We start from the raw sequence: 70,168 nt of genomic DNA on the forward strand, positions 1-70,168 counted from the left end.
CTATAGCATGCATGATGCACGCCATAGTCGGCAAAGAAATATCATTGATCTAGACCTCCTATTATTCCGAAATATGCTCTCACGGGAGTCCTTTGATCTCACTAGAGTCCATAGCTAAAAAAAACTACCAAAAGTAATGAAAACAACAGTATCGTACTTGTGTTTCATTAACTACACTGCACCTTTCCTCAAATTTTCTCTTACATTTCTTTTTCCAAGTAGCATGCAGTCAATTTCCCATAAATGAACTCTTCGATGGACCTAATAAAGAGATATCGATATTTTACTCAATCAAGTGTGAAATTAAATGCATGTCCTAAAAGGAATAAAGCAGGGGTACTAGACAAAGAAAGAGTAGTGATAATGAGAATATTAAAGGATGGTGGCGGTGACGTTTTCCGTTGCGAATCGTTATCAAAATCATAATGAATATACGGAATAAAATAACACCATAATAATTTTTTTCTCACTTAAAATGCATAACGGCGTTATCAGCTATCGTTTGCTATATATAGGCCTCTAAGTCCCTCACCCTCTTTATTCAAAGTTGCCAGTTTCTAGTTCTACCTTAACAACTCTCTCTCTCTCCCTCTGCAAGTGCAAATTTTTAATGGTAGCGTGAAGCAGAAGTTTGGTATATTGGTGTGTCTTTTGATCTCACATTGTTTTTCTAGAAATGGGCAAGAAAGAACAGCAACTTCAACCACAGAAAGATCACAAAGACAATGATAGAAGTGAAGCTGTTCTCGAGCTTCTAAGAAAACATGCTCCACTCACTGTTAAACAGGTGGGTTTCAGTTATTTCCACTGTTTTATGCTTCTATTCCTGCGTTTAAACCAAGCGATATTTCACTGTTTACACTGGACTTTTTTCTACAGTACTGCGATCAAGTTTGTTACTTGATTTTCTTTTTTCAAGCGTATCATTTTGCTGTACTTGATCTGCGGAGATCTCTTTAGGGATCACTGTAAATTAACATCTCTGATATATGACACTATTAATTGACAGGAGAAGTTCTGCAACAATGCTTGTGTGGAGAGGTTTCTAAGAGCAAAAGGTGATAATGTGAAGAAAGCTGCTAAGCACTTAAGGGCCTGCCTTTCTTGGAGAGAGAGTATAGGCACTGGTACTATAACCCTCCATTTCTTTTCTCATCTTCTTCTATTCCTTCAAAAAGTTTTCTCTATTTGTCTGCTAATACTCTCTTTTCTACAAGCATATTTTCTTTTTGTTTCGTTATGCTAGTGGAATCTTGCTTTTCTCTGTTTAATTAGTTGAATATTTGAGCGTTAAAGTAAATACCCCTGTAATCATTGATTCCACTTATATTCAAAATAAAGAACATAAATTTTGTCACCGTTCAATTTTTTTTCTTGTTTTTTTGCACAACAGAAATTTTGTCATCGTTCAATTTTTTTCTTGTTTTTTGCACCTAATTCTTGGTTTTGAATGTACAGAGAATTTGATAGCGGATGAGTTCTCAGCTGAGCTAGCTGAAGGAGTTGCTTATGTTGCTGGTCATGATGAAGAATCCAGACCTGTTATGGTGATTTTCAACTCCCCATCTCTTCCCCTTTAATAACTCTTTTTTTTTCTTCAAGAAAATAATGTAAAGAGTGAAGAAGCTTGGACCAATTAATTAATAAGTTAATGTTTTTGGCACTTTTCTTGTAGATTTTTCGAATCAAGCAAGATTACCAAAAGTTCCATTCACAAAAACTGTGAGTATATCTAACTAAAAACAACAAAACATACATAGCACTTCTTTTTCTTGGTTTTCGAGTAAAATTTGAATCTGCTTATTTATTTTATTTCTCGGGTGTGTGTTTTATTTTTGTTTAAAAAATATTAGGTTCACTCGGTTGCTAGTGTTTACACTGGAGGTGGCAATAGGGACCATGCCAAGAAACGCAGAACAATTTGTTCTCCTCTTTGATGCAAGTAAGTAGTTGTTGCAGCAGTATGAACTATAAATCAAGCTTTGATTTATTTGTTTTTGATCGACCAAGCTTTGAAAATTGAGAAGGCACTTTTGTTGGGGGTGCACGCTGGTAAAGCAGGCAGCTAAGCTCATTAATGAGACCCCAGGCACTCAGATATGTCGGAGAACCGGCAGAGATCTGATATATTCTCAGACAATGTCCCGGCTGCCCCTGAAGTGTCACCTTCATGGTTGCACTATTGGTCAGTTTTTGTAGGGGCATTATCGGGAATTGAAGCCTGTCACGTTATATACTCTCCTAGAATTGGTGAATTTTGCACTCTGACTTCCTTAAATGTCTTGATCCTCACACAGATGGTACCCAGGATTCTCCTTTTTTGCATTGGCAAATGCCAACACAATTATTAAATATAATTCCCTGCAATGCTCAGGCTTCAATATATTAATAGTCATAATAATTGACTGTTCACATTTACGCTTTTTTTTTTGTCAAGAAAAAACACGACTCCCTCATATGTGCTAATGAATGTGCATGTTTTTTTCCCCCCAAATGTACAGGCTTTTTCAGGTCAGCATCGGCTTTTATGAATTTATTGCTCGGAACTCTGAAAATTGTGGCTGAGTACTACCCAGGCAGGCTTTACAAGGCTTTTGTAATCGACCCGCCTTCTCTCTTCCCTTATTTATGGAAGGTAAAAATTCAAAAAATCTTGGTGTGTTATGTTTTATGTGTGTGCACGTATTGGCCGAAATATATATTGTTCTTCCCCCCATTGTTTCTTATTTCAAGTTTAATACTATTTTATAAGAAGAAGAAAAACAGAGTATAATACTGTTTAACCTGCTGGATCTGGCTGTAGTGTTTGACCAACTTGTCCTGTGCCTTTCTAGTTACATGGGCCACCAAGCTTAAGTCAAATCTCCTACAACTTTTTATTACACCAGCTAGTTTTCACACCTGTTTTTGTACCGTTAACTGCGACCTTAATTCACTTTTGTAACTGCTGCCTAAAGAGAGATAAAAATTCAATTTTAGAGGTTAAAAATGAATTTTTTTAAAAAATATATATTTTTTAATATATTTTTTAATATAAAACAAGTAATTGCCATTATATTCTTGCACTAAAACATTAATTTTTAATTTTAGCATTGAGATGGGGTAAGTTAGAAATGAATAATATAGTTAATTAGGAATTGTGACCTTTATTTATCCCTCATGATATTTCTATGTGAATTTGAAAACACAGACTACAATTAGGTGCAACTAGTCTTGACTAAGAGTACTGACCATACTTTAAATTTCCACAAAAGCGTGACAATACATACTGTCATGGTTGCAGGGTGTCCGTCCATTTGTTGAGCTATCAACGGCCACGATGGTGGTATCTTCACTAGACTTTGAAGAATCACTGGAGTTCAATGACTTTTCCTCCTACCCTCGAGCCTCCTCCCTCCGATTGGATCCTTCGTCTGTCAAGTCAACGGCTAAGATTGGCTCATGCTCTTCCTCTAGATTTTCCTTCACCGTGTCCCACCATTTTGACTCCCTCAAGCCTTGGCACCTAACTTTGACTGACACGTCGGCATCAAAAGTAGGACCAACAAACCTCTCTTCTCTGGGCCCGGCCCTCATCTCTCCCCTCAACGCTAGATCCTTTTCTTTTGCGTCACCAGTTGCCAGAACCCCACGTGGCAGCATGAACGGTGGCAGCTACACTAGGCTTGCCCAGAAAAGTCTCTTCCCATCAACCCCGTTGCCACAGCGTGTCACCACGAGTGACACACTCAAAATCTCTCAACCGCGGACCCCACGCCCCTCGTTCCTCCAATCACCTGCCTTGTTTTTCAAGAAGGAGTGCCACGTCAGCAAGGCAGACAGGTCTCGAGAATCGTTCGTGCCATTTTTGAAGTTTTATAGGAGGCCGTACGATGAGATGATTTATAGGTCAAAGATGCGGCCTCCACTCGGGGGACTCATATCCATTGTCTCGCCTCACATCAAACGGCGCCACATGTCAGTATCTCAACGGTTTTAAACATCGCAAAAAAGGCAAAAAAGCAAGGAGAAGAAAAGAGTACATAGGCCTTCCACCACCACTACTTTTGCATTTAACTATTATGTGTCAAAATGTCAATGGCAAATGACACTAATACAAATAATTTGATTAATTATTTTTTTTCCAAGTTAATTACGGTGCATCGATTGACCCAAGTTAAAAGAAGAGACTACGTACGAGGCGGGGTATCAAATCTTGTGCACCATGTCTAATTTTGAGCTTTGTGGCCTAGCAAATTAATTCTATATATATATCACGAAGTCTTGGGAGTTTGGGTGGTTAAGCATGGGAAGGAGATAGCGTGGTCGAAACGGTGAACATTATTGCACTGGAAATTATATGTCACTGTACGGTGAAGCCTAGCAAGCTGGAAAAAAGAAATAAATATATATACTCTACCAAGAAAACCATGCAAGCGTTGAAAAAAATCTCTGTTGAACTTCAATTCAAACTCTCTCTCTCTCTCTCTCTCTATATATATATATATATATATATATATATATGTATGTACTATAAATGTATATCCCTTGGCTTGTGAGGTTTTGTGGAGAATCTAGGAATTGTTTTTTGGGTTGGACTTTGTTTAGTTATTATAATTTTGAAAACTTTCATCACGGATTCTTTCTTTGTTTAGCTAGTCAGTTTGCATTGTTTAATTATGTGATTGGTTTCAACGATGGCAGAGTTGGTGGTAGGAATGTGTGTCGTGCTTTGTTTTTTGAGAAGTCAAACTCAAGACGGAGCTTATGCTTCTTGTTAGATAGCGTGGCTTTAGAGAGAAGTAACAGTGCGTGTCTTGGGAATTGAACTTAACTTGACAAAGCATATTATGCTCGTACATATATATATATGTTTTGGGATATGGAGTTTGTCATGTAATCTTTGTCGTTGAGGTCTCAAGGGTTCTCTTTACTTAGAAGTGACGTTAGAAAGAGACTTGGAGTCTTTCTAATTGGATTCTAATTTCTCTTCACTTCTCCCCATTTTGTTCTTGTTTTTAAGCTTGAGATCAGGTTGGATGTGGACAAATTGGAGGCAGGGTGTTCAGGGCAGTGTTGTGTTTTTGGAGTTTATTATTTGTCCTTCTGGGATTTCAAGGTGTCCCTTTCCTTTGTTTCTTAGGGTTCACAGAAGCAGTAGCCGGTGTGAAGGAGAGGCCAGAGATTTTAGCACCCTTATGAGGGATTTTGTTTCTGAGCGTATGATATTGTATATACAAATTAAGAAGACAGTCCAAAAAAGAATTTATCACGATATCATCATCAATTGGGATTATTATGGTCAGTGTCTTGGTCCTATCCCATGTGGAATTTGGGCAGTATAAATAGCTTTCTTGTACTTTTTTTTAGACCTCTTTTCTTTTTTGTTTATTTTTTTGTGGGGTAGGGGTGTTTTTTCTACCATATATAGAGTTGCTGTGGGATGGTGCGTTAGAACTACAAGGAGATGAGGCAAACTTTGAGGTAAATTTCATAAATTATATGTATAACGCTTCAAACCACCGTCCATATTTTTTTTTCTCAAAAAAAAAAACATTTATTACTAAATATACAGACAAAGGATTGCTGATATAAATGTAATCTCTAGTACGGACTGGTGGAGATAGGAAAGTAACGGATGTGACTGCCAATATGTCCCTCTGTCCACCCTGCTCACTTGTTTTTTGCACAGGGTGATATGAACTAACCACTAAAATGGGCTGGCGGGCTTTAGAGAACAGAATGCAGTGCAAGTCACTTGAGCCCAATTAGAGAAAATCAAAGCCCATTTGTACTGGAATGGTTAAATTAACAAAAAGGGGAAAATACTGTAGCATTTCTATTGTTTATCCTTTCACAGTTCTTTGTAGATTGTAATAATGTATTTAAAAACAAAATTCATCCTCAATTTTTTTTACGTGATTGGGCTATTTTGAATCCAGATTTGAACCAATTGCATGTTTTTTTTTTTGGGAAAAAATGGTTGAATTTAGAGAAATATGATTAAAATGAAAAATACGGGTAATATAGAAGACAACTTTTGAAACTTGTTTGAAAAATTCATTTTCTTTGCCTATTTTTTTAACTATTAAGTGATTGGTCCCTATAATTTTCAAAAAAAAAATTTGGTACCAAATTTTATTTTTCTTATTTTTTAGTTCTTTTTTTTATGGAGAAAAAGATGAAGTCGCTCGCTTTCGGTTTAGAGAGAGAAAATTACTATTCCGGTCATACTAGTGGCCTGGTTCTAGAAGTTTCAAATGACACGTTGTCTGTTGAGGAAGAAGGGCGAACAACATGTTGTCCTCCCCATTGAATTAAGAAAAAATATAAAGGCCCGTGCACAGATCTTTTCTTGATAGGTCAGGTGGTTGGCCTTGTTTTTTTCTTTTTAAAAAAAGATATTTTAATTATTTTTTTAAAATAATTTTTTTGATTTATGTTTTATTTAATACCTCTTCTCTATGATTTTTTTTTTGTTTTTTTAGCCTTTTTTAAATAGTAATTATTTTCTAATTATATTGGCGTATTTAATTATTTAGAAGATTAGTATGATTCATCTGTAACTTTTTTATATATATTTTTGCAAAGATTAAATATTTATTTTTTATAATATTTTTAGTATATGCATTCTTGCATAGTATTTTTTTTCATTTTATTTTATTCAATAAGTTTTATGTATTTATCTATTTCTATTACAAATAGATTTTAATAAATAAATTCATTTAACACAACCAAGTAAATTATCCATATTGCGATATTAAATATCTTAATCTATATTTATTTCTTAATTTTTTTATTTATTGTTAATGACTATTTTTTTCATTTACTTATACAATGGTTTGTGATTTATTTATGTAAAAATATACATCGAAAAATTCTACGTGTTTAATTTTTTTTTATCATGTATGAGTATTTTTAATTTGATCCTTATTCTTATGATTTTTTATTTTCAATTTCATAATTGAATCCAAGTTGATGTTGTATTGTTTTTTTTATTCTTCTCTTTATTTTTTTTCATTTTTTTATTAATACCTCTTTTTATATGTCTTTTTTTAAAATAAATTTTAAATTTATGCTTTAATTAATACCTCTTCTCTGTTATTTTTTTAGCCTTTTTCAAAGAGTAATTATTTTTTAATTATATTATATGTGTTTAATTTTTTTGAAGTTAGTATGATTCATCAAAAAAAAATATTATATTTTATATAGATTAAATATTTATATTTTATGATATTTTTAATTTGTGCACCTTTATATAATATTTTTTTTTATTTTATTTAATAACTTTTAGTTTATCAAGATTAACCCGAGTTATTGAATTTCTTTTTAAAAAAACACATTTACGATGCTTAAATATTTAGCTGAAAAAATAATGTGTACCCGCATAATATCGCATGTACCTAAAATGTGTGAAAAAAACAGCAATTGAACATGCAATTGGTTAAGGAATATAAATGGTTCTTTTCTTATTTCATACAATCAAGATCAATACAAAGTTGCTTCGTTTTCAAAATTAAGAACTCAGCGCCACAACTGATATACCTCGGTGAGGTTGGGATAAAAAGTTCCAAAATTTCTCTCAAACTCGTCCGGTTGCAGATTCTCATTGAACATCTCCGAGATGTAAACCTCCAAATTAATGTCCGCCTTTCTCGGAGTGCATCCCTTTTCAATTGCATGCTTCCTTAGATTAAGGTTGTAGATTCGAGCATTCTCGGTGCAAGCATACGACCCAACACCTGCAGTTGGCCACCCGGTCTCGGCGACGACAAGTTTGACATCCTCCTGTTGCACCACCCTTACCATTGCTGCTACAAATGCATCCACCATAGCATCAAAAAGATTGTAATACTCTAAATCCCCATCTGTAAACACTGGCTTTTGGGACTGAAATAAGGCATAGTCCAATGAAATATGTTGTGGCTCCGAGACCAGGGCATGGTAAGGGTACAAATTGATCAATAACGGGGACCCTATATTATACAAATAATTCGTGAGGTTATTCATAATTTTGTCGACCCCATTCGCGAATCGACCAGCTGAGGGAGGATAGGAGCTTTCCAGAACTTTACCCCCGACTGCAGTTGTAACATAGATATAATCTACGCTTGCCTTCCTTACTGAATTGTAGAGATTAATAATTGCTTGTGGTACAAGAGATTGAACAACACCAGGAATTGCCTCGTTGCCAACACAAATATATCGGAACCGAACACCCTTGTGAACATAAGTAAGTACGTGGTCTCGAAACCATTTGTCTGCAGCTTCCTGGCTAGAAGCTACATGGGCAATTGCTTCATCTGGAACCCCAATGGTTACGACCAAGTTGGTTCCACTTAGAGCTTCTAAAACTTCCGTATTGGCATCATAGACCCGGACTAATGAAATCGCATGGTTCATGTCCTCGGTGAGAAAATCAATTACTCGTTTAGGGGATGGGAGATTATCTCCATTTCTTCCATAAATAATCCCAGCATCCCCACCTGAAAATTGTCAACGGGAAGCAAATTAATACGGTGATATAATGTAATTATAAATGTATCACAAATCCAGAGGTTTTAAGTGCATGATTCAATCGTTTCTTAACACGATTAGAAATCGTGCTTATATATATGCTCGAGGATGGGAATTACTCTCACCTAAGACCATCGAGATGTGAATTGCAGCCACTGTTAGCACCATGATCCACATAGCAATTTTAGGTGTTAACATCTTGATTTACTGATCACCTGCTTAAACACACTAGAGCAAACAAATAGAGGGAATAAATTAAAATTTCACACTGAAATTATCAAGAATTATTAGTAAATAGCAATACGAAAACCTCAACCGCTCTCAAACCGTAGCTAATTATCGAACTCTTAGTTAGCAGCCCCCTCCCACTATTTTCCTTACAAATATATATCCTTTCTCACAAATAAAAATCTTTATTTAGGAAATATTTAGAATGAGATATGGTACACTAAATTAATTCGACTAATCTAAACATAGAAAACACATATATTTATGATCTTTTATACTGGGAAAGAAAATAAATCGAATAAACAAAATTCCAAGTTCTTTTTTTTTTTTTGTGGTATCTGCAATAATCTCTGTCAAGCAACTATCAGAATAACAAAAACAATTGTCAGCAGGATTGTTACTTACAGAGCAATGAGCTTCTTTTCTTGCAAGGATATATATTCTTCTATGGTAAAGGTCAAAGCATTACGTTTATAAAAGAGGATTTGAATTAGTTCAAACAAACCATTTATACAAGAAGAAGAAGAAGACGAAGACGAAGGTCAAACAAACCGTTTCAAAACATAACTGCCTAGTCAAACTTTTTTACTTTCGAATGGTTGAATGTTTGCCACTTCTCAAATGATCATAATTTTATTGCCAAATGTGAAGAGCTGCTGCATGTGACAGATTCTCATGAGAAAACAATCAATGAGGAGTTATCTGCAATGAATTACATTAGCTATATATAACCATGGCTTTGCTAATTCTAAAGCAGATTAGATAGCATAACACTACCTGTTTTGTACAAGAATACATTAAGATGGGTAATATGCATGCACTTGCCAATAACAATTACACTTTAACCGGCAATCCATCATGATTTCTTCATTCCTCCTCATGAGATGTGCTTGGGACGCTCAAGTCCTCGTATTGCGCATGATTTGATGCCATCCGCGGGTCATGATCTTGGCACCAGTTCGAGTAGAGAATTGCACTGCATACGATAAAACATATCAACTACCCAGATAATTCTCAAGATTAATTTCTCTTTGTACCGTATTAAATAAACAAATCTATCTGTAATTCAGTGTTTTTTTTCCCTGCCTCGGATTCTCAAGGACTTCATAACAAAAGAAGAACAAAAAATTTGGATAATGGTCCGCACAGTAGCTCACTCTATTTGTTTTGGATTGAGGTAACAACTAAATGTGCTCTATTATTTACTCTAATGATCTTTTTGATCCTTTCTTTTATAATAAATGAAATTAAGTGAATTGAAAGTATACAGACCCAGTTGGAGTCTGCAATCTATCCAGCCAGTTAGAAGACTAATTATGAACAATAATGATCACTTTAAACTATTAAAATGGAACAGAGTAACCTAACTATCAGCCTATGATGTTACTGCCTACAACCATTTAGGTGTTCTAAACAAAATGGAACAAAATTTGATTGTTTTGTCCTCGCCGTTGTGGTTTGTATCTATAATCCTTTACAATCCACGTTCCCTGTAATGCTCCATGCTGCCTTGTAACTGCCAACAATCGTGCTCCTTCGACGCCAACTTCTTTCCTCTTTTCTAATTATTAATAGAACTGCTCCGCTTGCCTACCTTTTCTAGTGGTCGGGGTTTCTCTCCATTTAAAGGTCTCCATATCAATCCACTGGCAAATAATTTTATTTTTTTAATAATTATTTGAATTTTGTGAGAACAGGCCCGTAAGAACAACTCGTATTGGTCTCTTGTGCTTCGTCCAATTTTAGGGGTATAAAACTCAGCCATGACCACTTATATCTCTTAACCACTAATTACTCTGAGATGGACCGTTGTTATGCCCTGTTACAATTGACCTGACCCTCACAGAGTATAATGGCGATGTAGACACAGCCCAGAACATATAAATCCTTCAGAACCCACCCACAAAATTGAAGCTGCGTGGTGACAATGATCAAACTGAAACTTCTAACTGTACTTCAAATCATTCTCCCTTCCAAACTCGTTGAGTCGATATGTCGCAGCTAGATTTTATCTCTATAACTTTCCTGAATCATTTATGGTTATAAGAAATTGAAGGGACACTAAATAACATCAAAGCCAAGTTCTGTACATGTATTATTTTATTCCTTACAGCAAGCTCACTTTCTTGTAAAACGTAAACAACTTTTCATTTCGACACTCTTTTATCTTCCTAAACTGATGCAGTCTAGAATATCACCCTCGCCTTCACATCTTCTTCTGCACGGTAACCAGATCAAGAGTCGACCCATATGACCGGTTCAGGGCTTCAGCACACCAGCCATGCCCATCATCAACTGTAGGCATCCTGACTTCCATAAACGGTGCCATTGGCTGATCAGTTCCTGGAATCACCACTCCAGCAAAAACTCTGAGCGTATTTGAGGCATCAATATCCATGCACACATTTATCTCTGGAACTCCTTTGGGTGCAGCTGGGATTCCCACGATCTTGAAATAGCCCAGAAGATGATTCTCTTCCACCTTTGTCCCCTCACCTTCATAGACAAGGATTAGAGCTTCGGTTTGGTTATCATGGGTGGTTGTGAATAACAACTCTTTCCTTGCTGGCATTGTGGTATTTCTAGGTATGATTGGGACAAAGCTGTTCCCATCTGCTCTAATTCCAATGCCAAGGGGGGTAGCTTGGATTGTTAACAGATCCAAACTTCCAAAGGGGTCAGTGATTCCTGATGCAACTGCTCCTTCTAGTGCTGCCCCACAGACTGCAGCTTCCAATGGATTTATTGCTTCGTAAAGTTCCTCTCTTTTGCACACAGCCTTGACAACGTTTCTTATCTTTGGGATATATGAACACCCGCCTACAAGTATAACATCAGTCAAATCCTCTATGTCTACCTTTGAGTCACGCAAGCACCGTGTTACGAGGCTCTCACACTTTTCAAACACCTTAAGGTTCACTCGCTCGAATTCCTCCCTAGTGACCACCTTATATATTTTGGATCCATTTCCCAAGTCAACATCCACCTGAACACTGCTCCGCGAGGAGAGCTGATGGATTGCATCTTCGGTTGCTACTCGAAGCAACCCCAACGATTTGATCTCGTTGACTCTGTGGTTCAGGAAAAGGCTCTCTGAGTTTGGCAAGAGATACTGCATCATGTTCTGCAGTATGTCTTCGCCTCCAATAGCAGCTCCTGCTAAAGCCTTAATCTGTGAAACTCCTCCAGCAGTGGCAGTAACAGCTACATCACAATACCCAGCACCCATGTTAAATATAAGGGCATTCTTCTCACTTCCGCTTCCCATATTCTCATGCACAGTCTGTTGCTGCTGCTGTGCATATAACAATGCCACAGCCGTTGGCTCAGGCATCAACCGGAGGATGTGGAGGCCAGCCATGGCACAAGCACGTTCAATCCGTGTCAATTGAAACCTGCTAAATGACACTGGAATGGTTAGAACAACATTTCTTATGGGCTTCTTCAACTGAAGTTCAGCCATGGCTCGAAGTTCAACCAGAAATATTGCAAGGACTTCTTCAGGCGTGGTGGATCTCCAAACATTGTTCACTAAAGCTGCGATAAATGGGCGAACACCAATATCCAAAGTTTGAACCAAAAATGGAAGCCTTTTGCTTGCATGAACTACAGGATCAGTATCCACTCTACCTATCAGTCGTTTCATGTTGAAAATTGCAACTCCAGATAATATTTCATATTCATGGGAGATCTGATTGCTGACTCCACCTGAAGGGACTTCTTCCTTGAAGGTAACATATGATCGCATCAACTTTTGGTTTCTGGTGTTCTTTAGGAGCTCTACCTCGGAGCCATTCCAGACTGCAATACTGCACTGTGAAGTCCCAATGTCAATTCCAATTGCAATTTCTGCAAAAGCCGGTGAAGATTTCTCCTCCCCAGTGGTTTCACTATCAGATGCCACAGTGTATTTTGGTTCTTCCATTCCTGTATTTTGACGAAGAAATAAGGAAGTTGCTTGTCAAAAACTTGAAACAGATACCCACACACACACGCATATATATTCCCCCGCGAGCGTGCAGGACAAGGATGCTGAGGCAAAATGCCTGAACTTTGAACTTTGAACTTTAACCGTGACTTAATTTTTCTGTACAAAATCAAGATGATATCAAATCCAACAAAAACATCCACAAAGAATTCCTGTGTTTTTGGTCTATCTTCTGAAAGATAGGTGAGTCAGACACCCTTTTTGATCATTCACGTTAGTATCATTATCTTTCCCACCATTTTTAACAATATGAAAAAAGATGAGGGTATCTTGAAAAGCATTGTCTACTAATCCCAGTTCAAGTTACATATAATGAGGGCATTTAGGCTCTGAAACCAAATAGATAAAGAAAACAATCTCACCAGACATGAAAAAAGTTCTAAAATGAATCATTTCGTGCTGGAGAACCTTTAGTAAGGTAAGAGTATGCTTCGCAGACAATGCAGACATTGTACCTTTTCATTGTAGAACAAAACGATACTGTACGAAATGAAGCAAAGTTGGTAGCATATATATATATATATATATATATATATATATATATATATGTTTCCAATAACTGATATCTATCACCAAATAAAAATAATGTATATTAATCCCAAACAAATGAAATAACTAACTAGTATCTAAAGAGACATCAAGAACGAGGGCACAATTTATTTTTGAAGGGTAAAAGTGCAAACCCGAAAACAATTGAGCCTTTCCTGGCAAGTGGGTTCTTATGAACAATTCAAATTTGAAACTGCAAAAATTAATTCAAGCTTTCAAACATGTAAAGATAAAATACAGTTCGCGAGGATTTGGTATTTCAACAAACACCTCTAAGGCATTCTTCATGTAATTAAGTAAATAGACATGAAACGATGAAACACCTAAAACCCATCTATAAAATGACTTAAAAAAACTTCAATATCCCTTGATAGTTGAACATTCATTGTAGAAGAAGCATAAGCTTCCAACCAATTTAAGAGCAGATAAATTCTCACGAGAAGTCATATTTGCTACGATAAACAAAAACAAGCCAAACCCGGTGGCCATTTACTTCAAGGACATAGGTTGATTTAGTACGTTAAATTTAATAAAACAAAAATTAAGAGAGCAAATTATACGATCACTAGTTACTTGATGACAGTTTCAGGAAACTAATAAAAATAAGAAACATGGATTGTAGCAAAGTAGAAAAAAAATACAAAGAAGATAATGAGTTGGAGAGATGCTAACCTGACTAGTACTTTTTATTAATAGAAAAATAATGTATGCGCAAGAATGTCACAAGGAAAAAGAGAAACGCGAGTTTGTTGCTATTGATATTGGTAGTAGAGGCTACAGAGGGAAAGAGAAGCAGTTAATAAATAAAGGGGAAGAAAAGTAAGGGAGGAACAATTTAGAAGAGACCAGAAGGAGGTATCTCCTTCTGGTGATGAAATGAGAGGGCATGCAAAGGTGGTGAGGTGTCTCCCTCATGTTCTAGACTTTCCCGGAAGGTCTAGAAGCTTTTGAGCCAGATGAGCGTCTTTTTCCCCTCTGGCCTCTCTTCTCTTTTAGTTTAACCTTTACGTTTGGGCCTTTGGGTTTGCTTGTTGTGACCAAATTAATCAATGTTCATTTATAGGCCTTTTATCTTTTTATTTTTCTTAAAAAAAATTACTTTGGGCTTTTAACTAATTTATAGGCCTTTAGTTTTGTTTTCTTACGTTGTTATTTGCGAAAAGCTATTTTTGTGTTATTGGTATTTTTATTTAATCTATTTTTTTCTTTAATTTTACTTATACATTAAATTTAATATTCTTCATAAATAGTGAAATACGTTCATGGAAGTTTTTTTTACCTACTCTCGAATACAAATTTATATTTCCCGGTGTTTTTCACTTGTGCATTCTTTTAGCTTTGTGATTTATCCCTTTACTTTTATGTTTTTATTCTTCTTGCAAATTTAGCTTTTTTTACTTCTTCTTTTTTTTCTAGTATAGAGCTTCCTATTTTAGATTTTCTTTAAAAATAAAATCTTTGTACTTTATTGGGTTTTTCGTAAAGGGCCTAGCCCTCTTTTAACTTAGCTGGGCAGGAGGCCTTGTCTCTGTCATTTTCTGCCCTTTCCTGTTTTCGCACAGTTTCGTAAGTTGCCATTGTTTTGATGCATTGTATCAGGTGGGCCAATTGAGATTTTCATCTGAGTTTCGAAGCTCGAGCAGGCCGAATTACATCTTTAGCATCAATAAGTGATCATGAAAAGCAAAAGTTCCGTCGAGTTCTGTATAAAGGATTTGTATCGGAACTCTTCGTGCCATGTATGGACATGAATGAAGAATGGCACTGAACATATTTAGATGCTGGTGGCTATGGGTTGGGTCAATCTGCAGTGCCGCTTGAGCCACTTAGGAACTGCCCAGGAAATGCAATTTTCAAAGACGCTCACTTTGCTGGCCAAGATGGGATTCCCACCTGTGAAGATACAAAATGCTGGTTGCATCTTTGAGAGGTATACTGGAGACATAATGTGGCGGCACACAGAGACAGCGATACCAAGCGTTCATGTTCGTGGATTTTAGATGAGGTTTTTAAATAAATAAATTAAAAATTGCTTGGTATCAAATGAATGATGGTTTTGCGCAGGCCAGAGGTAAGCCTGGTGGTGAGAATTAATGGTGTCAACTGCTGCCGATCACGACGACATTAATGATTGGGAGTTTAAGCGATGTGGTTCGATCAAAGTCACGGCAACTCGTTGATTTGTGAAGCTTATTTCTAGCCTGGTGATATTGGTCACTTGAATATTAATTTTTATTAGTTTGAGATTTTTTTTAGAGAGTCAAATTTGGATTTATTAGACAACATGCAATATTTGTTTTTTATTATATATATAAAAGTATTTTCTTATGAAGTAATAATTTATAATTATAAATCATTGATTTTATCAAATAATTATCTTAATTGTCGATGTTGTGACTACATTACTATTATTGTCACTCTCATCGCCACTCAATTGTGATCACTATCACCTACTATAATCACCATGATCAACAACAACAATATTACCATTACTAATTTTACTTCTATTATCATTATTTTTGTAAGTATTTATATATTTTTTTTTACTATCATTCCATCAAATTATTAATAAAAAAACAGGTAAACCTCAAATATAATATTAAATTATTGGAATAATGTCAATTTAAAAAAATTAATTTTGATGGAAAGCATTTAGAATATACGGAAGCCTTTAACGAAGACTAGACTTTTGGAAAGTTTGATAGTAAAATTAATATAAAAAACAGCTTGGATGCAAAATTGAGATTAAGGGTATTAGATGAGTGCTCATCGATGCCATTTCCAGGGGAAAATGTGATGCTTCGTTATATGAGATAAATCATCACGGATTCAATCATGGAAGCAAATAATGGACATAAGAAAAATCAACGCGGTTAACGCCGTCATGGACGTAACATCAGGTGATGTTAAAAAAGGGTAACATCAGTTTGGTGGGATGTGAAATATGCGTCAGCTATGAAAAATTACCGGTAAAATTGAAATTCAGAGGGACCCACGATGGGACATCGAGTGTACTTTGCTATCATCGAAAACGTCATTGATTGCCAACACCGGACTGATATACCTGTAAGTATGTAGACCTCTGACAGATGCGAGAGAGGTTTCCAATCTTGTCTTTTCAGAGTCCGTTTATTTGAGGGTTTTTTTAACTCTAGCATAGTAAATAATAATAATAATAATAATAATATTGTCTACAAAATACTCAGATAAATAATATAATTTAGAGAATTGTATATAAATTTTTTGTGTCTAATTTTTTTTGTTTTTTTATCTCTCTTCTTTTTTTATATAATTTATAAAGAGAAAAAAACAATAAAAAAATCCTAAAAACACATCGAAATTCTATAACAGCATCACTTGTATCATTAATAATATCTCAATGAGACAGTCCAACGACATAAGAAAAAGTTATTCATGGTGATCAGAGTGAACTACATAAGATGACTAAAGGTAAGTGAATTTCAATATTTTTGGACGTCTTCTTTAACTCATTTTATTCACTATCAGTGACCTATATTGAAGTCATTAGATTTATCTCATTAAGATCTTTCTAAATGTATATGTGATGTCGTCATCAAAGTTCTAGCATGATTTTAAAATCTCTTTCTTTTTTTTCTTTTTTCTATCCTCTCTTTATCATAAATTATGCCATGCTATCTTACAATTTAAAAGGGTAGCAGATGATACTTGCATTTATAAGTCACATGTGGTATTTACGGTTCTCTAAACTGTGTTATTTCTTTAAATATTTTTGAATTGTGTTATTTTTTTTAAAAACAAATTGTACTAGAAACTATAAAAATTCCATTTGTTTTTTTAGTTTCCATCTGTTTTTTTTTTCAAGCAAAGAGAATTTGATTGAGATTATATAAACTGACATTTGACATTTCGATGAATTTGTTCATGTCTTGTTTGGTTGCGTTTCGATTTTTAGCTTCCTTGCCATCGTTGACTCTTACCTGTACGATGAGGGGAGGTTTTGAGAGTATGGATTTCAATCCTGTTTGAATAATCTTGAATGAAACCGGTATGTTTGCTTGAGATTCTATTTCTTGGTCAAATTTTTAATAGTTGAGTTGTTGACTCAATTCATCAATTTCTTTTTTGTTAATTTAAACAGGTTTTTATGTTTATTTTCACTAAAAAATTCTTGATTTTTAAGAGTATACATTTGTATTATAAATTAATTGATATTTACTTTAACTGTTGCATTTTTTTAATATAAAAAATGGTGCGAAAAATAACAGATGTTTTGTTGTTGAAAGATGTGGTTCAATGCACGTGCGTTGCGTAATTATGAGAATTACTGTTCTATATTGATGAATCTACCAATTAGTGGGTATATTAAGCAATTTACTGAACTGGAGGGACTAAAACAGTTACCCTTTCTTTAGTAGAGGGAGTTCAGTGAACATTTTGTAGCAGTCAGCATTTGACCTTTACAGGTGCGGCGGTAGGTAGGTAGATGGTTAATGATTATTTTTAAAAATGTTTTTTATTTATAAATATATTAAAATAATAAATTTTTAAATTTTTTAAAAAATATTTTTAATGTTAACCCATCAAAACAATTAAAAATATATTAATATAAAAAAATTCAAAATTTATGAAAACTTAAACTTTCAAGCAACTCCAATAAAAAAACATTATTATTATCTATTTATTTAATAACGGTAGATATTTGGATTAACTTACCCATATTTCAATTAATTTTTTGAAATCCTAAAATTAATATGCAAGTAAACCTTTAAAAAAAAACATTATTTTTAACAATTTCAAGCAACTTTTTGGTGTATTTATTTTCTTGTACAAACGAGGAGAAGAGATTTAGGCATTGGTCGGGGAGCCTCCAAGTCTTCCATTATAAAACTAATGGACAAGTATATTTTTCACCATCCTCATCTATGGCTTTAATCCCCAACAGTCTAATTTTCCTTCTCCTCTCTACTCTCTTGATCATTATCCCCACTCACCAACGTCAACACCCACTGGACTCCCTAACCCCAGCCGAATTCTCCAAAATACGAGCCATAGTCCACAGCTCCTACCCCATACCGAGCCACACCACAGCCTTTCACTATGTAGGCCTAGAAGACCCAAACAAACTCACCGTTCTTTCATGGCTAAAAGACCCAACCACCAAAACCCCACCTCGCCAAGCTTTTGTCATTGCACGTATTAACCAAACCACTCACGAAATCACTGTTGACTTGACAATCAACAAGATTGTTTCGGATAAACTTTATGATGGTTATGGCTACCCTTTGCTCACTTTTGAAGAGCAAATAGCCGCCAATGCGTTGCCGCTCAAATACGCACCGTTTTTGGAGTCCATTAGAAAGAGAGGGCTCAAGATTGAAGAGGTTGTCTGCGGGGGTTTTACTGTTGGTTGGTATGGAGAGGAAAGAAGGAAGAAAAGGATTGTCAGAGTCATGTGTTACTATTTAGATGGTACTGTGAATGCGTACATGAGGCCGGTTGAAGGAGTTACTGTCACCGTGGATCTTGAAGAGACGAAGATTATAGGATTTAAAGACAGATTAACGGTCCCGATACCAAAGGGAGATGGGACTGACTATAGAGGATCAAAGCAAAACCCGCCTTTCTTGGCCCAATTAAAGGGGATCACCATGGTTCAACCTGACGGTCCAAGTTTTACTATCGACGGACACAGAATTAGGTAAGTTTAGGGTAGAGAGCCCATACTTTCTCTTAACTTTATATTAAAAAAAAAAAACCTATGACAGAAGACGTTTTTATTTTACCTTTATAAGATTATTTATTAAAATAATATTTTTAACATGTAAGTTAATTCAATATATTATTACTTTAATATTAAAAAATATCATTTTAATTATTTTAGTCAAATTATATTTTTATAGATTGTTTGGGTTAATTTTGGACCTATAAGATCAACTGGGTCATATCGGGTCAATTCTCACTTGATTTAGACTTGTTTTTTACTAAGTTAATAATCTAGTCAATACTATTTCTAGTTGTTTCAGCATACACCTACCTCATTCATCGTTGGAAAAGTATGTTTTAATCCATGCATCCTATCGTCAGATAAGTATACTTTAGTCTTTATAGTATTTGTTTTTTTTTACATTTATTTGGTCCTTGTAGTTTTTATTGTGTACATTTCTACTGTAAAACTTCATTTTGCTAACATTTTAATCCCTAGATCTTACAAGAAATTTAATTTCATCCTTGATGTTTTAAAGATTCTCAATTTGGCTCCTAAAGTTTTTGATCTTTTCATATCCGGTCCTTGTAGCTTTGAGTATTTATGTTTTAGTCTTAAAACTTTATTTTCTAAACATTCTAGCCCTTGACTCTGGTAAAAAGTTCATTTTGGCCTTTTAAGTTTTCATGAAAGTTTAATTGATCTTTCAAGTTTTTTTGTTTTCATATTTTTTTTTGTCCTTCTAGCTTTAGATTTTTGTCTTTTGATCTAGAACTATATTTTTTATGTTTTAAGAAATGAGAGATAAAAGTCATCAAAAAAGAAAGGGGGGGGGAGAGATTTTGGTTGGCCTTATAACAAAAAAGAAAACAATCTTAGTGTCAATAAGTTTGATTTGAAAATAAAAGTTCAATAAACATAGTTTTACTTTTTAACCATGCTAAAAAAAATAAATTGAGGTCCAATTTTTTTTTATTTGATTTGATTTTTATGTTTTGTATTGGTTAAAGGATGTTTTAAAGTTGAAAATATTGTTATTCAGATTTATAGGGTTTTTTTGTGTCTAGGTGAAAACAAGTTGAAATTTGTATTTTGAGATATAGAAATTCAAACTTTGGTTTTCTAGTCCCTTTGCTAGATGAAACTTCATATGTCTTGGCATTCTATATGTCACACACTTTATTTTAAAAAGAGCTTGAATATATCACATATTATATGCTCGTTTTTCTTGTTTTTTTCTTTTTAGGTGAGGCAAATAAGCCTAGCCATTTATTTAAAATAACACATGGAGCCCTGACCTTGCATATCCAGACACCCTTGGACCATCCTTTGAAGCCTAGAAGCACACGGGCTTTATCCACTTGGTCCTTGAATTCTTTTTATATATGTTAGAATAAAACCCTCTTTATATTAATATTTATAATAATATTTTTTAATCATATGATTATATTATTCTTTTTAAATAAAATCCTTTTATGATAATATTTACAATTATTTTGTGGATAATTATATATGAATATAATAATTTTTTTTATATAAATACTGCACATGAATATTTAATGAGAATAAATTATATAATTTTTTTATCGTGTGTTTTTTATATAATTTTCATGAATTAATTATTTTTTATTTATTTTTTCAAACAAGCACATAAAAATTATCAAGACATGATTTTTTATTTTCTTATTAAAACTTTCTTTTTCAAATCATGATAAGTTTTTACTTCTACAAACATGCTTCTAATATAAAAAACATGCTTTTATAATAAAATAAAATAAAATAAATGAATAATAAAAATGAGATTTTAACTAATAGAATACATTTTTTTTTATGAATTTAGATTATTAAAATTCCTACAGACATTTATTTTAATTACCTTAGTTTTTTATTGAAAAAATTATATTGTTAATACAAAATACATGTTTCGTCAAAACAAGAAAAAAAGTGTAGATAAAAAACGAGGATTGTAATATATGTATATGGTGGGCAATTGGGATATTAACAAAACATTCTCTCGTCGTCACCGGTTCAATATCAAAATCTCCGTCACTTTTGACAGTATATTAATAATTTAATATATGTATTAGGTGGGCCAATTGGGATTTTCATCTGAGTTTCGACTCTCGAGCAGGCCCAATTATATCCTTGGCATCCATATTTGATCTCCAGAAGCAAAAGTTTCGTCAAGTTCTGTATAAAGGGTTTGTATCTGAGCTGTTCGTGCCCTACATGGACTTAACTGAAGAATGGTACTACAGAACATTTTTTGATGCTGGTGAATATGGGTATGGTCTATGTGCAGTGCCGCTCGAGCCATTTAGAGACTGCCCTGAAAATGCAGTTTTCATGGACGCTTACTTTGCTGGCCAAAATGGGATGCCTGTGAATATGCCTGATGTTTTTTGCATCTTTGAGAAGTACGCTGGAGACATAACGTGGAGGCATACGGAGACTCTTAAACCAGGCGAAGAGGTTAGCCATTTTTCCTGGTTCTTGGGTTGTTTAGTAGGGCTTTTCAATTTTGCCATGATTTTGTTTGATCGTTTTGACTGAATGGTGGCGGCGCAGATAAGAGAAGTGAGGCCTGAGGTGACCCTGGTTGTAAGGATGGTGTCTACTGTTGGCAACTACGATTACATCAATGACTGGGAGTTTAAACAAAGTGGTTCAATCAAAGTCACGGTAACTCATGAATTAAAAACAAAGTGTTTTATTTTTTGAGAGGAAATGACAAGCGAAGTTAAGGAGCAATGTAGTTAAATATATAATTCATGATTTTCCTTGCAGGTTGGGCTAACCGGCTTGCTAGAAGTGAGGGGGTCAGTATATACTCACAATGATCAAATAAAGGAAGAAGTCTATGGCACACTATTAGCAGAGAATACAGTGGGTGCACACCATGATCATTTCCTTACTTACCACCTTGATCTTGATGTGGACGGTGATGCAAACTCCCTCGTCAAGTCCAATCTGCAAATGACCCGCGTGGCTGATCAAATGTCGCCTAGGAAGAGTTATTGGAGGGTTGTCAGTGAGACGGCTAAAACAGAGTCTGATGCAAGGATCAGGCTTGGAGTAGAGCAAGCTGACCTGTTAGTGGTTAATCCAAACAAGAGGACGGATTTGGGGAACTCCATTGGCTACCGTTTGATCCCGGGGTCTCTTACTCATCCCGTCTTATCAGACGATGATTACTCACAAATTCGAGGAGCCTTCACCAAGTATAATGTGTGGGTTACACCATATAACAAGTCTGAAAAATGGGCAGGAGGGCTCTACGCTGATCAAAGCCGAGGGGATGATACCCTAGCAAGATGGAGTCTCAGGTACTCCTATGGTATTAGTACGATGCCGATAATCTTGATTGTTTCTTCTTAACCTCAAAATTATAGTACTAAATGCTAAAATTTGGTTGGGTCAATATTTCTTGTTAATGCAGGAACAGGGGGATAGAAAATAAGGACATCGTGTTGTGGTACACATTGGGATTTCACCATGTGCCATACCAAGAGGATTTTCCAGTGATGCCGACAATAAGCAGTGGGTTTGAGCTCCGGCCAGCTAATTTTTTTGAGAGCAATCCGGTTCTCAAAGTTAAACTGCCTCCACCTGTCAATTGGTCCAATTGCTCAAGAAAGTATGTATAATTGGTCTCAATCAATGGGTTTTGCTTAAAAAACAAACAAGAACAACATAAAATAAAATAAAAATCCTTCTTCCTAATTGTTTCACCAAATCTTTGATTGAATTTGTTTTTTTTTCTCGACTTTTATTTGGGATTTAGGAATGATAATCTTCTTCTTCTTCTTCTTCTTCTTGATGAGAGAGTTGTCAGTTAGCGATCTAATTTGCATTTCCGTGTCCTTTTCGGAACAGCAAAATAATATGATGAATCACATACATAGTTGAGATTTCTTCGTACAAATATATGCTGTGTCACCAATCTAGGGCCTGAAATACAAAAAATATTCTTGAACTATATTATGGCATTCGGTTCGTGGAATTTTCAATTCTGTTAACAATGTGACAATTATTAATTCCAGTTTTCAACGATTTCCATCCAAAGGCAATGCCTTTTGATTGATTTATTTACACCAAAGACATTATAGAATGTTCCCACAATCAAACCGCCCCCCTGCAATAATCGGATGATTTTGCCATCATACAAAAAAATAAAATAAAATTATAAACACTATCTGGGCACTATTTTCTGTCAAGTTTTTGAACCTTCCATCTACTGTTGTACCAAAGTGTGTCCTCACTAACATCCATGGCTTCAATCTCCAAGAGTCTCATATTTTTTCTCCTCCCTGCACTCTGCATTATACCATTTGAGTAAACCAATGTTCAATCCACAGTCCATAACTCATACCCCAAGTCAAGCCACAGCATAGGCTTTCAGGAGGCCATGAAGAACCAACCAAACCCGCCATTCTTTTATGGCTGAAAGACACTACTACCGAACCCCCACCTCAACAAGCATTTATCACAGCACGTACAAACCAAACCAAAGTTCAATCATTGTTGACAGTCCACGGGATTATTTCTGATAAAGTCTATGATGGTTATGGCTACCCTTTGCTCTCTTTTAAGGAGCAAGCAGCTGCCAACGCATTGCCATTTAAATATGCACCATTTTGGATTCAATTAGAAAGATATAGCTCAAGGTGGAAGAGGTTGTGTGTGAATATTTAGATGGGAAAGTGAATTTGTACATGAGACCAGTTTGGGGAATTACTGTGGCCGTTGATCCTGAGGAAATGAAGATCATAGGTTTTAAAGATAGATCAACTATGCAGTGCCGAAGTCTGACGGGACTGACTACAGTGGATCAATGCAAGAACCGCCTTTTGGGCCAGATTTTGAGCAGAATATCGATGGCGCAATCCGATGGACCAAGTTTCATAATTGAAGGACGTAGGGTTAGGTAAGGTTACGGTCCACGGACCGAAATTCTTTTTTATTAGAAAGAGATAGATATAAAGTTCCATGATAATATGCATGGTGATAAGATGTAATTGAGTGTAATAATAGTTATTTTTTAAAATATTTTTTTATTTAAAAATATATTAAAATAATATTTTTATTTTTAAAAAATTATTTTTAATATCAACATATTAAAATGATTTGAAAATATATAAAAATATTAATTTAAAGTAAAAAAAATAAAAAAAATTTAACTCTTTTTAAAAACACTTTTAAAAGTACAAAAATAAATTGAAGATTTTGCTGATAGAAAATCTTATTGAATTTTGATGTCACCCAATTTTGAAAGCAGGCACATGAATACAGAATATAGATCTACATACACGTTGTTACCTTTACTCTTGAAAATTTTAAATGTGCTAGGATACATTATTAAAAAAATATATTGTTATTATTTATTTATTTATAAGATCTAAATGATAATTCTCAAAAGAAAAAATCTGAATGATAAATATAGAAATGATTATTCAAAATAAAATAGTGGCAAAACAACAAATTAGTTTTAATTATACAAACATACATAATATATAAGAATGCTAAATTCATTTTTTTCCCATTTTTGTTAACAATATTCTTCAATGGCTATCCATATATATATATATATATATATATATATATATATATATATATATATATATATATATATATATATATTGTGTTTCATAAGTTTGATATCGTAAATTGAAGGACACACAAACTACTACAAGGTATTTTATAGTTTTAAGAGACTAATAGAAATTGTACAATGAAGCATCCATGAGGTACAAGATAAGCCTATAAAAGTATTTTGAAAGTATCCATCCTAAATAACCTTCTATTATTTGATAATTTTGGATATGTTTGAGAAGTATTTTAAAGAGTATCAAATCAAATATCGTGTTACATATGAATTGAATATGGATATTTGGACGGTTGGGTCATCCCATTTTGTCAATTATTTTGTTTTCCTAATAAAATTATAGAATTTCCTTTTGTTTTGATAGTACCACACTGTTTATCAGGTTGGCGAAGTGGGATTTTCATTTGAGTTTCGACGCTCGAGCAGGCCTGGCTATATCCTCAGGCTTAGCTTCAATATATATTTGATCTTGAAAAGCAATAGTTCCGTCAAGTTCTGTTCAAAGGGTTCCTATCTGAGGTCTTCGTGCAATATGGACGTAACTGAAGAATGGTAATATAGAGTAGTTTTTTCAATGCTGGTGAATATGGGTATGGTCTATGTGCAGTGCCTCTTGAACCACTCGGGGGCTGTCCAGAAAACGTAGTAAGTATGCCTAATACCTTTTGCGTATCAGATAAGTATGCTGGAGACATAATGTGGCGGCATACGGAGACTGCTATACCAGGCAAATTGGTTAGTAAGTTTTTTCTCCTTCTTTTGGTTGGTTTATTCATTGTGGCTTTTGCCATAATTTTGTTTGATCGTTCTACCGAATGGTGGTGGTGCAGATAAGAGAAGTCAGGCCAGAGGTGACCTTGGTTGAAGGATGGTGTCTTCTGTTGGCAGCTACGATTACATCAATGATTGGGAGTTTAAGCAAAGTGGCTCTATCGAAGTCACGGTAATAAACTCCTAAATGATGAAGATTATTTATCTAATGTTTATTCGAGGCCATTGTATTACGGACTTCTCAAACTGTCATAAACCAGCATCACTAATTGCATTGCATTAAAGCTAGGTTTGATTCTAACAGCAAGCTACCCTTAACAGCAAAGTTGCCTATTCTTGTGATTTTTTTGGTGATCGTTGCAAATGAAAAGGTTGTATTTGATTCTGTTGGTAAATGTTGCTCTTGAAAATGGCATTTTCTCTAGATGGGCTAGACTTGGCAAACTCTCTCTCTAAACAGAGCTTATTTCCCTCCAGCTTGGCAATAGTGTCCTTCGATGACCTCATGATTCATGATTTTTCTAACAGGCTGGGCTGACTGGTTCGCTTGAAACGAGGGGATCAATGTACACCCATAAGGTTCAAATAAAATTAAGAGGAAGCTTATGGTACATTCTTACCATGGGCGCACACCATGATCACTTCTTTACTTCCCATCTTGATCTTGGAGTGGCTGGTGATGCAAACTCCTTTGTCAGGTCTAAATTGCAAATGACCCCAGTGACTGATCACAGTCGCCTAGGAAGAGTTACTGGAGGGTTGTGAGCGAGACAGCTAAAACTGAGCCTGGTGCAAGGATTAAGCTTGGAGAAGAACAAGCCGATCTGTTAGTGGTTAATCCAAACAAGAGGACCGATATGGGGAACTTCGTTGGCTACCTTTCAATCCCAGGGTCATTTGCGGGCCCCCTCTTATCAGATGATGATTATTCACAAACTCGGGGAGCCGTCACCAATGATTATCTGTGGATTACCTCATATAACAAGATTGAAAAATGGCCGGACATTTTGTTGATCAAAGCCGAGGAGATGATACCCTGGCAAGATGGAGTCTAAGGTACTGGGCACGATACCAATAATATTGATTTGTTGACCCGAACGTAACAGCAGTTCGTTCTAATACTTTGCTGGGCCAACTATTCTTGTTAATGCTGGAATAGGGGGATAGAAAATAAAGATATCGTGTTGTGTTACACATTGGGAGTTCACCACTTGCCGTACCAGAAGATTTTCCAGCATGACAATACTTGGCGGTGGATTTGAGCTCTGGCCCGCTAACTTTTTCGAAAGCAATCCGGTGCTCAAATTCAAACCACAATTGATTTTTGTTGAAGAACCATGAAAAACATCAATAAGGCCACTTCCCTTCTTTCTAAAAGTCCAATGTCTTTGAAATCTCAGCCAACAATTTAAGGAATTTGAAGTTCTGCAACTAAATGTCCGGCCGCAAAATTTAGAAAACAATTGGATAAAATTACTGACGATGTGGGATCCTCCATTTCAGTTCGATGTTAATATGTTATTGAAAAAACAATGGCTAGCATAAAGCAGCTTACAAAATACATCATTACATCATTACACCATGTGAAATGTGTAGTTCTGGTTTTCTGACAAAGTAGTATTCTAGGATATTAAACAGCCAAATTCAGCAAATCTTCCAAATCCCAAGTGTTGTGAGATGCTTAGAAGTCTCAACTGCTGCTTTGAGACTCAATGTGGTGTTCACGTTATAATTTAGCACATGGGATTGGCTTGGTGGTTGATTTTAATCGAAACTTTGCTTCGTTATGGCGGCTTGTAAAGTTGAAACTTCAAGCATTTGACTGGGTTACGAAGAGCAAATAAAGGGAAGTCTGCAAGTCATTATACTCTTCACGATTCAAAAGCAAAGCAAGTCAATTATTCTTGCTCTCAATGCAAGGAAGGGACTTGTGCAAAGGCACTCTGTTTCTGTGTTCCCCTATTACGAAGTAAGATTAAAAGAATGTAAAATGGGGGCAATCCTTTTTTTAATAATATAGAAATTTCCAAATGTAGCCTTTACACGGAAGGGGTGATAAAAAAAATAAAGCCACGTCTCCTAAAGTATATATGGTGTTAAACAGTGAATTGTCTGGTGCTTCCTTTGTTAAAGCAGCATCCATGACTATGAACTTGCTACTTCTAGTTTTTATCCTACAATGCTGCTTGGTAGCTAGCCTTTATCATCCCTTAGACCCTCTCAATCCAAATGAAATTGATCGAATAAGGCTCATTATTCAAAATTCTAGCCTTGGCAATCTTCCGAATCTAACCTTTCATTTTGTTGATCTTGAAGAACCAGAAAAAGGAGATGTACTCAAGTGGCTATCTTCGTCTGAAAAAAATAAATCTATTCCTCCTCGTCATGCCAAGGTGGTTATTCGAGTTAGAAGGGAGACTCATGAGCTCATTGTTGACTTGGCCACAGGCACTATCACATCGGACCGTCTCTACTCCGGTCATGGATACCCTCCTCTCGCTTTTATTGAACTTTTTCGAGCTAGCAAATTGCCACTGAGGTATCCCAAATTCATCGAGTCCATTATGAAAAGGGGCTTGAATTTGTCCCAGGTTTCTTGCGTACCATTCACCGTTGGTTGGTATGGACAAAATGTTACAAAACGAGCGCTTAGAATTGCCTGCTTTTACCGAGGGGGATCAGTTAATGTGTTTGCGAGGCCTATTGAGGGAGTAAGTATGCTAGTTGATGTTGATTCTATGCAAATTACTATGTACACTGATAGATTCAAGGCCCCTCTACCTAAAGCTGAAGGAACAGATTTCCGTTCAAAGAAGCAGCCTCAGTCTATCGCATCCAACGTATCAGATAGCGGGTTTACCGTTCATGGTCACAGGGTTAAATGGGCAAATTGGGATTTTCATGTAGCATTTGATGCTCGGGCTGGAATTACTATATCAACAGCCTCAATATTTGATGCAAATGTAAAGAAATTTCGTCGAGTACTATACAAAGGTCATATATCTGAGACGTTTGTTCCTTATATGGATCCTACTAGTGATTGGTATTTTAGGACTTTCATGGACATAGGTGAATTCGGATTCGGCCGATCTGCTGACACCCTCCAACCACTAGTCGACTGCCCAGCGAATGCCTTTTATTTAGATGGATACGTGACTGGTGCGGATGGGCAGGCGCAGAAAATGCCTAATGTCATCTGCATTTTCGAGAGACACAGTGGTGATATAGCATGGAGACATACAGAAATTAATGTTCCTGGGAAAGTGGTAAGTTCCTAGTCCAGCAAGTATTTTGTTTGGGTGGACTTCCCTGAATTGTGATTGTAAGTAAATTGTTTTTGCAGATAAGAAGTGGGGAGCCGGAAATCAGTTTAGTGGTAAGGATGGTGGCTACTGTGGGAAATTATGATTATGTTCTTGATTGGGAGTTCAAGAAAAGTGGCAGCATCAAAGTTGGGGTAAGCTTCTATGTATATATATATATATATATATATATATATATTTTGGTGTTCCATAATTAATTGACCTTTCAATATGTGCATCTTGACTTTATCTCTCTTATTTTTGCAAAGGCACTGTAAGCATAGTTTTAATACCCGGTCCGGTGGCCGGCCCGGTTCAAGGCCCGGGTTTTGACCGGGTCACTGGGTCAGTTCTTTTTTTAAAAAAAAAAATTAAAACGACGTCGTTTTAGTAAAAAAAAAAGACAAAATTCAACGGGTTTGCAACCGGGTCACCGGGTCAACCCGCAGGGCAAGCCGGGTCACACCGGGTTTTTCCTTTCCCTGTTTTTTTTTTAACCCGGCCCGATTCCAGCCCCGGACCGGGCCGAGTTTCAAAACTATGACTCTCAGTATTGAGTTATTAAAAAATTGTTATAATGATCGTTTTTTAAAATATTTTTATTTAAAAATATATTAAAATAATATTTTTTTTATTTTTTAAAAAACTTAATTTTAATATTAATATATCAAAACATTAAAAATTATATATAAAATGTTAATTTAAAACAAAAAAAAATTCGGTAACAAACATACAATAATTATCCCAAAACTTTTACTTTTGTTTGAAACATCAACTTTTTATTTTTTCTTAGAAGCATTAAACTAATGCTACTTAATAGATTTTGATTTAAAGTGGTGGTCTTTTTCTATAATTACATGATTAACAATTCGAATTAAAACGTCTCTTCTGCTTCTGCTTCTGTAGGTGGACCTGACAGGAATATTAGAGATGAAGGCCACCTCGTACACAAACAACCACCAAATAACGGAAGAGGTCTACGGCACCTTAGTGACGGAGAACACCATTGCCATTAACCATGACCACTTCCTCACGTACTACCTCGATCTTGACGTTGACGGTGACGGCAACTCATTCGTCAAAGCAAAACAACAAACGGCAAGAGTACCAGCGTTTAACGCTCCCTCCCCAAGAAAAAGTTACTGGACGGTCGTCAGGGAAACTGCCAAAACTGAAGCTGAGGCACGGATTCAGCTCGGCTTGGAGCCAGCTGACCTCTTAATTGCGAATCCAAATAAGAAGACAAGACTTGGAAATCAAGTGGGCTACCGGCTAATTACTGGACAGCCAGTTAATTCTCTACTGTCGGATGATGATTATCCACAAATCAGGAATGCTTATACAAAATATCAAGTGTGGGTGACTGCCTATAACAAGTCAGAGAGGTGGGCTGGTGGGTTTTATGCTGATAGAAACAGAGGAGAAGAGGGATTAGCTGTTTGGACCCGCAGGTAATTTTTGGGACATGCATTTTTATATTTTCCTTGGTAAACGAATTAACAATGCTTTAGAAACAAATCATATTTCGTCTTCATATTTGATATTTTAGGTTCTCATTACTATTAATTTATCATATTTTATGTTATTCTTCAATTTATTATTTTGATAAATATTTTCATATAAATTAATGAAAATATTTGCAATAAAAAACTCATACTATATCATATTTATTGAAAATAAAAATGAAAAATAAATTTTATGTTAGAATTATTTTTTATGTTTATTTTTGCAATAAGTCATGTCTGGTTTGAGTTTTTTATGTGAGGCTATTTCAACTAGTTTTGATGAGAATATATGATAGGATGATATGTTTGAAAATTGTGCCTATATTAAAAAAAATAAAAAATATTTAGATTTATAATGATGATTGAACTTGATTTTTAATTAGGGCCAGTTAAGCTAATTTTCTTAATAAATGTTAAACTTAGATGGCGAATTAGTATTTGGCCTTAATTATTATTTCTTAAGGGGATAGTTTAATTGGATAATGACAGAATTCAGAGATACTATGAGAATTGTTTTACAAAATGTTTCACTTAATTATATGGCAATTGCTGATAGTGCATATAATTTAATAAATAATTTGTCGAGCATAAAAAATAACTAAGAAACAATATTATTAATATCTTTTACTAATTTTTTAGGAAAGAGCGTCTCACGAATATCAAAGAAATACATCAATTAACCGAAACATGTTCCAAGGAGACATTTTAGCAGACTAAACTGGTGATCGATTTCGACAAGGAGGTTTTCTATTTAAAATCCTGAAAAAAAGTAAAGGCTTATCTTCCATTATGTTCATATAGATGAACTTAATGAACTTATTTCGCCTCTGGTTGAATAAAAAAAATTAGTTGTATTTTTTTTTTATTAATGTGGATGTTCGGGTTAGTTTGGGCGTACCTCGATTAATCTTACAGACCCTGAAGTTAACGATCATATAAGTCTCAGTGGCCATGAGATTTGTGAAACTCGAACCAGTAATCTCTAGAGAGTAAATTTAAAATCTAACTAGTTGAACTATACTCCTTAAAATTGTTGTATCTTGATGCTAGTCGCTATGCTATCTCAGGGCTCGCAAATGATACAACATTTATTATTATTATTTTAAGAAAAACAATAACTGCAACCATCTTTAGTGTTCTTCTAGAAATTTTGTTTGAGCTTTTGAATTTAAGCTCTTTTGATGGAATTCCAGAAAATCTGCTCTGGAATTCAGTCCTTTATTGAGAGCTTCACTTTTGAGAAATAATGTTGAACGATGACATGTTTCTTTTTTCTTTTTCCCTGTTTTATACTGTGGTTAATCAATTATTGTGCGACAGTGGAAAACGTTATTGAATGATGATTCAACGAGATGTTATTTGATGTGCAGGAATAGAGCGATTGAAAACAAAGACATTGTTCTATGGTACATCGTCGGATTCCACCACATTCCATACCAAGAAGATTTTCCAGTGATGCCCGCACTTCATGGTGGATTTGAGCTTCGACCTGCAAACTTTTTTGAAAGCAACCCATTGCTCAGGCAGGAGTAACTTATGCTAAGCAATCCTTTATCATGCTAAAGAATTCTTGGCTTGCCCCCTTATTAACAATACCAAATTTCAATGTCGTCCAAAAACCAAAAAGAAAGAAAGAAAATCTAACATGGTTGTAATCTTTATGAAGCATCAGGTCCAAAAACCAAAAAGAAAGAAAGAAAGAAAACATTACTCAAATGGACAACGTATTAATTCTTTATGAAGCATCAAGTGCAGGAACTAATAGATGCCCTGCTTATATTCACATCTTTTGCTTTGGATGTCTTCATGATCGGCAGTGTTTGTTAAGAGAATTTTGGTGATAATCTGCAACATTTGAATATTAAGTTGATAATTTTCTGTGGAGATTTGACCATCAGTTTCCAACTTACAAATTAATTGCGCAATACAGTTCGTTTTTATTTCTGTATTTAGTCGTCAGGCTTATTTTTACAAATTGGAATGAGACACATCTACATTTAATTTTGTGGTCTTTCTTCTGACCCTACAGCACATAGTGATTGACTTCCCCGTAAGGACTGCAAATTACTTGAGTAATTACACATTTACAGTGTTGCAAATGTCAATGGCCACTATTAATGGCTAAGGAATGCACCATTGAAATCCAAAGTGGATGCTCATAGTTTTGGTTGAATATACTGAAATTTTATGTTGCAGAAGGCATGTAGATTTGGGTAGAGGAAGAGGCAGAAGAGCAATCTTTCCTCTTGGACTGGGTTCTAATTAAGTTGAATGATTTCTGGGAAGCTAGAGACAGTGTTAGGACGCGATCCTGAAGTATTAGATGATTTCAAGAGATTCTAGAGCATGGCCTAAGCAGGATTATGGTCCATTCATCCTGAACCAATGCCAAGATGTCGGCTTAAAATTAATGTACACTGAGTGTGAAAAGGCATATTGTTCTGGTTCTGCTCTTAATGGAAGGAAACACAAAAATGCTAACCTGTTTCGTGCTATGAGTTCGATCCTACAGTTTGAGGATCAAATTCCTACGATACTATACAGGACTTGTGCACACATATAGCAAATAGAAGCCTGGGTTGTGGAACCTTGTTTCCTTAGCCTTAGGGGGGAAAGTGGAATTAATAATAGCAAATGAAGCTATTAGTCATTTGGTTGGCAGGTTAAAATCTCTCTTTCAGCAGTTAAAATTTGAAATGTTAGAGGAATTATTTTGTTGGAAACCATATGATTTCTAACATAACATTGAAACGTTCTAGTTCATCGAGCAGAGCTCTTGCAAGCTTTCTTGTTTTCGATACGGAACTGCCCATAGCAAAGCTCCGCCCCGCAAATACAACAACATGCAAGCATTAAAGTAGAGACAAACTTATTTGGGATTTCGAGAAACATGAAAGAAAATAGACTATGGTTTGGCGGTGCAGTTAGGCCAACGTACAGGCTTAGGAGGCAACACCTTGAGCACAGGATTGCTTTCAAAGAAATTAGCTGGTCGGAGCTCGAATCCAGCACTCAATGTTGGCATCACAGGAAAATCTTCTTGGCAAGGGGAATGGTGATACCCTAAGACATGCCATAATACTATGTCCTCGTTTTCAATCTTTCTATCCCTGCACATCCAAAAATCGAAAATTGGAATAAATTTCGAGATTGAAATTAAGTTAATTAATGACATGATCTCTACTGTTTTAGATTAGCAATGGGGTACCTGAGGGTCCAAACAGCTAAAGTGTCTTGTCCTTGGCTTTGATCAACATACTTTCCTCCTGCCCATATTTCAGACTTGTTATATGGGGTGACCCACACATTATTCTTAGAGAAGGCTCCACGAATTTGTGGATAGTCATCCTCTAACAGAAGGGGGTGTGTAGCCGCCCCTGGTATCAAACGATAGCCATGATGGTTTCCAGGTTTAGTTTTCTTATTTGGATTCACAATTACCAGGTCAGATGGAGTCGTCCCTAAGCGAATTTTCGCCTCCGATTCAGTCTTGGCTGTTTCACTAACAACAGTCCAATAACTCTTCCTTGGGGAGACATTATCATTCACATATTTGGTTACCAAATTTTGCTTAACAAAAGAATTGGCAACACCATCAATGTCAAGATCAAGGCGGTAAGTCAAGAAATGATCATGGTTTAAGCCGATTGTGTTGTCTCCTAACAATGTACCGTAAACTTCTTCATTTATCTGATCCACATTAGTGAATGTTGTTGACTTCACTTCAAGAATTCCACTTAAACCAACCTGTTGAGGCATAGAACGTGTTACAAACTTGAGGATATGATCATGATCAAGGTTAATTATATATAAAGCCACACCATTGTCTACACTTTACCTGAGCTTTGATAGAACCACTTGGCTTGAATTCCCAGTCTATTATATGATCATAGTTACCGATCGTGGCAACCATCCTCACGACTAGGCTCACCTCAGGCCTAGCCTCAGTGATCTGAAAATAACGTACACAATTTCAATCCTATCTATATATATAGCTGAATGAAATCGAAATCAATGGCTCTAAAATATAACGTCACAAAAATGTTTACCACTCGGTTTGGAATCCCCAACTCGGTATGTCGCCACATGATATCTCCAGCGTGCCTTTCAAATATGCAAAAAGCATTTGCTACTTTCACCGGTGAACCGTCATGTGCTGCATAGTAGCCGTCCATGAATACTGCATTACTTGGACAATCGGCCAGGGGCACTAATGAAGCCGCATTTTGACCAAACCCGAATTCTCCGCAATCAAAAAATGTTTTGTAGTAATATTCCTCGGTTGGATCCATGTAGGGGACAAAGAGTTCAGATATGTGTCCTCGGTACAACACGCTGCGATAGGTGTGCTTTTCTGGATCGTAAATTGATGCCAGAGATATAATTGGTCCAACTCGGACATCAAATGCTAGATGAAACACCCAGTTGGCCCATCTGATTGGGATCAAATTTGTAGTTAGTTGTTTGTTAAGCTTTACAAAAATATATTAAAATAAAAGGAACGACAAATAATTAATTATCGAATCAGGAAATGCCATGGCCACCTTCATGTTTTGTTTTTACTTTATTACACAGTAGGGCAAGGTTCGATTAACCAAACCCGAAAAATTCCTAAAGCTCAGCTGGTGTGCCGCAGAGGCAGCCTCCGCCAATTAGATCTACAGTTTGCGAAAAAAAACGAAGCCGGTTGCATAATTGATAACAGTTCAATCACTTTTTTTCCGCCATTGAAATACCAAAAATAAAGTCATTTTGTACCTTTTCACACAAGAAAAAGATGAAAAAGTGTTTCTAGCTGCGACATTTGGAGAAACTAACATTTCTGGAAAAAAAAAAACAAGGGGATATTATCTTCATTGTATGATTTTTTATATTCTATTTTGAGAAGTGAATTGTTGATGTGATCATTAAATCCATTACTTTTGATTTCGTAAAATTAATCGACAAATTATACCTTAATATAGGAATTTTTTTAGTATAGTAGGGTATAATTTAATCATGGGGATTTAAATGTTCACCTCAGAATGGAAAAGGCTAAATAAATTTTGAAGACTGGAAGATTTTGGATCTAAAACACTGTTAATTTTAATTTGTTGACTCTCTAGATATACTAGAAGTGTTCATATAATCAAAATGATGCCAATTTTTAATTTCTTAAAGCAAAAACAGCTTGAAAAAATGAAATTCGGTTTTCAAAAATTAAAAAAAAAATTGAAAAAAATAAATTCAAGCTGTTTTTAATATTTGTAGTTGAAGGTATTTGTGTTTTTTACCTATAAAATATTTTAGTTAATATATTTATTTTAAAAAATAGACACGGTAAAAAATTACTAACTCAATATATAACACATGTCTATATCAATTTAATTTGAATTAATTTTTACTTTTTAAAGCAAAAAAAATGCTGAAAATGAAATTTAGTTTTCTAAAATTTAAAAAATTATATTAAAAAAATGTAAAAAACAATGCTTATTTTTTTTTAAAAAAAAAACTTTTGTATCATATTCTTTTATTTTTCTGCTTATTAAGCCCGTACAAGCCACTAAAACAGCTGAATAAAACCATCCACAGAAATATTTTTTAAAAAAATATATAATCTAAACATAATTTCAAACAAAAAAAGAATTATACCTAACTGAAACAGCCCAAATGAAATCAAAGTTGAAACGAGTGAATGATTTGCCTCTCATCACGTCAGTTTGATTCCTTGAAGACTTCTAACCTTTGAAAGCATTGTATTCTCACGAGGACCACGAGAAGAGAATTGCGACTTTGCTATCCCTAGACGGCTAGAAGTTTGAGGAACAGCTAGCAACACATCACCATATACGATATCACGTGCATACTTTGTCTTTCGTACGAGTATTTCGTGGACATGTAGGAGCAAAGGGTTGATCAAAAAAAAAAAAAAAAAAAAAAAGAAGGTTCAACGTCTGGAGAGATGCCATGTGATTATTGATTTCAAATCTAGGGTTTTCCTTTTCACAATTAAGAGGACATTTGTTTTCCAAAAATATTTTTTCATGCTTAGTAAGTTTGTTTTTAAGTCAAAATTTTGTTTTTTCATGTTTAAAAAATAACCTATGTTTTTTTTTAAATAAAACATTTTTATTACTATTAACATATGTTAATTATCAATAAATAAGTTAAATTATTTTACAATCATCACAAAACAACACTCAACTGGGATTCGTATTAATAAATAGATTAAAAACACTCTTTTCAAAAAAAAAGTCTTTGACTATTTGCATAAAAAAATGATAGCAGCGAACGTCTTTAGCTGTTTATTTCCTACCTGCGTCCATCTTTTTCATGCCTAACAAAAACAGTCAGATAATTTTTAGCAAAAACAGTCAAATCATTTTTCTGCAATTACATAGGTTGGATTTCTATCTCACTTCTCCATCTTTGTTGGTGTACGTGATTATCAAGTGAATAAAATTTACTTGGGTTATCGTTCCCCAACCAACGTACGTGGATGGTGAATTCTCTGGTTTGATCACGTGGCTGTTGTCAGCCGAAACACTGTAATTTAAGGACACATAGGACACTTATTTATGCCGGGGACCTCGAGTTGCGGGTTGCCATGGCGTGATGAACCATCCATTTATGGCCCCAGCTGCTACAGAGCTTAATCTCCTAAGCTATAATACCAAAGCGTGCATTCTCGCTCTTGGACTGTTGATTGGAAGTTACTTAAGGATAGCTAAACGAGGAAAGAAACTACGGTATACTGGTCAATCTAATAGAATTGGAGGTGTTTTCCACCCGTCACACCAAATTATCAGCTAAAATAAATTTTTTTTTAGAAAAAAACAATACCAGCTAATGTCACAGGCATTTCTAAAATCTATATATGTGAGAGCTCCAAAGGGTAGAAAATTTGTTCAACAACGAAGTGCAAATAATTCATTCAAGGAAAGCAAAAGAACATATTTAGTGGTCACAGCTGAACTTAAGGCGTACAGCCAACATTGAATTTGGAGGATACCTTCGAGTTTTCTAATATTGTGATGGACGAGAAAAATCCAGTTCCTTTTCCGGTGGTCCTACATATTATTAATGTTCCAGTGTTTCTATATCTTCCTTGTTGCCATTGTCTACCAAATGAAGGACATGGAGAAAAAACGTTTCCCATCTCTGCTACATATTTTTAACATTCGGTGAAAGTCTTTATTAGACTAATTTTAATTTAAAAATATGAAGGTTTTAAGATATAATTTATATTATTTTTTAATATATTTTATTAAATAAAAATAATTTGAACTTAAAATTTAAACATGTTCATATTTTACTTATTTTCTATTTAATAAAATAAAAATAATAAGATTATAAATGTTTTTTTTTTTGAACGGTGAAATTAGTGAAACTCAAACTTGATTCCTAATTAACTTTTTCTTTCTTAAAAGAACATCGCTTAATTAATTAATGATTTAATTATGAAAGATTTAGGACAATACATTTTTCATTTGCAGCTTTAATTCAAGATGAAATATCAATTTTTTTTCTTCTAGAATCTATTTACCAAATATTTTATTATATTGAGCAGCAACATTTTTTATTTTTAAACGTTAGGCAGAAGCTGTTTAATTTTAAGCACAAGAGATCAAATAATAATAATAAATTCATAAATACAACTATTTCAGTAAGATTAAAATTAAAGTGGGATGCTTTTAGAGTCTTTAAAATACCACGAATATAAAATAGTTTTAAAGATGTGCGTATTACTGAACTAACTAAACATCAAACTTGAATTGTAACCCATAAAGGAAAAAAAAACAGGTGCTTGTAGTGTGGGTGATTGTCTTGACACAAGCAGTCAGTAAATGTTTTACTATATATATATATATATATATATAGTAAACATAGTTCAAACTCCTAGATAGCATGTGTATACATATTTGATTTGATAATTCTCCCTACATATCGATTGCTTTCCGAATATATCCAAAATTAATAAATAATAAACATTATTTCGGATACTTGGGTATGCTCTTAAAATTCTTCTGTAGAAATATTTGATACCTAACTCACCTCATTAATAAAATTTCAATTATTGTAATATTGAAGATATTTAATAGTTTCAATAGTTTCTACATTATAATATCACCAAAAAATATAATCTACTTCGACAATAATTGATGAATACGTACTATAAAGAATAGAGAAAATATTACTTTAACAATAATTGAGATCTGAATTTTAAAAAACTGCATTTTCAAATTTGTTTTGTAAACCTAATTTTTAAAACCTTAACGTAATTATCTTCATATTTTACGTCATATATATACCACGGCGTGATTAACTTAACTTGCTTTTACATTCGAATAGTCATTATAGAACAAAAAATGACAAATTCTTTCTCCCTTTTTTTTATTTGGCCAAATAATTAGAACAGAGGTATCAAGATGAGTGAAATAATGATGAGAAGAAGAAGAGAAACAAAATATTCACAAAAAGAATAGAAGAAAAAAAACCTGATAGTATGGCCATCAATCTCGAAGCCTGGTCCATTCGTTTGCATGATGGCTGCACCGTTGATACGGGGACCAAAAGGCGGGTTCTGCTTGGAAAATCTGTAGTCGGTTCCCTCAGCTTTTGGTACCGCAATCTTGAACGTGTCACTGTATTCAACAATCTTCATTTTATCAAGATCGACAACTATTCCTATACCCTCTATTGGCCTGAGGTACAAATTAACGGTGTCCTTGTTATAAAAACATTGAACCTTTACCACCCTTTTAGTTCTCTCGACTCCTCCAAACCACCCCACTGTAAATGTAGAACAAACAACATATGAAACGTTAAGGTCTCTCTTTTTAGCTGATTCGATAAAGGGACCGTATGTTAATGGCAACTGAATCGCAGCTATTTGCTCTTCAGCTGTAAGTAAAGGATAGCCAAGCCCCTTGTAAACTTCATCGTATACAATGATGCGTTTCGATAAGTCTACAATAATTTCGTGGGTTTGTTCATTTACTCGAGTAAAGACTAGAGCCCGGCGAGGAAGGGTTTTGGTGCTGGGTTTCGATAGCCATGAAAGAACAGTTGGTTTTTCTGGCTCATCTAACCCTACATAATGGAATGATATGGTGTTGTTTGAGCTAGGGTTGTATGATTTCTTGACAATGGTTTGGACAAGGGTCAACTCTTTTGGGGACAGAGGGTCTAGTGGGTGCTGCGCACCCTTGTAGCAAGAGATAGGCGAGATAGTAAAGCTAGAGAAGAGTAACAGGAGCACCACTTTCAATATTGTTGAAGCCATGGCTATGAAGGAACTCTGGAGCTTCTTCATCCTTAAATAGTCATTTTGGACTTTTTTTTATGAGTGCACGTATTCAGAAAAAATATTAGTTGCAATCGTACTTGTCAAATTAGACTAATGTTGGATGACGTAATGACCCGCCTAACTACGTTGAGTTTATAATTATGGGAGTGGTTAATGATTTAATCAATCTATCAAATTCAAAAGATTCAATTAAAATCCAAATCTAGATAATCCGGTCAAACCAATAGCTGTTAGAATATTGTGTGTGTGTGTGTGTGTGTGTGTGTGTGTGTGTATAGACCGTCCAATTAGTTACAGTAGGCAGGATGAGGTTCGATATTAATGGGTTGATCGTGTATTACAAAGTTCTAATGAGACGACAGCAAATCCTGTCAAGAAATGATGGAAGTGTTGAAATATTTGCACGGTTTATGCTAAATATCCAGATTAATTTGAAATAAAGTATTAAGAATAAAAGTGCATAATTCTTTGAAGGAAAAAAAAAAACATAGAGAAAATGTAGAGTAACAAGGGGGCGTGCAAATATGATTGCAATAGTAGTAGATATAAGACTTATAGTGAATGGTTTGAGGGTTACTCGAGACTTAGTTGAGGTTACATATATATGCCAGATAATAAGTAAAATATATATACTCTTTCATATTAATTACACAAGAGATAAATAAGATTGAATGATCTATGCTGAGTAGAACACGACCGTTATTAGGAATAAGATAAACATATATATATATATATATATGTTTCCAATATATTACATATGTTTCCAACTGAAAAATCGATCTGGCAATATCAAAAATTGGATCCACGCCCATCATCCTCGAGATTCCTTATCTCTAAGCTTATCCCAATGTTAAGAATTTAACCAGTCTACAGGAGTTTTGAGGTTGTTCGATGCGGCATTAATTTTACATGTAATAGTGTCCCTTTCTTGAAAAGGAATCTGTCTATCTAATTTTACATGTAATATTATTCTTTTTTTTAACTCAAAACCTGCTACTTACATCTCAAGTTATTTACTATCACGCTATATTCTTTTGCTATCTATCTATCTAATCTACCCAGCTGTTAATTTTTATTCTAACCCAAGTTGGCCAATCACCACTAAAACAACGGATGCATCAACATCAACTTATTTATTGATAAAATTAACATCTCAAGAATTTCTAAGATTAATTAATATTAATTAAATTTCATGAACGGCATTCGGAGTATAGATTATTATAAATTCTTTTAAATGAATAGACATTTATAATATCTTTTAAAAAAGATTACACAGTGTATGATTCTTATAGTTTATTTGTAATACAAAAAATAACAATAATAAATTAATTATTTGTCTAAGTAATATTATATTTGAGTGAAGTTAAAACAATTTTATTAGACACTTCGAATATTTTTTTACTGTGATAATAGTATCTTTTAATTACCATGAGTAATTAAGATAATTATAATTGTTATTACATACATACGGTAATTGTAACTTTAACAACAGAAAAAGTCTCTATAGTATTCCCTAGATATAAATAACTTAAACTATTACAATAACAATAGTTGGTTTATACCTACAAAACTAATAAGATACAACTATCAAAGAAATTCTACTCAGATAAAAATATAAAGAATAACTGGTTAGTTTACATTGATTATAGAATTATTTACAAACACAAGTTAAATTACTTTTCAAAATGTAATTTTATATTGTTAAATTAATCTAAAATATAAATTTACAATCACTATAGTAAAATGGCAAAGCTCCTTCATCATGAGTTTTGTGGAGCTTGCCCACACGGGTTCACATGGGAGACAACCCTTTTAATGGGTTGGCACCAAATTAGTGCCGAAGTAAAAAACGGGGGTTGGGGGAGATCGAATTTGTTGATTCTTCTGCCATCGTTTGCCTATAAATTAATAGGCAATTGATTCAGAGCCAAGGCAAGCGGCGGAAGAGTGCCAAAACACGAGAGTAAGAGAGAGGCTACTGCATTTATGGCAGCAGCAATAGCTGCCATGAGTAGTAGCTTGTGCGGGCCGGTGAAATACGAGTGATCATAAAGAGAGAGGTGAGGCAATTACAAGAGACTGCAGGCGTCAGATTTGTTCTCTTCTCCTGCTGTAAATTCTGGTGTTTCTTCTATCCAATAATACTGACTGCCTCGAGGATAATAACAAGTTGTTGAATCACTTGTGCTATGTATCTGGGCAAAAATCAATTGTCCTTTACAGTCCTAACAAGTGCTATCAGTGCTTTGAAGTTACCAACAAAGTAATATCAAAGCTTTGGTCATGTTCCCAACAAGTTTCAGAACTAAAAAGAATTCTCATGCTTTTAGATTTGTTTTTTTTAATTTACCTTAATTATTCAGTGACATGTCTATAATTACATTGTTATGTACCTAAAATAACAATTTACTCAAGTTTTGCTATAAAAAAAATTAACAATAGTTTACTTTTACTATTTTACTTTTATTCAATTGTTACTTTGAATTTAATTTTGGTTTTGGTGTTTGAAATATATATAATACTCAATAAATACTTCTAGTATTTTTTATTTTTTTTCTTAATAGATATTTAGGTTATGTTTGTTTCCCGGAATTCACTTTCCGGGAAACCACTTTCCAAACTTTCATGTGTTTGTTTGCCATTAGAAAAATTGGTCAACGGAAAACACTTTCCAGTCAAAGAAAAAATTGACTTAGTTTCTAAAAAAGTGTTTTCCTGGAAAATTTGGACGGAAAACATTTTCCGGAAGTTGTGAAAAATTTAGAAACGTTATATTATTTGCTGATTATATCAAATTTGATCTTCAAACTTTTGATTGTTATATATATTTTGTTTTGAATATTTATTTTTCAATATCATCTCTTAAAATTTAATTTTTATATTAACTTTGGTCTTCATTTTTATAATTGTTATTTACTTTTCCCTTATCATTTTTTTATTGAAATTTTTTATGCATCAAATTTGATCCTCATTCTTTTGATTGTTACTTATTTTATTTGAAATAATTTATGAAATATTAATTATTATTATTTTAATTTCTTCATCTTTCATTTTTTTTATTTTTTAAATTTGATCTCTATTATTTTGATTATTATTTATTTTATTTGAGATAATTTATGAAATTATATTTTTTTCAATTTCATTCTCATTCAACTTTTTAATTTGTAAGATTTGCTCCTCATTATTTTAATAAACTTGAGAAAAATAAAACATTAATAAGTTATTTTTCAGCTCATTTTCCATGACATAACCAAACACTGAAAATTGTTTTCCAACTTATTTTCCATTACACTACCAAATATTAGAAAATAATTCACTTTCCCGGAATTCACTTTCCAAAAGAAAACTACTTTCCAGCAAACAAATGGGGCCTTATAGTGCCATTCAATACTCAATAATTAATTATGTAAACTTTTTTTCTAAAAAGATTAACAATTGAGAGTAAAACTAAAGTGACCAAAGTAACAATTATATATATATATATATATATATATATATATATATATATGTTGAGCATAAAAAGGTTTTGCACAAAAATAAGTTAATTAAAGATGAATAAAGGAACCGGATGAAGAAATGAGGTAGAAAAAAGAAGAAAAAAAATTGATATGTGAGTTTCACATGTGAGACCTGTATGAATAGTAAAATTATACTAGTTTGGGAAAAAAGTTGTGTTAGTCTCGATTTTTTTTTTTCATTGTGTTACCATGAGAAGAAACTCTTAATTCCTTGGCTTCAATTGTATCATTGAGTACAAATCTCAATATAAACTCATTCAATTCAACATCCTTACTAATCATTATTTATTTATTTATTTATTTATTTTTATTTTTTTTATATTATTTAAATTATCACTTTAACTAATAACTTGAGATTTAAATTTTTTTAATCTCCCACTTTTTTAAGTAAAAGAAATTATTTAACTTATAGTGAAGGCGAGTAACATATCTAGTTATGTCTAAAACCAGTTTGATAAATTATTGAAGCTTAATTGTTTTTTATTTTTTTTGTTTTCTTTGTTGACATGATAAGGGATTGCTAAATGAAGGTTTCAGTTCACTTTTATAGATTTTTAACATATGGATTGGCTCAGGCAACAGGAGGATATCTTAACGTCGGAAAAAATCTCCACCAACCGGCAATCCCAACTGTTCTAATTGACAGAACCTAGTTTTCAGGACGCATGCAGCCATGCACAATTGCACATGTCTCTTTTCTTTTCTCTCGACCACTGACACTGTCCTCTCAATTTCCTTATCTATCCTCTCCTAATCCCCAGCAACAAGACGTTGAGCACAATCATCTCCTTCAGAATCCGCCTTAGATCAATTCAAAATTAAAAAAGAAAACGGGGGACCGCCGCAGTTGGGTTCACATGGCCAGTGACGAGGACGTCAAGGTAGAAAGCAATTAAATTTAGTCTCAAAAAACCATTAAAGTTTCATAGATTGTGAAAGGCATACGTTTCATCATTTTTTTTCTTCTGAAATAGAAATAGATAGGTGAGTTAAGCAATGTCATTCAAGATCACAAACTGATGGATTATCAGATCTCGATGATTGTGTTGCTGGTGTTGTTTTGCTGGGCGCTAGCCCCACTCTTCCAAGACTTCTAATTACCTCTCTACATTTCTGTCTTCTTATCTTCTTGCCTCGTTTCTTTGTCAATATGCTCTCCCTTGGAGCTTGGGCCTTGGGATTTGATAAGTATTCTTCTTCTTTTTTCGAAGTCAACTAGTCAAGTATCAATCTATACCTTCTTTTTTCTAAACTAAATCGCAATAAAAAATTTAATCAAATCAAACGCCTGCTGCTAGCATGTTAAAAAAAATCTCTTCACCCAAATGCTATTGGATCTAATAAAATGATTTAATTTAATTATATTTAAAAAAAATATACCGAGTCTAAAAAAATATATATATAAAAACTGTACTATCCCTCATGAAAAGTTATGTGAGTTTTTTTAGAAGAAAAAAATAGTTTTTTTATTTTTTAGATTCACGGTGAAATATGAGTGACCCGCAGTTTATAAAATCTGATTTTTTTCAGCTTCTTGTTTTAATATATTATCTGACCCAATGCATTTTATAACCAAATTCATCAATTTAAACTCCTAAAAGCTTTGATGGCCTAGCATCTACCATTAAATTAGATAGAAAGCTCACTGATATTCTATAAAGATTGAATCTCAGACGGTTTGATACATCCAAAGCCAAATGCTATACTCGAATACACTATCTTATGGTCAAATATAATTTAATTGTCATCAACTACGACGACAAAATGTATTTGCACTGGATGAAAAAATAACCCTTCGTCACATGTTTCACAAAACTCAAAACGAGAGGAACCTTTACAATGACTTGTTGTCATTTGGGACATTTGTCCTCAAGTTATCCAAAATCATAGGTGATAAACACATTATTGACCATATCTTTTCATAGATACATTCAAAACTCTATAAACAACCTTGAATCTAGCTAAAAGTAAGCAATATTCTCTTTCACAAGAAACTTCATCTTATTCCTTTTAAGTTTTGTTGTGCTATCCATAGTTTTTAAACCCAACCCGGTTCAAGATCCGGGTTCCAGATTTTGACCGGGTCACCGGGTCGGCCGGCTCAATTTCTATTTCAAAAAAAATTCAAAACGGCATCGTTTTAGTAAAAAAAAAAGTCAATGAGTTGCAACCGAGTTTTGCCGGGTCAACCCGCCAGGTCATACCCGGTCATGATTTTTTCTATTTTTTCTTCAACTCGGCCCGGTTCCAACCCCGGATCGGCCGGGTCCCGGATCAACCCGTCAGGCCGGGCCGGGTTTCAAAACTATGGTGCTATCACACACAACACCACCTTTTAGATTCATTTCCTCTATCATTAGTGTTAACTGAAGCACAAAAAGATCTATTTAAACTAATAAAAAGATTTGTTTTGCAGGTATTCATCTATCCAAGCCTAGTTTACTACACCTTTCAGCTTATTAACAACCTTAGAAAAACCATATCTTTGAAAGGTTTTTAGCAATCTCGCATTTTGCACACAAGCATTTGACAAATATTAAAAAATCCCTTGGGATTTTAAACAGTTGAAATACTCATTGTAAGAAAAAAAGAAATAGTTGAAACGCTCATTCGAAGAAAAAATTAAAGATTGGGACCGATTGTAAAACTTACCGAAAGTTCATACACTAGGATGGCTATTATCTCATAAAATAAGGGTTTAATTTCGTAGTTGATTTTTTTATATCAAATATATAATTTATTATCCAGTGAAAAAGTACCAAGCCTAAGCATTAGCCTATTAATTAAAGACCATGACCGGTTCAGAAAAGGCTCTACCAAGAAATACAAGAATGTCCAATCTAATAGTCAATAAAAGAAAAGAAGAAGAAAAGAAGAAAAAAAAGAACATCTTGACGGTACATGTATTTCACGCTTATGTGTTTTGCGTAGGGAGGCTGTCTCTGTACCTGTTTATGGGTTGGACAACCCCACGAACTAGTCAAGGTGTGAAATTAACTAGTCTAGGTGCGAAATTTAGGCTGACGGTGGGGATTTTTTAAAAAATATATTTTTTATATTTAAAAATATATTAAAATAATATATAATATTAAAAATTTTCAAAATTTTCAAAAATATTTATTAAACACAAAAATAAATATACTCTTAATAAAGTATTAAGGGCACGCAGTCACCTCTCTTTATCCCCGTCTTTCCGGTTCATTTTTCTTCTTCTTTTTTCCCCATCCTTTTGGCGCTGAAGAAGAAAGAAAGAAGAAGAGAGCTCAGCAATGGACAAAGACAAAACCAGTAGAGTCTCCTAAGGGAGGGAGACGCAAACCAGGAGAAGGGACCATCCAAAAAGACATGATGCGCCCTAATCTTTTAGTTTTTTCTTTCAAGACAACCTCATCATCTTTGCCTCTCATTCAAGCTCTTTGAATTATCAACTTCATTGAGAGAAAAAAATAAAATTCATCTCATGTATTGTATTAAAGTCTAAATCCGAGGCGCCTCCATCTCTTCCTTGCTATATTTTCTTTTGTCAATGCTGAGTACTGACATTGTTTACATATAGCAATCTTACAGCAAAACAAGAGTGGTACTCCACGAACCATCTAGGTGGTGGCCCAATGGTAAGAGTTTGGGATCAAGAGGTTTGCTCCCTCTGTGGTCTCAGGTTCGAGTCCTGTGGTTGCTCATATGATGGCCACTAGAGGCTTACATGGTCGTTAACTTCAGGGCCCGTGGGATTAGTCGAGGTGCGCGCAAGCTGGCCCGGACACCCACGTTAAACTAAAAAATAAAAGAGCGGTACTCCACGTAACTATATGATATAGTGGTAAGAGCTTGGGACCAAAAAATTTGTTTTTTCTGTGATTTCAAGTTCGAGTCTTGTGATTACTAATATAATAGTCAGTAGAGATTTACATGGTTGTTAACTTCAAGATCCGTGGGATTAGTCAAGATACGCGCAAGCTGGCCTGGATACCCACGTTAATAAATAAAAAAAATTGTACTCCATATATATATATAAAGTAATACTCTTAATATCTAATAATTTCTCGTTTACATATGCTCAGATTTTCTAAATATTCATTGTATTTGACAATGATATCATGTATTTTGCCAGTGATTGAATTGGCGCAAATCCTGACTCATGACACCTTGACTACTCTCATTTCCTCTCCTTCCACTTCTCCTCTTTCTTTCATGAACTCGTTTACTTTTCTTTATTTTTTTATTTACTACAAAATCTCTTCCACTTAACTCATATTTGCTCTGTTTAGTTTTACATAATTAATTTTTTATTTTATTTTTTTCTTTGTTTCAAATTAATATTTTTTTAGTATTTTTAAATCATTTTAATGCATTGATATCAAAAATAATTTTAAAAAAATAAAAAAAATATTATTTCATTACGTTTAAAAAAAAAACATTTTAAAAGTAACCTGAATTATTCTTTCAAACAGGCTCCAAAGTGCAAAACCGGATTGTTAGTTGAAACATGTTCTTGGGATAAAGAGCTGTGTAACTGGTGGTGTTTCTACTAAAAACCCAAATCACAAATCGTTTTCCTATAGTTTCTTTCTTTTTACTAGGCTCTAGCCTGAAAAGCTTGAGATCCATCACGAACCACGTTTAGGCTTAAGATCCAGAACGATTGATTGGATGAGGTCGAACCCAGGCCAAGAAAACTACAACGAGCCTGACCTAGGCTCGAACCGAACCTAACGTCGCCTTTGAAGTTTGAACAGGCTTAGCTGTCTCGTGCTTGCTTCTAGCATGAATTAGGTTTCGTGCAGCAGCCAGCAACCTCGACCACGATGCCTCATTGTTTATTTTTTTAAAATTAGTAAAATAAATTAAAAATATTATATAATTTTTTAAAATAAAATAGTGAAATAATATAATTTATATATATGTTATGTTTGAAAACATGGTCTTTATAAATTATTGTTATTCATAATATTAACTTCTTTTAAAAAAATAAAATTGTCAAGAAAAAAAAGAAAATATAAGATATATGTCGAAATTTTAATTACAATATCACTGATATTATCAAAAATTTATTGTTTAAACAAATTCAACATACCAAAAAAATAATTAACAATAACTCAAATAAATCACATTTATTGTCAATCACAAATGATTCGTTATCATATCATTATTCAATTTAGAAATTTTAAAACATACAAGTAATCGCATAATACTATAAGAAAAGGTTGTGTGTGCATAAACCTCATGTCTAAAACATACAATGCAACAAGATAAGAGATATTAAAATCTCTAATGTATAGGATTATTTGCAAGGAATCAATTATTATCTTGATTCTTTCGTTTCTGGCGCTATTTGGAGACTCAAATCTCAAATAGCTAGTCAAAGATCAAGTTCTCTGCAAGAACGCAAATGAAGATTTTGCGATATTTGTTTAGGGTGCGTTTCTTAATGTGGATTTAACGAACGACAAGTTTGCTATCGGTGATCTGATGAATACTTTAAAAATGTATTTGATCCATCCTCGTAGCTAACAAATGAGATCTAAGTTTGATAGCTGGTACAAAGAAGATTGAATCACATGCGAAACTCAATTTTCAAACCAGTGAAATATTAAAAATTTCATTTAAAAAATAAAAAAAAGGTTTTGAGTCAATTCAGGTTAATGTATCAAACTTACAAATCATACATGAAAATTGAGATCGTGATAATTATATAAAAAAGAAATGCAAAAAAATTTACGAAACTCAATCCCTAATAAACATAATATCGAATGATAAAAAAAAAAACAATGGTAAAAAAAATACCTGAAAAAATAAATCGAAGTCAACCCGAGCTAATTTCTCAAACCCGAAAAAATCATGAAGCCGAATTCTCAATCAATAAAATACTCAAAGCTAAAATTGAGCAAAAAGATAATAAAAATGATCCAAAACAAAATAAATAGCAATCAAATAAACGATGATCAAATTTGATATAAAAATTAAAAAGATGAAATTGAAAAAAAAAATCAATACAAAAAAGGATTCAAAACAAACTAATAGAAATCAAAACATTGAGGATCAAATTTGATACAAAAACAAAATGACATGATAATATTCAATCTTGGAAGGCCTTGCTAAATTATAGAAGAGGAAAGAGAAAAAAAGAAAGGGAAGAAAAAAAAGTTATCGACACCATGCGTTAGCCCAGATGGAAGAACTCAGCACAACACCTTCAACATCACTGCTGAAACCAATGCTTAGCCCCGGGAGATGCCTTATACGACCCAGTGGGTGAACATCAAAACCTCTCAATCCAATTCTTTTCCTAGCTCAAGTTTGAAATACGACCCAGTGGGTGAACATCAAAACCTCTCAATCCAATTCTTTTCCTAGCTCAAGTTTGAATTTAAATCACGTGAGAGCTGTCTTAATGTGACTTAGTCGACTTGACTAATCTAAAGACAACCATAGGCAAAAAAGGTATAAGATTGAGATTGAGGAAAAATAATGAAATTGATCGGAAAAACCTCTAAACCAACTTCTTGCCTAGATCAAGTTTAAAATTAAACCGTAAAAAAGTTGTTTTGACGTGAACTAATTGACTTAGTCGGTCAAAATACAACTCAATTAACTAGTGAAAAAAGTCTAAGGACAAATCCGAGAAAAACAATGATGAAAAAAATAGGAAAAAAAACCTTTTAACCTAACTTTTTGCCTATCATAAGTTTATAAGTGCGGATAATGAAAAAAATTCAAAGATGAAATTGAAATTAAAAAAAATAAAAAAGAAGAAATGAAAGGGGAGATTGTATTGGAAATAAAAAAGAAAAAGGATGAACACTCGAGCTCCGTAAAGAATTACAGTTTTTTTTAGTACAAAGAGTAATTGTCTTCTAAAATCTTAGTGTTTATCACATGTTAGCACTGTACAAGGATAATCTAGGAATTAGTGTATTGTTCTGTGTAAACGATCCTTGAGATTTATTTACTTGATTAAGTGACTTCAAGCTTGCAGTATAATAATTCTTTCAGGTCATGGGGTGGGCAAATCGAGTAAAAGATTAGACGAACAGTGACAAAGAAGCAAAAAGCTTATTGGTCTTTGGGACCCAAGGGGCATTGAGACTATCATCATAACTTTCCAAAACAAGATGTGGGTGAATCCATCATCACCCCCTCCAAATTCCATGGCTCTTTGAGTTCGTATAGTAATAGTTGGCCGGCGTGAACAAAGAACACCAATCCTCTTCAAGCGACCCTCCTCCTTGAGGGCACATCATGCTGATGCGAGTATTACCCGTGTTGGACCCCACAAAAAGGGGTTAAAAGATGAGATGAGAGGTCGACACCTGGCAAAACAGGCATGATAATATATAGAGGTAAGTGGTGAACTCAATAGTGTAATTAAGAGGGGTTATTGTTCGTTTTTATCATGGCGGGGTCGAAGATTTTTTATGTTGCTGGAGTTGTGGATTGTTGTTCTTTGATCGTGACGGTGGTGATTATGAGTGCGCCTGGCATGGCACGCCCCCTCCTCCCATCTTTTGAAGCAAGAGAATATGATGATGGTTCCAGCTGCACGCCCTCGTCTCTCTCTCTCCAACCAAGATTTGCACACATTTTCGAAGAAAATAACATAGCCAGAATTTTCGGTAATGGTCACTCCTCACTAATCATCATCTTTTATCCTTTTCCTTGACTTTTTCTTGTTCATTTTCTCTTCAAATCTAAGATGCATGTAGCTGCAGTGACATTGTGATCGTATTTCAGGCAATTTGCCTTCCTATTTCCAGCATAATTTTACGTGCCATATAATTAAGACATTTGCAAGGAATGCTTTCGACATCTTGAAGGTATTTCTCTTGGAATGCTCTTTTGTTTTTTTTTAGAAACAGATGTGATATCTTTCATAATAATTTAATTAGAAGCCAGGAATGATTTTAAATTATAATGCTGATTTTTATAAGTGACAAATTAATACGATAATGGTCTCTGGTTAGACACTAGGATCATCAGTGTGTGTGTGTGTGTGTGTGTAACACTTCTTAAGAATATAACTGTATTAAAAGTTTTTTTTTTCATTTTCTCAAATTAATATGAAAAAATAAATTTCTCAAAATAAACAAAAAAATATTTATATAATTTAATAATTTATAGCAATTAAGAAATTTATGAATTTGAGTAAATTATTTTTTATGAATTGAATTAAATGAACTAACCAAAGAGTTAATTTTATTAAAAAATATAAGAAGAAATTTATTTATTGAATGAATGAATTTTTCAGGAATATAATTATAAAAAAATAACATAATTAAAATATGCATAGTATAGAGAAATAAAAATTGATCATGCTCTAAAAACAATTGTGAAAAATAATGATCTTATTTTATTTGTTTAAGCATTGCAATTTTGATTATAATAAATATCAAGTATAAACAAATGTTTCCTATATTTTCTTATGTGCTGTTATTCATTAACAAAAAATAAAAATATTAATTTTATCTTGTATATCACTACCAAACACAACTTTATTTTCATTATAATTTCTTTCTTACCTTCTTTATTCTAGCCTTCTTCATATTTTCTATTTTAAAATAGTAATCAAACACTAATGAATAACAAGAAAAGGATTTCTCAAAAAAAAAAAAATTACTTTCTACCATTTACTTTCTATCTTCTTATAGAAAGTAATTCAAAAAAAATTATGAACTTCAATTCTTAATTAATCTAATATTAAATGATGAATTTTTTTTAAAAAAATCAATTAAAAAACATAAAAAATAACCCGAGTCAACTCGGGTTAACCAGTCAAACCATAACCTAGGTCATTAAATAGGGATATACTCATAAACAACAAACCAAAATAAATTATGAAATTAATTCTCAACAAACTCAATGTTTAATGATGGAATTGAAAAAAAAATTAATTAAAAAAAGACCTAAAAAATAACTCAAGTCAATCGGTTTAGCCTTTTAAACCCACAACCTCAGTTATAAGATTATGCTAAATTTATAGAAAGCAAATAAAAAAAATTATGAAATTCGATTCTCAATTAACTAAGCATTGAAGGATGAAAACGGAAAAAATCAATTAAAAAAAGAATAAAAAAACTCGAGTTAATCGAATTAACTAGTCAAATCTACGACTCGAATCATGATACTAGGATAATATGATAAAAAAAATCAAAATAAAATATAAAGTTTAATTTTTAATAAATTTAATATTAAAAGATAAAATAAAAAAATATTATTAAAATAAATAATGTTAGTAAGGAGGGGAACAATGAATTCCCCTCCTCCATTAGTGTTTGTTATATATAATTATAATATACAGATGAATAAACATGCATATGGAAAAGATCATCACATATGTGCAAAAAGCCAAGATCGCGTGATATGTGAATTTATTGATACTTTACGGGGAGGTATAAACTAAGAACATTGATGACCACATTGCTAAATATATGGATTTTATTTAAAAAAACAGGATTGTTTGAAGATTTTATTATTATTTTTTAAAAAATAATACAAATAAGATTATTTTTTTGTGAAATAGTATAATTTGATAAATATCATAGTTCAAAACATTGATATTTTAAAAAGTCATGGTTTTAAAATAGTGATATTTTAAAAAAATAGTTAAAATGGATTGACACAAATTTCAATTAAGAGTAAGAAAAGAAGTAAAAAGATAATAAAAAAAAAATTAAATATTAAAAACACATTGAAACTTCAATAATAATATGTCAGTACCATAAAAAAAATAAAAATTAATATAAAAACACTAGAAATGTCACTAATAGTGATTGGAAAAGGTCATACATGCCATTCAAAAATAAGTGAATTACTCGCGGTATTTGAGTGGTGTATATGATTCACTTTAATTATTGTTGATAATTTTTTTTAATTTATTTTGTCAAGATTTTTTAGACAGTAACATGAATATCGTTATCAAAATTTCAGTATACTTTTTTAAAAAAGGTTTTTTTAGATTTATGCCAATTTATTTTAATTATTTTTTAAAATATTGCAATTATTAATTGCGATTTTTTAAAATATCGTTATCTTCAACTATGATATTTATCATACCGTTTCACTGAGTTTTTTTCAACGAGGCTAGTTTGGCAAATTGTTAGGAAGCAAATTTGCAGCCCCGCCAGCAAATCAACCTTAGAGATCACGCACTATCTACCTTTTCTTTGCTTTTTGTGTGCACATATTTTCGAAAAATCCATGAGGATATCTTGTCTATAGCTCTACTTTTCAGTCCTGAGTGACACACCCGCTTCGATAGATTTCACTAGCTCTCCATACCAAACCAAATCATACCCTTTTCGATTTTCCTGCCACCTTCCCATTTATATGGTGCAGCCCTGCTACCCTTCTCTCCATCCTTCACTTGAGTACTAGCCTCTTTCCTCTATCGCCTTGGCCTCTCACTCTTTCTTGGCTTACTTAGAGATACAGAAGAGAAAAAAATGGGTGACATTTCTTGCTCTAATGGCATTAGCAGTGGCAATGGTGTGAATGGCAAAAGCCATTCATCACTGAATGGTTATAGGAAGAGCTGTTGGTATGAAGAAGAGATTGAAGAGAACTTGAGATGGTGTTTTGCTCTCAATAGGTACATATAAATTGCACGCCCACTGCTCTATCATCATCATCATCATCATCATTCAAATTAACCAATTGAAATGGTTTGGTTTTATTGCCAACCAACTTCGATTTTCCTCTTATTTCTTGACTGGTTTTTTCGAAATTAGGCTTTAGTTTTTAAAATATCTTTATATTTTCTTTACTTCTCCCCCTTCCTTTTATCTTAACTCCTGTGTTCTTAACTTGAAAGGGAAACTTAATTTCCCATTCTATAAGAATAAGTATCACCGTATCGAAACACCCACCCTGCATTCTGGGCCACGATGATTCAGTCTCTAGGGCCATGCCCTTCCCTTCGATAGAAAATAAATAAATAAAGAACCCACTGGTTTTTTATAATCCCCTCTTCTCTCTTATTTAGTGACCGGTTTTGCGGTGAAACATGTTTTATTTCAACAAATTTTATGATAGAATTCATAAGACAGTGTCCCAGGAGAAGCTTCATGAATCAAAAAAGAACCAATACCTTTTTATTGTGCGAGACAAAGCGAAATTATAGTATAGTCATCATATTTTTTGGTTCATCAAAAGGTCTTAAGTGTTTTTGGGTATCCAAAAGAAAAAAAAAAGAAACTGAAGTTACTCAAATCTGCTTCAATGCGGAAGCCATTAGGCTAAGGCTATTTGTAAATATAATCTGTAATACTCTGGCATGTTCCCTCTGGTCTCGTTTCAAGGATTTGGTTCTCCTTCAAGCTTATTTGTTTTTGTGTTGGTACAGTGGTTGTTAATTAGAATAGAAAGAAGGAACCTTAAAAGTGAAATTGTTAATTAATAGGCCAAAGCGGTACATCGTATTTTTTAATTAAAAATATATTAAAGTAATATTTTTTATTTATTTTTTAAGAAAAACATTAATTTCAGATAAAAAAAACATTGTGAGACACAAAAACAAACACTCCAAAATCTCCCCTTTCATAGTTGATTCGAGCATTGACTATCGTTCGTTATTTTTGTCGCAGTATTCTGCACACAGGGGCCTCTCGATATCAGGACATTGCACTATTGGACACAAAGCCGTTTGGCAAGGTCCATGTTTCAAAAAACTTCTACTCTTCAGAAGAAAGAGTGCTTTGTATATGTCCAGCTTAAATAATTTTCCAGTATTCTATCCTAAGATAAATTATTTTTGTTCTGCCTGACAGGCTTTAGTCATTGATGGAAAGCTGCAAAGTGCAGAAGTGGATGAATTTATCTACCATGAATCTCTTGTTCATCCAGCATTTCTTCATCATTCAAGGTAATTCTTTCTTCTGTTTTTATTATTATTAGTATTTTGGAGGATTGTAAGGTCCCTATGTGGTACTCTAGCGTTGCTTAATTTGTAGCGATTGCTTTTCTACATTTGCTTGCAGTCCAAAGACAGTCTTTATCATGGGAGGAGGTGAAGGTTCCACTGCAAGAGAAATACTAAGACACAAGACAGTGGAGAAGGTTGTCATGTGTGACATTGATGAGGTAATTGAATTATCCCACTCTTTGTTTAATCCCCTACTTCCATTACAAGGAATTTATAATGTTAAATAGTTTATGAATTAATCTAGCTATCGCCCACTCCGCTTCGATGAATCAGAATTATCACTTTTACTTTTACTTTTACTTTTTCTTTTTCTTTTTTCTTTTGTTTTTGATCGAGTAAGGTTATCTATAATCATTAATCCCTTTTTTTCTTGGTCCCCAAATAGAGGGGACAGCATAGTTATTGTTGGCTTAGTTTGTCCAAAAAACTTTATCAAGAAAATGATTATCTATCATTATTATGTTTGTGTTACCCTGAAATGTTAGACAATTTCTTTTTTTGATCCTGTTTTTCTTCCCTTGCTCTTGATTGAAGTTTGTTTGGGACTTGTAGCTCCGCTACATCAAGGAAAAGGGTATGTCGTTTAGATTCATGGCCAATAAATCAAGCACTCAGCGTTCTCCTAACCACCAATAATAATGTATTGATGAAAATATCATTTCAACCAAAAAACAAAATAATTAGAAGCCATGTGTGACCAAAGACCAGAGTGCTTTATTCACTGCCGTGTAATGTAAGGAAATGGCCAGGAAAATTTTACAGCTCGTAACCCAAACTTGTGTCATGGAATCAGGAGGTGGTAAACTTCTGCAAGGCATACTTGGCTGTGAATAGAGAAGCTTTCTGTGATCCAAGACTTGAGGTCATCATCAACGATGCCAGGTTTGACTCTCGATTCTATGTTTTTTGTTATTATTGTTAAAAAAAGTTAAGCATTTCATTATTATTCTCGTTTCTTCTCGCTCATATATAATGTTGCTGTGAAATGTTGCAGAGCTGAGCTAGAAATTGGAAAGGAGTGCTATGACGTGATAATAGGAGACCTGGCAGACCCAATAGAGGGAGGTCCATGTTACAAACTCTACACTAAGTCCTTTTATGAGCACACCGTTAAGCCCAGACTCAATCAAGGTGGCATATTTATCACACAGGTATATAATCGTTTCTGGTTTTTGGAAAGGGAGAGACAGAGGGGAAGAGGGAGGATGGAAGAAATAATCATTCATGTCCTGTGAATTTTGCAGGCAGGGCCAGCTGGAATTTTCAGCCATACAGAAGTGTTTTCATGCATCTACAACACTTTAAGGCAGGTGTTCAAATGTAAGTAACACGTAAATATTTACTTACATTTTGTTTCTTTTCTATAAACCAACAAAACTGAAACCAGATTAATGGCCTGGCCAATTTTATTTTTCTTTATTTCCCAACGTGCAGATGTGGTGCCTTACTCAGCTCATATCCCTTCCTATGCTGATACCTGGGGATGGGTCATGGTATTATACCTAACACATTCTCTTTCTGTTTTAAAAACAATTAATCCTCCACTTTCCAGGCTTCCGAAACGTTCTTCCAGCCTTATGATGATCACTTTAATTAAATAGTTTCAGCACTTATCAGTTCCCTGCAATTTTTACTTAGACACAAATTTCTAGGCCTTTATTACTGTCAATCAAGACTATACATACAACTTGTCTTTACCGTGATAGTTCAGGCACTTGTAAAAGTTGCAATTAATTGACAGGCTTCAGATTCTCCATTTATGCTGAGTGCTGATGAGTTAGACACCAGAATTAAACAGAGGATTGAAGGGGAAAACAGGTATCTTGATGGTAAAACATTTTCATCAGCCTCGACATTGAGCAAAGCTGTTCGAAAATCGTAAGGCCCATGCATGTCATTCTTCTCCTACCTTTCTCTTCTATAATAATTAAGCTGTATCTAACTTGGAACATTACTTAATGGCAGGCTTGACACCGAAACTCATGTCTACACAGAAGGAGCAGCCCGGTTCATTTATGGGCATGGCAGCGTCCACAAACAGAATCAAGCTAAATTAATAAGAAATGGATTAATGGAAGAAGCGCCTACCAAAAGCACAAAGTGAATTAAGAATGGAAGCAGCACATGTTTTTGAAAATTTACTCTTGTTCTGTTAATTATATGTTTTTCTTTTTCATCTACTAAGTCGTGTATGTTTTTTTTTTTTTTTTTTTTAACTCTTGCTTTTGTAGTTACCTAATGAAATGATTATATAATCGTAACGGGTGGATCTTTGCTTTTATTTTGTCTCAATTTGTTTTTCTATTATGTTGGTAGAATGAAATCCTATTACTGAAATTGTACGATTCCAAGAGGCATGGCGTAGACAGGGGCTTGGTATGGCCCGGCCTTTGTAAAAGAATTTTTTCAACTTTCAAAAAATGTTTTCGGATAGCATTACCGTGTATTTTTCTATGATCAGATATTTTTAAAAATAAAAAATTATATATAAAAGTTTTTTTAATACATTTTTGTATTTAAAAAGTTTTTAAGTGAGAATAAAAAAGTTTATGTCTATATAATCAAATAAATTGAGAATTGTGTGTGTTAATAAATAAAAAAACATAAACGGTAACTGAAATTAAAAATTAAAAAATTAAAAGACAGATGTAAATTAAGATATTTAATCTCGCAAGACGAGACATTCACTTGGTTATGTTAGCTAAATTTATTTATTAAATAATATTTTTATTCAAGTAAATAATAATAGAAATAGAGACACAAATTAAATTAATTAAATAAAATAAAAGGAAAAAAACATTATGCAAAGACGTACATATTAGAAATATTATCTAGAAATAATTTTTTTTCAAAAATAAAATTCATATATACAAAAGATTAAAAAAATAACTATAAATGAATTATAAAAACTCTTCAAAATTAAATGTATAACCAAAAACATAATTGTTATTTAAAAGATGATCTCTAAACAAAATGAAAGACAGAAGGGGTAGGGTATTAATCTAAATACAAATAAATCAAATTTAGAGGAAAAAATCATATAAAAAGCATTAATTTAAAAAAAATAGAAAAAATATTTTAGAAAAAGAAAAAAGAAAAAAGCAAAGAACAAGCGTTGTTGGGCCTCACCCATCTTGTCAGGGTCCACATGCAAGCCTTCCCTGATAGGCCAGCATGACTGGGCTCTTTTTTTTGTTGCAACTGGGGCAGACAACGCGTCCGTTATAAATTTATTCATGGTCTCAAAAAAATCAGGGTTTGACTTTGTTTTTACCCAAAACCCAGTTTTTTTAACTTTTTTTTTCACCCAAAACACCTTTAGAATCGTTATAAACCTATCAATGGCCTCAAAGATACCAAAAAATCATTTCGAAATCAAAAATCAAATTGAGCTTGTATATGTATTTTCATGAACTTAAAGGTAAAAAAACACTTAATATAAACTCATCTCATCAAATGAAACTGTTTGACACAAACATCGATCATTTTGGTGGCATAAATCGGTGTCAATGATATTTTTATCTCTTTAGCATCGAAATCTAGCGACCTCTCTCTCTCCTCTCTCAACTAGGAACTGAAAAATAATTAAAATAAACTTTCATATCAAAATTGAATTAAAAAAAATTGAGACATTGAAATCATATAATTTTGCATTATTATGAAAATTAGAGAATCAAAGTGTATCTTTCTCTAAACTTATGAAACATCACTCATGTTTTATGTTTTTTTCATTTCGGCCTTTATTCTTCCAATCCCACCATTGGCTAAGAAATAAAAAATAATTAACCTTAAATTAGGATTAAATTATCTAAAATAAAATTTGGAGCATCAAAATGAATTGTAAAAAAATAACAGGACCATCCACAGTAATTTGTGTGTGAACAGTGTTAGCGTCAATAGTGAATATTTAATATTTAGTATAATTTGGCCTCCTGACTAAAGTTTCCCGCTCCGCCAATTGGTGAATAAGAATTAAATTATCAAAAAACCCAAGACACGCGTTAGCGTTAATATGTTGTAGTCACTGCCAAGACTTAATAAAGGCATGTTTGTTTTTATGGTATAACTGTGCTTTTTAAAAAAATTCTTTAAATTAATTTTTTTTTTTGGATTGTTTTAATATACAAATATAAAAAATAAAAAATAAAATAAAATTATTTTAATATTTATAAATAAAAAATATTTTAAAATTTAATCATTATCATAAAATCTAGCATGTACAAAGTTGCGCCGGCATTTTTTTAAAACAAAAAAAAAAAGAGTTTTAAGGTTTGATTTTATTTTTGGTTATTCGCTGCCTCTCCTCTCTTACGCCTTGGGCTCAAATTCTAATCAGTGAAGAGAGATCAACAAGTTTTCAATCTCCAGGTAAATCTTCCCCCTCTCTTCCTCATGCTCTTTCTTTTGATTTTTTGTTGTTTGAGATTGTTTTCCCTTTTTTGATTCATGCTAGATCCGCGCTCTAAAACCCTCTCTTCCTTTTCAAAAGACGCGGATCTGAAGCTTAAGCCATTGCTCACAAACAAACCACTGTTAATTTTTCAACCTCCACAGCTCCATTTTTGCACGCCTCTCTCTCTCTTCAGCTTTACTAAATATGATAACTGTGGTTTGTATTTTGAGAGTTACTAATTTATGCTTGCTTTCTAGTTTAAATGGCTGCATTCTTTGTGTGTTCTGTTTGGTGGCGTAGATCATTTACAGAAAGAGAAAATGCAAGAAAAGGAAAGTGGGTAATTAATTATTAATTAACAAATATAATTCGCCGGCTAGAATTTGTTTCCTGTTTTTCTGTTTGGAACAGAGCATCCCAAAATAACAACTGATGATTCGTTGAACTCTGATATAGAGCGGCGTCTAACACATAGAAAGAAGGAAGTATGCTTGAATTCCATGATAATAGCTATTTGAAAAGGCTTGAAATTATTCTATACAACTCTGACAGTTTGCAGAATTCCAGTTTCGGCATGATTTGCAAATACATGAACGCGATTCATGTACAATCGAATATCATAGTTGAAAATCTTATTTGGCATTTCTTTGAAGAAAATAATAGTCATAGTAGCCTAGTCATTCACTGAAAAAGTATGGCTATGCATCTGTTCAGCGCAAGTAATAAAACAATGGATGTAGATATGGAGTTGATTCTTATAACAGTCATGCTGATATGTTGAGGTTTTATAAAAGCATAAAACTGATATCACTATTTGGTATTTCCTGATGGCACCAGGTCAATCTCAGAAATCAATCACCTTTTTTTGTTGGGCCTCGGCCCACATGCAAGCCTTCCAGGTCGGCATGACTGGACCCTTTTTTTTATTGCAACTGGGGCAGACAACATATCCGTTATAAACCTATTTATGTCCTCAAAAAAATTCCTCGTTTGTACAAATCCGCTCGCTCGATGATAGCGTCGTGACTCAACTGCAAGGAAGCGCAGTATTAACATCAAAGTCTTTCGGGCCTTGGGCTGCTAAACGCTGATTTGGAAACCATCGTTGTGATCATCCTCCAATTGCAAAGAAGCGCAAACTTACAAAAGTTTAAAAATTGAAAGGATATTTATAAAATCTAACCCGGAGATCGACTTTGTCTAAGGCCAGAGTCACTGTTTTTGTTGATTGATCCGAGTCCATATAAACTTTAATTAAAAAAAAAAAAAACAGCTTAAAACAGCGTTGTCTTAAAAAAAAAAAAAAAAACACTTGGTTTTAAGTTGGCGAATTACTGGATTGATCTGGCCGGTGATTGAAAGAGTAATTAATTCCCGTCTGCAAATGATAAAGAAAATATAAATACTCTGCACTCTCTAGGTTGGCCCAGGCATGCATTTGTCCTCCATCATAACACCTTCCAATTACAGGTTTTGTTCCATCAGGAACTTTGCAGTTTTTATTTGTAAGGTTACTGTCATGTAGTGTAATATGCAAATTATTAGGGACAGTGTTGCCTCGTCATGTTGGGATGGACGGTGGGTACGTACGACGGACCGTCACCATCTAACAATGATCATAGGTGCTGCTTTTTACTTTGTGTGTTTGTTATTGTGATAGTTTATGTGAAGGTATTTGTGGTTAATTGATGTTATAAAAAACAAGTTTTAATTTTTTTATAAATTATAGTTTTTTTTTAATTAAGATTTTCAGAGAGAATTTTTAATAAAACTCATGCAAAATTATGGTATTGATTAACTAAATATTTTAAAATTTATGATTGGGATAAAATATAAATTACATCGCGCACCATAGAAACAAAAAAGATTGGCATTTAGGGTTCGCATTTAAAAAAAAAAAAAGAAGTGCCTTCATTTTTCTAAACTTTGCAATCTTGTCCTGGACCCTAACCATTAAGAAATAAAAACTTGTATCACACGTGGTTATTAAAAAATAAATTCATTGGGTTTATCATTTATTAATGTCAATTAAAGATTATTTTTGTTTGATCTTTGTGTTTTTAGGATGATTTGGATGTTGTTTTAAGTTGAGAAATTAATTTATTATCATGATAACGATTTTTATTAAGTGTTTATAAGTGAAATCAGGTTAAAAGTTAAATTTTTATATATAAAAAAACTAGCCTAATTTTCCAACCATCTTTCACATGGTTGAAAACTAGACAGGCAAATAATGCATGCCTGGTTTTATATTTATTAAAAAAAAGGGCTGGTGACATTTTTTTCACCCCTTTACAGGTGAAAAAACGGTCACACATTTGAGTCTAACCTTTGCATTATATGGGCAAACATGTTGTCTCTATATATTTGGGCCATTATGATTTTTTTTATTTCTATCATTTTTTTTGGTTGAATTTCAAAAAAATAATAACTTTAAAATACACTAAAAATATCATTTTTGAGAAAAAATATTTATTTAATAATGAGTACCTTTTTGTACGACCATTCGTGATTTGTATGTCTTTTTTCTTAAATTTTGTTTTCTAGCCTTTTTCCATAAATTATTTTTCATTATTGCTTGATTACATAAAAAACTGGCTCCAAAAAGTTTTAATGTATTATTTTTATATTTTTCAATACAATCGTGATAAGAAAATAAAAATAATATTTTTTTATTTTTTTATGATTTTGATAATTTTCTGAAAAAAATAAACATTCCAATAAATAAATTATCAAAAAATAAATCGTATTAATAGGATAAAGAGCTTTTAATTAAAAAAAGCCTTTTATCCTTATTTTGAATCGTTTAGAATCTTTTGAATATTTATTATCATAACCTTCGATTTTTATAGTTTAAATTTTTATCACATGTCCTTCTTCCTCTTCTTTGATGTTTTTTTTTTTTACTTTGCTTTGATGTTTTTTTTTAATTGTTAATGCACTTTTTAAAATTGTAGTTATTAATTTATTTTTATAATGTTTCAAGAAGATTATTGTAATTTATTTTTAATTATATTTTTATTTTTATAAATAAATTACATTTTGAGGATGTATTATCAAAATAAAAAGTATTTGTTCTTGGTAAGAAAAAAATAATCTCTATGATAATGTATATATAAATAAAAAAGGAAAGCTGAAGTTAAATACTTACTTACATGCTCGTCGGTCTTTTGTTTTTTAAAAAACAATTAGCTTTTCATTTTAGTTTCTGATTAACATTAACAGTTTTTTTTTAGTTTATTGAATCCTGTACTTTTTTTAATTTATTTTATTTAGTGTAAACAATACATTTACACTTCATAACTAGAAAGAAATCATGATATAATAAAATACCTCTGTAACATTGATATATTCTTTTACTACAACAAGAATTAACTTGGAATCCTACCTGCTGTGTATTGCATGTTATAAAACAAGTAAAGATAGTGTATATTTTATTAAGTTTATTTTCACGTAACCTAAAGTTGTTGTGACTTAAAAAAAGATTTTATTATATATACAATATTTAACGCACTATTAATAATTATTAGTGATGGACCCAAAATAATCCCCTGAAATGGACCCAAAAAATCCTCTAAAAAAAAAACCTCTAAAAAAACATCAAAAAAAATATAGTCTCGAACGTGATAACCAGAACCCAACTCCTAAGGAGCATGAACATGGATGAGGAGCATGAGCCCAACTCATAAGAAGCATGAACATTGATAAGAAGCTTGAGCTCATGCATTAGAAACATGGGCTCTGGCATGTAGCCCGAGCCCATGCTCCCTACAAGGGTGCATGGATGCCCAGTGCACCATAGCCCTCGTGGGTTCAGGCTATCACTTAAAGGCCTAATATATTTGGGTCAAGGCAGCATGTCTGAATTTATTTTCACTTTTAATGGGTCCGAGCCCAACACTCTCTAGAAAATTTTTCTCGGACCCTATGCGGGTCTCTCAATATTTTATACCGATCTAATACGTATTATTTTGAGTAGAATAAAACTCAAAATATAACAAGAGTTAAACTATATTTCAATCCCTCTTTTCAACAAAAAAAAGATAAGATTAAAAAGTTATAAATACACCATAAATCCTTCAAGTCAAAGGTCCACAATCTTTTCATTCTCTACTGTATATATATTTTCAGAGCATCTATCTCTGGAATATTATTACACTTTCTCTCTCTATAAAATTATTAACTTTACAATTGAAGAATCCTCATGTCCATAAAAAATGATATTTTGCAGGTATCAATTACTAATCACCTGACTAACCAGATACTACCTGCTATTACCACAGCTACTGGTAACTTGACTTACTATATATCACATGTTACTAGTTATCGACCCCATGAATTTTTCATATCAAGTCACCAGATGCATTGACTATAAAGAATAAATCAGATCACATGAACTAGAAGATCAATCAATTATCTAATACATTAATGTTATTTCTAAGCAACTTGGATTTTGGACCCATCAATTAGGATATATAAATTTCACATCCAAAATCTTCTGTATCAATTATTAAATAAAAGTTTATATTAAAATCACCAACAAAACAGAAAATGTTAAAATCTCTGTAAAATGATATTTTAACCAAAAGAAATTGTATAATTTGGATATAAATATCAACGAAAAAATGTTTAAAATAGATAAAAGTTCATGATTTAAAAATAATGATATAAAAAATAGTTTGATGATGATATTAAAATAACCTGTATATTTTCTAGGTTTGGTCTGAAAAGAGAGAAAAAAAAAGAGGAAAGAAGAATGGAGTCGGGGTAGCAAACACCAAATTTGACGCGTTAAAAATATTTTAAAAAATACATGGAAAGATCTCAATGTAGATTGGAGTCGACCGGAGACGGACAAAACTGAATTGACTCCACGATGCTGTCACGAATGCTTCCACTTAACTAAGTATAAATCTTCGTTTGCTGGATAATGCCATACAAAACAAATCAAAATTAACAAATTCTATACATGTCGACATAATAAATAGAGTTATATATATATATATTCATGTAAAATTCCTTAAAAGTCATTTTCATTTTCATCTTTATTCTTGTTTGTATACGAACACTTCACATCACAATTCACATGCTGCGTCGTCTACAAGACAGCAGCTTTACAGGGCATCTTTTTATAGGGTATTTGTGAGGGAGTTTTTTTTTTTTGTTTTTTTTCGTTTTGACATGATTAATATCAAAAATAAATTTTAAAATATAAAAAATATTATTTTAATATTTTTTCGAGCAAAAAACACTTTAAAAAATAATTATCACTACACTACTAAAGAAACTCTAATACTAAGCTAAAACACAAATATATATTCTTGGAAAAAATAATAAATTAAAAGGAGAAAATCTAGTTATTGGCTTACTTCAAAAGAAAAGATTAAAGATTTAAACTTAAACATGATAACATTTTTAATTAGAGTGCATGTTATGAAAAAAAAACTATACTTATATTATTTTTTATTTGACTCTTTTAAATAAGTTCTGTAATTACATGGAGAGGTTAATAGCTTGCCATCCCACAATATTTTACTATTTTATATTATTTTTATTTAGAAGTATGAGAAATATTAATTTTTAAAGTATTTTTTAAAATATATTAAAATATTTTTTTATTTTTTAAAATTCATCCTTTATATTAATATATTAAAACAACTTAAAAATATAAAAAATATTAATTTTTAGCTAACAAAATTAGAAGGTTTTCAAAACTTCTGTACCTGTACCGGAATGTCGAACATCACAATTCTAAACCCAAAAAACATTTTGAACGAAGGACATTTACCGGCAATTAGTACAGCCGTGTGGGCCCTTATCTACTCGGCTTCGAAGTTCGCAAATCGTGTAACTGTTTCTTTTTTTACTTTTTAAAAACATTTTTAAAAAATTTAATTTTTTGTTATTTTTTCTCAATTTAAAATTAATATTCCCAAAGAGATTTGAACCCTGAGTCAGCATCATCCGTTTCTCCCTATCCCTTATAAATACCCCCCCTTCCTCCTCTGAAATCGCTGTGGTTTCATCTCTCTTCGACCCCCAAGCCTAATTCAGTTCTCTCTCTCTCTCTCTCACACTTGTCACTTAGCCATGGATTATTGCAGCAAATCTTCTTGCAATCCAAGCTCTCCTTTTGATTGCCTCCTTTTTGGTACTTTTTTCTCCCTATCTTGCTATAGTTCTTCATTCTATTCTGTCCAAGACTCCAAGCTCTCTGATCACATTGTTTTGAATTGTAATTTTTTTAAAACAGATTTGGATGACACTTTGTATTCCTCTAAGCTTGGAATAGCTGAAGCTCTGAGAAAAAATATTGATGGTACATGCCATTTTTCAATTAATCACATTATCAAAATTAAAATAAAAAAAATGATTGATTTTTTTTAAGCACCGATCGGTATGATCTTCCTTCTTTGTATGTAGAATTTCTTGTTGAGAAATGTGGATTTCCAGAGAACAAAGCTCCCAGTCACCGAGTTGAGCTCTTCAAGTCCTACGGCAGCTCTCTTGCTGGCTTGCGAGTAATTACTTTGACAAAGACATAATATAATTCATTCTTTTTTTTTCTGCCTTGTTTAATTATTAATGGCTTAAATTTATATTTCAGGCGCTAGGCTATGACATTGATGCTGATGATTATCACAGGTTAGCAAAACCCTAACTCAAATTGTTTAATATCAGATAGACTCTGTTCCCATTTCAGGACAAGAAAAACCTGGAATCAGTTTCTTAACTATATATATTTACTTATGAACAGTTTCGTGCACGGAAGATTGCCTTATGATTTGATCAAGCCAGATTCTCAATTACGTAACCTCTTGCGTAGCATCACTCAGAGGAAAATTGTAAGCCTCAATAAGAAAACACAAAACAGAGCCACCAATTTAACTACTTTTCGTGAATAAAAAAAAACCCCTTGTATTCTTGTTCATGCATCCAAGCCAATTAATTAATTGTTTAATGTTTTTTACGGCAGATCTTCACCAATTCAGATAGAAATCACGCGATCATGGCCCTAAAACGGTTAGGAATAGAAGACTGTTTCGATCAGATCATATGTTTTGAGACGATGAATCCAAACCTGTCTAAATCGACAAGTCCTGATGAGTTCCCTGTTCTTCTTAAGCCTTCAGTAGATGCCATGAAAGTTGCTCTTCGTGTTGCAGATGTTGATCCTCGCCGTACGGTAAGCAACCCTCTCTCAAGGGTTTTTTTGCTCGATCAGTTTTCTCCCTCCACAAGTTTTTGTTTGGTGCTTAAGAAAATCCTGAAACGCGTTTCTGCTGTGTTTTGTTGCAGCTGTTTTTGGATGACAACGTGCGCAATGTGGCAGCAGGGAAAGCTTTGGGGCTCCGCACTGCTCTGGTAAATTTACTAATCAATCCCCTTGTAACTGAATCAACGAAAAATTCCACCTACTCCTGTTAAATCCAACTTGTCTTTGGCTGCTGAAATTTAAAACCAAAAATCCGCCTACCCCTTCAAAAATTTTATCATGCAAAAAAAAATTGTAAATCTTGAACCATTATAAAACCTGATTTGGGGTTGATTTGAGGTAAAATTTGAGTTATTGATCTAGAATTAAAAAAGATATATCAAAACTGTTGTTTTAACAAAAAGAAATTCAAATGTTAGGGAGTTTCAACCTGAATTTTTTAATTGAATCAAACTGTTTAAGCCGGAGATAACCGGTGTCAAATCCTGCCAAGCGAATCCGAGTTTTATAAAACGAGGAAAATGTTCTTCGGCCCGGAAGCTCAAGACCTTGACTCTGTGGGGTCAACACGTGTCCAAAAAATCCAGTGATTAACCGTGTTTCGCGGCTTGCTATTTCTTTCATTCGCGGGAGGGCAAGGGCAGTAATGCTGATGCTTAATATGTGGCCTGACACATTTAAAAATCTAAAAAAAGCTGCAATTGAAAAACGAGGAAAACACGACCCAACTCCCAAGTGTGGGAAATCCCTCTTGGTGAAGCCTCTGCTTCAGCTTATACTTTCGTCGAGTTAGGATCTCAGATTAGAGCTGTGACAGAGAAGTAATTGGCTGTCCTTTTGTGATTGCTGAATGTACATTTAAAAATGTTTGGAGTCTAACACCAGTGCTGTGGTACTGTCCTGATGTAATTATTAAGGTTGGAAAAACGGTGACGAGCAAAGAGGCGGATTATGTATTGGAGCATATCCACAACCTAGCTGAGGTGATTCCAGAAATCTGGGTGGGAGGAACGGAAAGCGGTGATCGAAGGATCAGCCGCCCCAGGAGTGAAATGGACGCCATTCTCTCACCTACAACCGTCGGAGCCTAAATAAGACAACCAATCAAGACCTCTTTTTCAAGGACTGGGTTGGCGATCCTTGCATGTCAAATCTATCTTTCATGTGCTGTGCATATGTGTTGTTAATTAATGTATCATATGCGTGTAAATGGTTCTTCTGTGTAATTTTCATCCATCCTACTGGTTATCTCATTGTCATCTTTCTAAGCTAAATTAATTGTTTGTGAATTATGGTGTCAATTAAGCTGGCTTAGATGATAGAATAATTTAAAGTCACTTCAAAACAATCCCGACAATGCATTCCACTCATTGTACGCAGGACAGACAAAAAAAATAACAGAGAATTACCGTCCAATCCAACCCATTGAATTAAAAAAGAAAAAATAATTGCCCAGCTACTCGAGAAGCTTCTAGCAACGATTGAGCCCTTTAACAACACAGAGATGGCATTGTGTTTGTTCTGTGACGTAGTTCCATCAATCATGTTTTTGGTACACATGTCACCCGAGAGGGTATCAGATAGCGATGTATACCATCTTCTTAGCTTGATAATCATGAGGGGGTCATCAGTGTGGTTAGAGACGTCAGGATTTAAAATAAAATGTGATCCACGTGGAAGCTTGTACCCATCCTCCAAATCATGGTGGTGGCTGTCTCTTTCGTTCTTTTAGATAATCTCAATCACGCATGAATTTTTAAAGATCCTGTAGTGCTATCGTTGTTGTTTGGTGGTGTTGGAGATAAGCACTGAGACTGAATGGCATGGCATTATTGGGAGCTCACACTTGGTACGAACTCTGCTTATTTATTATTTAATTTGCTTCTAGAGATGTCGGTGCAATCTGTAATGGATGCCTGGAACTCAAGCTGTTATTTTTCAAGTTTCGAACACTTAAATCTCTATCATGCTGTAATGAATCTTTACAGCGTGTACTTATGAAATTTTGGATACTGTTAGGGATAATAGTTTAATCCAAGTTCAATGAATATGATTTAAACCGATTCAAATGGATAAGTTCTTTATATATATATATATATATATATATATATATATATATATATATATATATATTTAAATCCTAATCTTGCTACTGCGAATCTGTGCGCGTCCATAACATGTAGCGAAGTCGTTAATTATGGCAGAAGGCCTAATCTTGGGCAAAAGTGGATGGCCTGAATGATTCTCCGGTTTGATTTAAAGTTTGTGACTCCCGTTATGGATCTCACACAGAAGGCCTGCTTCTGGGGAGCAAACTGCGGGTCCAGTAGCTGATCAGCGACAGAGACTTTTCAAAGTCAAAGTATACCTACATCTGTCTCTGAGATCCGAGAATAACGTATGCCATAGATATCCGGAAATTGTAATCGATTTAAGGCGCATCCAATCCTGATTTTCACTCTTTCGAGATCGAAGAATAGCCTAGTGCCTATAGTCTAGTAAAGTAGCCAAGCTAGGGATGAGACTCACCTTGCCAACGGAGATGGCGAGAAGAAAGGATCACGACCAAATCGACTCGGAACTCTTGTTTAGCAGTGAACGAATCCGATCTTTGCTTTGAGGGCTTAGAAGACATGGTTGCTCCCAAGACCAATAATCAGATGAAAGCCCGACCCGGGCAAGCAATATTATGGGAACTGATCTGACCGAACTGGGTCTAATGGAACAAGATCTCGATTTCAATAAGGAATTTGGTGTACGCATTAGTGAGCTGTCAATGTAAAGACCTCGAGAGTAAGCATCTCTAAGGGAGACAGACCTTTTAGCCTAGCCGTTAAGAGTGGCATCTACGTGAGCTTTCTATTTCTTATTATAAATGGATGGATTCTATCCTGCCTGTGGAATAGAACCAGAATAGGGGCCCTTTGTTACTGACTTTTGACTATCAGACTGACCACTACCAATTAACATTTACTCGATTCGAAAACATCTGGGCGGAAAGGAGCATACTGAAATTCAGTCTATTGCTAATTCAATTCCTTTCTTTTCGACATCGCATTCCCTTATTCCCGCGAGTCAACTACCCCGCTCCTTGCTTGGATAAATGCAACAACCATTCCATTCCGTTCTATTGACCACGCTTACTTACGCTTAGCTACTGTGACGCGGGAATCAAGGCAGGCAGCTAAAGGACTACTTGACCACCAGAGCTAAAACTCCAGGAGATATTAAGGATCCCCTTCCCTCCCGGATCTATATCCTTGAGAAATAAAAGCCCTTAAAATGCAAATCCCCCTTTTCTCTTATATATATATATATATATATATTAAACGAAAAGCTATTCCAAAATAAAATATTAGAAAAAAACGATACAAAGAACTGGTATTGAAAAGGAAAAAATTATTCGTCGATGCATGACTAACATAACAGATCAGAAATTTTATAATCATGTTGTTGGAATGTTTGTTTTCGAAAATTATTTTTGTTGTGTAATGAATTTATAATTAAATTTAGTAAATTTAAAAAAATATTATTTTTAACCTTTTAAAATCAGAAAGGGGGATTTGTCTGGTTTGTTAAAAGGAGAAAGAAATCCGATTTTTTTTTTTACTTGGACAACTCTCTCTTTTTTTTTCCTTTTAATTTGAATAAATTGTTATTATTGTTTTTTTTTTAATTTATATGACTTGTCAGATATATAGCCTA

The 70,168-nt window shown here is 33.5% G+C and overlaps 8 protein-coding genes, 1 long non-coding RNA gene and 1 pseudogene across 14 annotated transcripts; 7 read left to right on the top strand and 3 right to left on the bottom strand.

Annotated features, from left to right (window-relative positions):
* The first annotated feature begins 533 nt into the window (after nt 1-533).
* On the top strand, nt 534-4,283 carry LOC7498083 (uncharacterized). Its single transcript, XM_002314665.4, has 7 exons — nt 534-787; nt 1,010-1,127; nt 1,459-1,547; nt 1,676-1,722; nt 1,854-1,942; nt 2,502-2,635; nt 3,284-4,283. The coding sequence occupies exons 1-7, from the start codon at nt 677-679 to the stop codon at nt 3,977-3,979; spliced, it is 1,284 nt and encodes a 427-aa protein (XP_002314701.2). The 5' UTR covers nt 534-676; the 3' UTR covers nt 3,980-4,283.
* Nucleotides 4,284-7,423: 3,140 nt separating this feature from the next.
* On the bottom strand, nt 7,424-14,220 carry LOC7474211 (heat shock 70 kDa protein 8). Of its 6 annotated transcripts, none has more exons than XM_052456350.1 (5): nt 13,934-14,220; nt 9,502-12,651; nt 9,293-9,377; nt 8,622-8,724; nt 7,424-8,465 (listed from the first exon to the last, which is right to left on the bottom strand). In XM_052456350.1, the coding sequence occupies exon 2, from the start codon at nt 12,647-12,649 to the stop codon at nt 10,931-10,933; it is 1,719 nt and encodes a 572-aa protein (XP_052312310.1). In that variant the 5' UTR covers nt 12,650-12,651; nt 13,934-14,220; the 3' UTR covers nt 7,424-8,465; nt 8,622-8,724; nt 9,293-9,377; nt 9,502-10,930. The 6 variants fall into 6 exon arrangements, with proteins under 6 accessions (XP_052312310.1, XP_052312308.1, XP_052312306.1 ...); XM_052456348.1 differs by having other exon boundaries at nt 9,277-9,377; XM_052456346.1 differs by having other exon boundaries at nt 9,130-9,377.
* LOC127903878 (glucan endo-1,3-beta-glucosidase-like) lies at nt 7,504-8,694 on the bottom strand. Its single transcript, XM_052456475.1, has 2 exons — nt 8,622-8,694; nt 7,504-8,465 (listed from the first exon to the last, which is right to left on the bottom strand). Exons 1-2 carry the CDS (start codon nt 8,692-8,694, stop codon nt 7,504-7,506), a joined length of 1,035 nt encoding a protein of 344 aa, XP_052312435.1.
* A 3,885-nt stretch (nt 14,221-18,105) lies between the features above and the next one.
* Nucleotides 18,106-22,872, top strand: LOC7474212 (amine oxidase [copper-containing] alpha 3, peroxisomal). Its single transcript, XM_002314667.3, has 5 exons — nt 18,106-18,941; nt 21,035-21,419; nt 21,516-21,629; nt 21,735-22,273; nt 22,387-22,872. Exons 1-5 carry the CDS (start codon nt 18,166-18,168, stop codon nt 22,592-22,594), a joined length of 2,022 nt encoding a protein of 673 aa, XP_002314703.1. The 5' UTR covers nt 18,106-18,165; the 3' UTR covers nt 22,595-22,872.
* A 417-nt stretch (nt 22,873-23,289) lies between these two features.
* LOC112328964 (amine oxidase [copper-containing] alpha 2, peroxisomal-like) lies at nt 23,290-26,711 on the top strand (annotated as a pseudogene).
* A 709-nt stretch (nt 26,712-27,420) lies between these two features.
* LOC7474213 (primary amine oxidase 1) lies at nt 27,421-31,912 on the top strand. Its single transcript, XM_024609778.2, has 4 exons — nt 27,421-28,589; nt 28,667-28,780; nt 29,532-30,076; nt 31,501-31,912. Exons 1-4 carry the CDS (start codon nt 27,465-27,467, stop codon nt 31,661-31,663), a joined length of 1,947 nt encoding a protein of 648 aa, XP_024465546.2. The 5' UTR covers nt 27,421-27,464; the 3' UTR covers nt 31,664-31,912.
* A 908-nt stretch (nt 31,913-32,820) lies between these two features.
* Nucleotides 32,821-39,412, bottom strand: LOC7474214 (primary amine oxidase). Its single transcript, XM_002315741.4, has 5 exons — nt 38,608-39,412; nt 34,180-34,564; nt 33,969-34,082; nt 33,339-33,877; nt 32,821-33,240 (listed from the first exon to the last, which is right to left on the bottom strand). Exons 1-5 carry the CDS (start codon nt 39,393-39,395, stop codon nt 33,036-33,038), a joined length of 2,031 nt encoding a protein of 676 aa, XP_002315777.4. The 5' UTR covers nt 39,396-39,412; the 3' UTR covers nt 32,821-33,035.
* Nucleotides 39,413-53,147: 13,735 nt separating this feature from the next.
* On the top strand, nt 53,148-57,135 carry LOC7498087 (thermospermine synthase ACAULIS5). Its single transcript, XM_002314669.4, has 10 exons — nt 53,148-53,522; nt 54,517-54,583; nt 54,700-54,794; nt 54,910-55,012; nt 55,648-55,736; nt 55,849-56,005; nt 56,099-56,174; nt 56,289-56,347; nt 56,596-56,732; nt 56,820-57,135. Exons 1-10 carry the CDS (start codon nt 53,377-53,379, stop codon nt 56,956-56,958), a joined length of 1,068 nt encoding a protein of 355 aa, XP_002314705.4. The 5' UTR covers nt 53,148-53,376; the 3' UTR covers nt 56,959-57,135.
* A 1,977-nt stretch (nt 57,136-59,112) lies between these two features.
* On the top strand, nt 59,113-59,518 carry LOC127905844 (uncharacterized). Its single transcript, XR_008060317.1, has 2 exons — nt 59,113-59,222; nt 59,308-59,518. It is a non-coding gene; the product is annotated as an uncharacterized LOC127905844 (long non-coding RNA).
* Nucleotides 59,519-65,233: 5,715 nt separating this feature from the next.
* LOC7474215 (uncharacterized protein C24B11.05) lies at nt 65,234-67,752 on the top strand. The gene is made up of 8 exons (XM_002314670.4): nt 65,234-65,398; nt 65,501-65,566; nt 65,671-65,768; nt 65,855-65,892; nt 66,005-66,092; nt 66,224-66,433; nt 66,547-66,612; nt 67,381-67,752. Exons 1-8 carry the CDS (start codon nt 65,338-65,340, stop codon nt 67,552-67,554), a joined length of 801 nt encoding a protein of 266 aa, XP_002314706.1. The 5' UTR covers nt 65,234-65,337; the 3' UTR covers nt 67,555-67,752.
* Nucleotides 67,753-70,168: the final 2,416 nt, after the last annotated feature.

Source organism: Populus trichocarpa, chromosome 10, assembly GCF_000002775.5.
Source record: "Populus trichocarpa isolate Nisqually-1 chromosome 10, P.trichocarpa_v4.1, whole genome shotgun sequence".
NCBI classification, from domain to species: domain Eukaryota; kingdom Viridiplantae; phylum Streptophyta; class Magnoliopsida; order Malpighiales; family Salicaceae; genus Populus; species Populus trichocarpa.

Bases quoted from the DNA above. Each gene is read 5' to 3' on its own strand.
- LOC7498083 (XM_002314665.4), top strand. From the start codon at position 677: ATGGGCAAGAAAGAACAGCAACTTCAACCACAGAAAGATCACAAAGAC. The intron at 1,128-1,458 runs GTACTATAACCC...TTGAATGTACAG, and splicing joins GAGAGAGAGTATAGGCACTG to AGAATTTGATAGCGGATGAG. The intron at 1,723-1,853 runs GTGAGTATATCT...AAAAAATATTAG, and splicing joins AAGTTCCATTCACAAAAACT to GTTCACTCGGTTGCTAGTGT.
- LOC127903878 (XM_052456475.1), bottom strand. From the start codon at position 8,694: ATGTTAACACCTAAAATTGCTATGTGGATCATGGTGCTAACAGTGGCT. The intron at 8,466-8,621 runs GTGAGAGTAATT...GACAATTTTCAG, and splicing joins TCACATCTCGATGGTCTTAG to GTGGGGATGCTGGGATTATT.
- LOC7474211 (XM_052456350.1), bottom strand. From the start codon at position 12,649: ATGGAAGAACCAAAATACACTGTGGCATCTGATAGTGAAACCACTGGG.
- LOC7474212 (XM_002314667.3), top strand. From the start codon at position 18,166: ATGGCTTTAATCCCCAACAGTCTAATTTTCCTTCTCCTCTCTACTCTC. The intron at 18,942-21,034 runs GTAAGTTTAGGG...TATATGTATTAG, and splicing joins ATCGACGGACACAGAATTAG to GTGGGCCAATTGGGATTTTC. The intron at 22,274-22,386 runs GTACTCCTATGG...TTGTTAATGCAG, and splicing joins CTAGCAAGATGGAGTCTCAG to GAACAGGGGGATAGAAAATA.
- LOC7474213 (XM_024609778.2), top strand. From the start codon at position 27,465: ATGACTATGAACTTGCTACTTCTAGTTTTTATCCTACAATGCTGCTTG. The intron at 28,590-28,666 runs GTAAGTTCCTAG...TTGTTTTTGCAG, and splicing joins TTAATGTTCCTGGGAAAGTG to ATAAGAAGTGGGGAGCCGGA. The intron at 30,077-31,500 runs GTAATTTTTGGG...TTTGATGTGCAG, and splicing joins TTAGCTGTTTGGACCCGCAG to GAATAGAGCGATTGAAAACA.
- LOC7474214 (XM_002315741.4), bottom strand. From the start codon at position 39,395: ATGGCTTCAACAATATTGAAAGTGGTGCTCCTGTTACTCTTCTCTAGC. The intron at 34,565-38,607 runs GTTTTTTTTCTT...GATCCCAATCAG, and splicing joins ATTGATGGCCATACTATCAG to ATGGGCCAACTGGGTGTTTC. The intron at 33,878-33,968 runs GTAAAGTGTAGA...ATGCCTCAACAG, and splicing joins GTGGTTCTATCAAAGCTCAG to GTTGGTTTAAGTGGAATTCT.
- LOC7498087 (XM_002314669.4), top strand. From the start codon at position 53,377: ATGGGTGACATTTCTTGCTCTAATGGCATTAGCAGTGGCAATGGTGTG. The intron at 54,795-54,909 runs GTAATTCTTTCT...ATTTGCTTGCAG, and splicing joins GCATTTCTTCATCATTCAAG to TCCAAAGACAGTCTTTATCA. The intron at 56,733-56,819 runs GTAAGGCCCATG...ACTTAATGGCAG, and splicing joins AGCAAAGCTGTTCGAAAATC to GCTTGACACCGAAACTCATG.
- LOC7474215 (XM_002314670.4), top strand. From the start codon at position 65,338: ATGGATTATTGCAGCAAATCTTCTTGCAATCCAAGCTCTCCTTTTGAT. The intron at 65,567-65,670 runs GTACATGCCATT...CTTTGTATGTAG, and splicing joins TCTGAGAAAAAATATTGATG to AATTTCTTGTTGAGAAATGT. The intron at 66,093-66,223 runs GTAAGCCTCAAT...TTTTTACGGCAG, and splicing joins GCATCACTCAGAGGAAAATT to ATCTTCACCAATTCAGATAG.